This window comes from Gymnoscopelus microlampas (assembly GCF_963454915.1).
Source record: "Gymnoscopelus microlampas genome assembly, chromosome: 12".
Lineage (NCBI taxonomy): Eukaryota > Metazoa > Chordata > Actinopteri > Myctophiformes > Myctophidae > Gymnoscopelus > Gymnoscopelus microlampas.
Genome location: NC_139949.1, coordinates 12,799,624 through 12,870,584, shown reverse-complemented (window position 1 = coordinate 12,870,584; position 70,961 = coordinate 12,799,624). Strand labels below are relative to the sequence as shown.

General features: G+C 40.9%; 7 protein-coding genes across 8 annotated transcripts; 3 read left to right on the top strand and 4 right to left on the bottom strand.

The window, feature by feature from the left end:
- Positions 1-3,604: 3,604 nt before the first annotated feature.
- Positions 3,605-6,743, bottom strand: rnasekb (ribonuclease, RNase K b). The gene is made up of 3 exons (XM_084073704.1): positions 6,541-6,743; positions 5,167-5,249; positions 3,605-4,390 (listed from the first exon to the last, which is right to left on the bottom strand). The coding sequence occupies exons 1-3, from the start codon at positions 6,616-6,618 to the stop codon at positions 4,246-4,248; spliced, it is 306 nt and encodes a 101-aa protein (XP_083929830.1). The 5' UTR covers positions 6,619-6,743; the 3' UTR covers positions 3,605-4,245.
- Positions 6,744-7,512: 769 nt separating this feature from the next.
- bacc1 (BPTF associated chromatin complex component 1) lies at positions 7,513-13,222 on the top strand. The gene is made up of 6 exons (XM_084075207.1): positions 7,513-7,848; positions 8,555-8,649; positions 10,289-10,390; positions 11,583-11,809; positions 12,052-12,156; positions 12,485-13,222. Exons 1-6 carry the CDS (start codon positions 7,828-7,830, stop codon positions 12,547-12,549), a joined length of 615 nt encoding a protein of 204 aa, XP_083931333.1. The 5' UTR covers positions 7,513-7,827; the 3' UTR covers positions 12,550-13,222.
- A 7,131-nt stretch (positions 13,223-20,353) lies between these two features.
- LOC311056620 (P2R1A-PPP2R2A-interacting phosphatase regulator 1) lies at positions 20,354-30,093 on the bottom strand. The gene is made up of 9 exons (XM_084073386.1): positions 29,315-30,093; positions 28,065-28,149; positions 26,888-26,944; positions 25,899-25,945; positions 25,678-25,735; positions 25,371-25,435; positions 24,945-25,000; positions 24,747-24,831; positions 20,354-23,717 (listed from the first exon to the last, which is right to left on the bottom strand). Exons 1-9 carry the CDS (start codon positions 29,416-29,418, stop codon positions 23,597-23,599), a joined length of 678 nt encoding a protein of 225 aa, XP_083929512.1. The 5' UTR covers positions 29,419-30,093; the 3' UTR covers positions 20,354-23,596.
- Positions 30,094-33,303: 3,210 nt separating this feature from the next.
- On the top strand, positions 33,304-49,314 carry LOC311057977 (schwannomin-interacting protein 1). Of its 2 annotated transcripts, none has more exons than XM_084075206.1 (7): positions 33,304-33,479; positions 35,541-35,780; positions 37,530-37,666; positions 39,200-39,278; positions 42,172-42,288; positions 42,952-43,069; positions 44,171-49,314. In XM_084075206.1, exons 2-7 carry the CDS (start codon positions 35,544-35,546, stop codon positions 44,263-44,265), a joined length of 783 nt encoding a protein of 260 aa, XP_083931332.1. In that variant the 5' UTR covers positions 33,304-33,479; positions 35,541-35,543; the 3' UTR covers positions 44,266-49,314. The 2 variants fall into 2 exon arrangements, with proteins under 2 accessions (XP_083931332.1, XP_083931331.1); XM_084075205.1 differs by having other exon boundaries at positions 42,148-42,288.
- Positions 49,315-52,242: 2,928 nt separating this feature from the next.
- LOC311057211 (P2Y purinoceptor 6) lies at positions 52,243-54,269 on the top strand (the record flags this gene model as incomplete). Its single annotated transcript, XM_084074160.1, has 2 exons — positions 52,243-52,712; positions 53,336-54,269. 2 exons carry the CDS (start codon positions 52,243-52,245, stop codon positions 54,267-54,269), a joined length of 1,404 nt encoding a protein of 467 aa, XP_083930286.1.
- A 1,178-nt stretch (positions 54,270-55,447) lies between these two features.
- Positions 55,448-64,270, bottom strand: LOC311057971 (uncharacterized protein). Its single transcript, XM_084075197.1, has 9 exons — positions 64,182-64,270; positions 63,029-63,247; positions 62,269-62,407; positions 61,802-61,944; positions 61,119-61,171; positions 59,772-59,896; positions 58,764-58,871; positions 58,080-58,289; positions 55,448-56,922 (listed from the first exon to the last, which is right to left on the bottom strand). Exons 1-9 carry the CDS (start codon positions 64,205-64,207, stop codon positions 56,596-56,598), a joined length of 1,350 nt encoding a protein of 449 aa, XP_083931323.1. The 5' UTR covers positions 64,208-64,270; the 3' UTR covers positions 55,448-56,595.
- Positions 64,271-65,002: 732 nt separating this feature from the next.
- On the bottom strand, positions 65,003-68,829 carry med31 (mediator complex subunit 31). The gene is made up of 4 exons (XM_084074913.1): positions 68,628-68,829; positions 67,348-67,422; positions 66,716-66,812; positions 65,003-66,075 (listed from the first exon to the last, which is right to left on the bottom strand). The coding sequence occupies exons 1-4, from the start codon at positions 68,647-68,649 to the stop codon at positions 65,862-65,864; spliced, it is 408 nt and encodes a 135-aa protein (XP_083931039.1). The 5' UTR covers positions 68,650-68,829; the 3' UTR covers positions 65,003-65,861.
- Between the last annotated feature and the right edge of the window lie 2,132 nt (positions 68,830-70,961).

Here is a 70,961-nt window from a genome sequence, read left to right as displayed (position 1 = left end):
AAGGCAACACAACGGCCAAATGACAAACTGAAACTAACCCACAACGCATGCAACCTGAAAAGCACCGTTTGGGCCACCCACAACGTATGCAACCTGAAAAGCACCGTTTGGGCCATTTTGTCACATTTTCCCAAATCCCTGAATTCCCCAAATGCTCACCGGTCCGGCTTTTAAGACCTATGGAAGACGTTTGTCAGCCAGCCAAATAGGGTTGTCCGATATTGGCTTTTTTACCGATAACCGATATACCGATATTGTCCAACTCTTAATTACCGATACCGATATCAACCGATACCGATATATGCGGGGATTATTGTGATTAGGGTAAGCTCAAATTTCATATCACACACACCATATACAGTAAGAACTCCTGTAACTTAAATATAAAGCAAAAAAAAAAAAAAAAAAAAAAAAAAAAATTTTTTTTTCAAAAACCGATACCGATATTTTCCCGATATCAATTTTTATGCTAATATCGGCCGATAATATCGGGAGGCCGATAATATCGGACATCCCTACAGCCAAATTGCATAGCCATGTTCAAGATACACTAACCCAGCCATAGAACTTGCACCACTCATACCTCCTCATTCACCAGCACCCCCAGATTATTCCATGTTAGCCTGTACAGTATAATATTCTTCAGTCAAAGGTTCCTTGAGCTTTTCTGTCACCGTAATCTCGATTGTGCAGCGATTAACTGGTCCTTCGTCCACTGATTTAACAACTCCACTGACCTAACACAATCTTTCACCACTAGACTCATATTGATTTGTGTGCAGATTACCAAAACAAAACTCAGTGTTGGTCTGTGTAACACAATGTGCAGATGAACTTCACAAAAATAGGAACAACCCCCCCCTAACTTATCTAATATACTAGCCTAACTAACTACCTTAACCTACCAGTCGGCACCCGAGCATGAGGACTGCTCCCCTCCAGCCACCTATTGTGACCCTCGAGATCCGCCGCTATTCAAACACTAATTTACATCAAAGAAAAAAAACAACCGGTACCCTAACTGGCACCAGTCGCTCAGGGATTTGTTCCCAAACTTTTTGTTCTGTTCACTACCCCCTGTAATACCCATCCCAACACCTACCTTGTACTCTGCACACCGGGCCAAATGCTCTCTCTCCCCAGCTCCTAACAAAAACAAACTAACTTGTGTGAAACTCCCAACAAACAAATTCCAAAGCAATTTCAAATCATCTGATCAAAATCTAAATTTCCAAACAAACAAAATGACTTTTAAGACGAGCCCTCATTTTGTCATGCACTAGGGAATACATGGCAAAAGAGGGAGTCCACACACAAGTCAAACATTTAAAGTTATATTTATTGATCTACATTAAATAAAGAATTGCAATAATAAACACATAAACTGGTATGAGGTGTGAAAAAGTCAGTAATCAGTCATGTCTGCAGTGTATGGATGTATGGAGTGTGCTGTGTGAGTGTTGTATAAAAAGGTGTAAGGCAACTGCTTCAAAGGGAGGACAAAGGAAGAGAGAGAGCTCGCAATGTTGGTAAGAGAGGTAGTTATATTTATATACCTTCCCAAAACCCCTCACCCAGCTGTACTGAGTTGGTCTGACGGCCTGCTCCACTCTGCACTGATCACCACTGATGCTGCCAGCTAGCCAACAGTGGAGGCAGAGGGGCAGGGCTGTCACAGTGGTTTCTTTCCATTATGGTGATATCTTCATGGGAAATCTTCTATCATGATGAGAAAGTAAAGCATGTGATGTAGGGGGCTACTGTAAGATGTGTTTGACTCTGACCTTTCTTTTCAAAAAAGAAAGGTCAGAGTCAAAAACATCATACACCTGTATGTACATTATGAGTGATTAGATAATGATAAAGGGCATGACAGGGTTTAAATGCAGTGTCACAAGTCACAACTACTTTCATGCTAGGGCGCCTAACTTTAATCAGAGGTGAGCAAATGTATAAGCTGGAGATCTGATGGTGATTGTGGACCAGGCTGTGGATCAAGAGTTTCCACTGATTATGATTGTGTAGTGTGTTAGTATATTATGTTTTGTTATTTTTGGACACTTTCAAACACTTTCTCTCAGCGATGAAAATCTTTTTCAACAAGCTTCACTTGTCCAGTTCTGTCCTCCTTTGCCTTTGTAGCAAATGGATCCTTCTGAACAGATCTTTTCCTACAGTTTAATTGTCTGACCACACCACTTGAATGAATCTATTGTCTCCAACAAAGGATTAAATACATATTTTGCTATTTTCAGAGAATTAAGGTAGCTATTATCAAACATTAACTTCTAGCTGTCTTGTCCTCACCTGATGCAATCATGTACAGTACCATGTAGTGTACAACAGTGGTGGAAAGTAACTAAGTACATTTACTCAAGTACTGTACTTAAGTACAATTTTGAGGTATTTGTACTTTACTTGAGTATTTCCAATTTCCAATACTTTTACTTCTACTCCACTACATCTCAGAGGCAAATATTGTACTTTTACTCCACTACAATTATTTGAAAACTTTAGTTACTTGTTACTTTTCAGATATAAATGATTACATTCTAAAACATACATTAACCACTTTAGCCTATTTTATACCTATAGGCTATTTGAAAATAGCAGATCTACAAGCTCACAACGTGTCGCATCGCGACGCGCTGTGAGCTTGTAGATCGGCTATTTTCAAATATCTTAGTACTTTTACTTTTGGTACTTTAAGTACATTTTGATGCCAATACTTTTGTACTTTTACTCAAGTAAATTTGGAATTCCGGACTTTTACTTCTAACGGAGTACTTCTGCATTGCAGTATTGGTACTTTTACTTAAGTAAAGAATTTGAGTACTTTTTCCACCACTGGTGTACAATACCACAAATCTCCTGCAACATATTAATGAGCATGTCATCCCGACACTTTATGAGTCACTAAAATCATTCAAACCAATTTGAATTCAAAGATTAGATTGTGGGTATTTAGTATGTTTTTACATTATCATGAAAAAATATAAACTATTTTATCAAAAGAAACAAAATAAAATAAAATGGGCCACGGACATAGACAAGTCTTGCCACGAACACGTTTGTCCGTGTACGTACATGTTGATGACCCCTGTCCCTGAGATGTAGTGGAGTAGAAGTAACAGTATTGAAAAATACTCCAGTAAAGTAAAAGTACCTTTACATTGTACTTAAGTACAGTACTTGAGTACATTTACTTAGTTACTTTCCACCACTGGCTCTCACCAGAACCAGAGCCATGACCAGAACTAGCCCACCCCACAGTGACATAGTTTCTTTAAAGGTAGGATAATAACTGATATTTCTTCTGTTAAAATAAGTGTTAAACAGCTCTATATTTGGATAATACTCATTGATAGACTAACAGGAGTCTCCCCATCTCTCCTGCTCTTTAGTAAACAGAAAATGCATTTTCAGGTCAGGATACCTATTTTATCCAATCAGGAGACTGAGGAGAGAGAACTTGCACAGAATACAGATTAAACAAGTGAGAATGGAAGCGATGGCACTAAGAAATTAGCAAACCCACCTTATGTTTATGTCTAAAACATTTTTTTGGACAAATATGAGACAAACAATGAAAATGAACACACGATTACTATTACATTTCCTCTCCAAGTCAGAGACATTCTCATATTTAGAGATCATCTTTATTGCAGGGAATATCCACAATAGAACGTTCATCACGATTTACAATATACCTTTGTTTTCTCTCCAGTTAATGTACACATCATCAAATGTTTCCTTGCCTTTAAACAGTATAACACATGCACAACATGGGTTGTTTCATCAAACACTGTTTAGAATAGGATTTTACAGTCAATTATTCACATGGTCCAACTTTTGGTCAGTTTTATTAACCCTATCAGAGGAATGATTGATAACAACATACAACTCCAGTACACAGCACAGAAACACAATGAGCACACAAACTATCTTAACTTAAATCAAATGGCCCAATAGAAGGCTCTCTGCTTCCCTTTGGTAACATAAAGTGGAATAATAAAGTGGGTAAAATGCATAACCTTTTTTCATTTTATGAATTTAAACTGGTAGATGTACCATGTTGACATGTAACAGTTCTTCACACCACTGGGTAGCTACTTGGCCACCCATAAAATAAACCTCATAAACATAACCTCTACACACGTTAAATAAAATACCAGTGTAACATATTTCACTCCCTGTTTAAAATGTTCTTCTTTTGACTTATTTGATTGGTCAGCTGTAAGTGCCTTATGTGACCATGTACTCCTGTCGTTTGTTAAGTCGGACCTGGCACAGGGAGACTGCCCCGACTGCTACGTAGACCGCTGCAGCGATGAAGCAGTTGATTCCCACCTGGTTGTACAGGCCGTATATGTTACTTGGTGGGTTCTTGCTGTGGGTTGCAAAGAAATACCACGTTAAGCTGATCAGCAGCAGCGAACATGAAGTAATAACAATATAATTAAAATGTATATTTTATCCCATTTATATGTTGTAGCTCGACATGCTACTATTTTCTCTAGCGCTCAAGAAGCAATAGAACTGTAAATAAACATGTAAAATTGAGACAAAGATATAACAGCAGCTATGTTTAAAGCATTATGTGTTGGATAGCACCTAGCAGCAGTATGGTCAAATGGATCGAGAGTCCTCACGTAAATAAAAACATCAAAGATTCAGCTAAAAAATAGATTTGTGTTTCTGAACTTCTGTCAAGGTGTCCCATGAGCAAGACAATGAGATGGATAACATATCATAAAGGTATTACATTTAAGAAGAGCATGACAATATCAATTATGCCCTAACCTTATGAGACTAATTGATTGACAGTGATTTAGTCAGTAGTAACAAAACAAAAGCTAATCTAATCTACCCCCAAGGCTTTGGTTTGGCCGTGGGTTGGGTTGAATTTCCATGAATGTTGTCATAACACATCCATTGAAACGCAACTCTTTTGGACACATCCACCAAGTCAGTTGTGGCTACCATTTAATTGTCTGTATTTTGCATATCCCCCTTTAAACCCAAGACGGTTAAAAGAAAATTGCATTTCTTTTTGTGAAATGTAGTTGATATGGTGGTCCAAAGCGACAATCTCTGTACTGCTAGAAACTTCCGTTGCAATGTAAGAGATGTGTACAGTGCCATAGAGAGGCTCTGGTCACTTACTCGTTACGAATGTCCTCCTCAGTGTAGGGTACATCCTCAATCAGCACGGCTGACTTGGCGCTAAAGAAAATGCCTAGCATGACCTGTAATATCAGAAACACAAACAATGCATTACATTTCAATCAGAACCGGTATTTAGTTCACAAAGTAAATTTGACCAAATAATTTAACCTGGGTATGTTGCCTAATAGATCACAATAAATATACAAGTGGTACAAGGAAGTGCGGGATAAATTAGAAAAAAGTATACACTGAGTATAAATATACAGCTTGAATTGAGTTGAAAATATATCCGTGATTCTAAATCTGGGGTGGTGTTGAAGTGATGTGTCAGTGCACCCCAGATGTTAGATGTTTTATTGTCACACAAAAGATAAGAAATTAATACACATTAAAAAAACATATCAATCATATACTCTGCTGGGTTAGCAGCAGTTAGCACTCCCCCAGTTCCATAGTTGCAATACACAAAGGAATAATAACACTTGTTATGTGCCATTCAAACCAATTGTAATTAATTGTTTTACAGATTATACACTTCTGTGACAAGATAGTTAAGGTTCCAATGGCACTGGACTGTCAAAATCCCTCAAAGAGGGTTCTCATTAATACATACTGACAGACCAATGTGATTTGTTGTCAGAAGGCCCAGATATCCAGGGAACTCCCCTGGTAGTGTAAGTTAATAAGAGGGTATACTGATATTGTGATGCTTTGTATTCAACAAGTCAAAAACCTTATTTTGGCTACAAAAGGAACGTTTATTTTGAACGCCTACACCAATATAATAAGCCAGTAGGCCTAGGTAATAGTACCATATCAATAAATAAATAGTTTAGCATGTACAGATCTACACGACATGGCACAGAGTGAGTCACATTTAAAATTCAAGTAGCCTAAATCTGATCAAATTCAGATATCAAGCTGTGTTAACCACATCGCAATGCACCTGCACACCATCCATCTGCCACGTTATGCCAGATACCACAGCTATTGCATAATCCATAGCGCATAGGTTCGTTTACATAGCAAGCTGTGATTTCTGGCAATATTCAACTGACAATGAAAGAAACATCAGATGCTGTGTGTGTGGTAAACTGTAAGAGGCCTAGCTGGGACCTGTCTATTTGTTGGAAGTATCCCATTGGAATTACATGGAGGGTGCCGTGCGGTGCACCTGTCTCTGTATTGCATAATATGTCATCTTTCCTTATAAGCTACGTTTCACTCATTTCAACAAGTTGACATGCATAATATAAGTGACTTGCGGAAAATAGAAGCGTTAAAGTCTGTTCCATTGACTAATCTGACCTCCCCCCACATCAATGCAAACTGTGATGCTGCGGCCATGATGGCACTATTATATCTCCTTACCAGCATGATCACCCCCCATATGCTGATCACTATTCCACACGCGGCCATCTTCGGACCGCAGAATAATAGCGACGGCATTTCTCTCAATTTGACCTTTTTTCTCAATCAGTTACGGAAAAATACGATCCACTAAAACGAGAAGAAGCGTCGCTTCATGGATAACAGGAGGCGTCCGATTCCGTGTCGACTGACTCAACCCCCCATCAGCTGATATGTGATCGTCACAACGCTCGGCAATTTCCGGTGAGATTCGGCGATGGTCGGCTGCGGCTGTAGGCGAGCAGTGTTGCCATGTCCGCTTATTATAAGCGGAATTGGGCTTGTGTTTCTGCAAAGTCGCTATATAAATCGTAAATATTGGTAGTAGTTAGTTTAGCAGTGGAGTGGAACCAGTGGTTCTCAAACATTTTCATGTCAAGGACCCCCAGATTAATGTGTATTTTTTCCGTGGACCCCCCATCTGAAGTGAAAATGTTGTGCCAGGAAGTACCCCCCCCCCCCCCCCCCCATACCAAAATGTTTTTAAAAATGCTTTCTCCCCCCAAGATTTTCTTTTCGAATATATTTTTTGAAAATAGCAGATCTACAAGCACGTAGATCGGCTATTTTCCAAATAGGCGTAGGCCAGGGCAGGCATTAGTCGCTTCGTTTGGGCTTGTTTTCATAGACCTGGTTGCTTATTTCTCTCGCAAAATCTGGCAACGTCGGTAGCGAGCGAGACTGGACCGGAGTCAATTCACTTTTCAGATTGCAGATCCGGTTTAGAGCGGATACGGAAACGTTTATGTATGAGTGAATGCATGCTAGCGTGGAGAAATACCGGATACAGTAGGCGGGCTTTAGACAGGATGTGTGCACTGCGCAGCAAAGAGCCTGCCCTGCTAACGGTCGCGAGCTTAAACTCGAACAACCAATCAAAACAGCGCTTAGTGAAACATCCTTCTCAGACTGACCAATGGCAGCGAAGCACCGTATTCGCGCAACATTCTCTTTATCCCCCTTTGCCTTTTGGAACTGAACCATTGTTGATAGATTATTATTATTATTATTATATTCCACCAAATATGCGTTGTTTGCAAACTAGTTGAACCCGCTAGTGTGATTTAGGTGATATTTTTGTTACATTTGTCGCTGTGACTGACGCATAGGCTCGTAAGTTTTAATCTATGGAAGCCCGCTAACGTTAGCTAGGGAAGCTAACAGCTAGCTGTGTGTGTGTGTGTGTGTGCAGTGCATTGTTTTGGTTGAGTGTCTACAAGCTGATTAGAGGTTCAAAACAACTTCATCATGACCTCAGCATCTGCTAAGGTAAACTGTCTGCTGGGAGATCTGAGATGCATGCTCGAATCTCTGTGTTTATTATATGCATAAAAGTTGATCAACTGTTGATATTGATGATAACGAAGCGATTGAATTGATTCACTCATCGCTAACGGGGCATTCTTATTTTATTTGTCACCATTGATGGAAACAAGTACTCAAATGTTTTGCTTAGGTAAAAGTGGAAATACTCTGTTACAAGTAAAAGTCCGGATTAAGCAAGAAGTACAAAAGTATTGGTTATAAACATGTACTTAAAATACCAAAAGTACAAAGTACTCATTATGCAGAATGTCACATTTCACAAGTTTTCAAAAGTATACAAATCTTTTGAAAATAGCAGAGCTTGTATCGGCTCTTTTTAAATGGCCGAAATGTATATAGGGCTGAAGTGAACTGATGAATGTATGTTTTGTAATAATCAAAATCTACAAAGTAACTAGTAACTATAGTTTTCAAATAATTGTAGTGGGGTAAAAGTATAATAGTGGAATAGAAGTGAAAGTACTGAAAATTGGAAATACTCCAGTAACGTAAAAACACCTCAAAATTGTACTTAAGTACAGCACAGCACTTTGATGTACTTACTGTAGTTACTTTACACCACTGTTTGTCACTCCCCTCTTGATTTCACACATTTGTCCTGTGTTGTTGTGATGATCACCTTCATGGATGGATGGATGGTGGTGGACAGGTGGGAGAGATCTTCTCTGCTGCGGGAGCTGCTTTCACCAAGCTGGGAGAGCTCACCATGCAACTGCACCCTGTGTCTGATTCCAGCCCAGCAGGGTAAGACATTGATTGATTGAATACTTCTAAAGCATAAAATAATGGTTAAAGTGGTTAACAGTTTGCTATTTGTACAGAGGTACGGTTTACAATGATTGTTAAAAGGATAAAACTAAAAAGCCCCAGGAAGGGCTTATATCCATTGTGGTCCTGTGTCTTCAATTCATGAAGACATTTAAATACATAACAATAATATACATTACAATAATAAACAAGACATACTCATCAACACTAGTAGCAGTGAACTTAATTAATTAAACCAATGAATGAAATACTAACAACAACAACACAAACAAACAAACAATATACTTCTAATAACATTTCTGTATTCAACCAACAGCAGAGTCAGTGATCTGTTAATTAAAGGTGCTGTAAGTGATATTTTTGGTTAAAACAAAATGTTTTTTGTTAAAATGTTAAAGCTCTAATTCTGATGGTAATCATAGTTCTTTGCTCAGTAAACAGGGGTCTCTCCAAATTTTTAATGAACATAACATACATTTTCAGGTGGGTTACCTAGTTCAGTCAGTAAATTTTTCCGCATTATAATACATGACATACTGTGTTGCAGCCACATCAGGTCAGCTGTTGCCTTGCTCATCTGTTAAATAAATTATATATTTTTTCACGTGAAGACAGAGTGCCTCAGTATTTTTTCCCTATAGTCTGCCTCACCACAAGCAACATTTTGGGTTCCTTCGCTTCTATTCCTATACCTGTTCCACTGAAGAGCACCTGTTTTGAGCCACTGTTAATGAACCCAGGCAGCGCTTCCTTTTGTTTTGTTTAGCAGCCACGTCACTCTATTTGGACGAGTAGGTGTTTTTGCATGAATCAGGTGTACCCATTACAGTAGCCATGTAAATAGGCCAGCTATTTAACACTTATTTTAACATCATTATCACTTACACCACCTTTTTACATTTACCACTGTTAAATGGGTCTAACAAACTATATGTGACACAAAAGTAGAACGTCAGATGCTTTGCTCGAGGAAATGCTAAGACCCTGATATCTATTTCCTTTCACATCTTGTGTAGTCTCCAGAGGCTGTGTGTGTGTGTGTGTGTGTGTGTGTGTGTGTGTGTGTGTGTGTGTGTGTGTGTGTGTGTGTGTGTGTGTGTGTGTGTGTGTGTGTGTGTGTGTGTGTGTGTGTGTGTGTGTGTGTGTGTGTTTAGGCCTGTCACAATTGTTACATAATCGTCGAATCGCAATTATTTTTGCCTTATCGTCATATTAAAAAAAGAAATCTAATCTAAGAAAGCAGATCTACAAGCTTACAATGTTGTAAGCTTGTAGATCAACTATTTCTGCTATTTTTACATGTATAAAATTATGAAATATGTCAACAATTTCTTTGCATATTGAAGTTATTTGTCATATCTGCCCTGTGCAATGTTTTATTACGAAGCCTTTTATTACAGAAATGATTTTCATTCATATGTTCCAATGTTCAACGACAAACACACAATGAAATCGTTAAGCGGAATTATGTGAGTGACAATTAATCGTCAACTTAAAGTTGTAATCAGCCCTATAGGTGTGTGCGTATGTGGATCTACTGTAAGTGCTGGGGGAAAGTGATAAGAGTTGAGCTAACAATGGCTGTAAACTGTAACTCTGCACCCTTTAATTCCAGAGCCAAGTGGACAGAGACAGAGATTGAAATGCTCCGTTTAGCAGTTCGGCGATTCGGTGATGATTTGAACAACATCAGCACAGTGATTAAAGAGCGCACTGTGTAAGTCTGCATGGATTCAAATGCTGTTTTTTTTGTGTGTCAGTGTGTAAATTAAAAGTGATATTTTTTTGGTTCAAAGAAAGGTGTTTTCTTGAAGGAGTAGTTCACCCAAAAAATGACTTATTTTCTATCAATTGCACACCCCATGAAGCCTTCAATTCATGGATTATTTTTTGTTTTTGTCGCATTCCTTAAGCAATAATTAGATTCCCGTCTTCTACCGGCTAATGTATCCGGTAGGAGACACAAAGTAGATTATTTGTGTCTCCTACCGGATACACACCCGGTCATCAAATTGTTGGCTTAGGAATACGACAAAAATAAATCCATGAATTCAAGGCTTCATGGGGTGTGCAATTGATAGAAAATAAGTCATTTTTTGGGTGAACTCCTTTAAGTGAACAGATGATACATTTTTCAGGTGGGACACCAATTTCATCCAAACAGGAGCAAGAATCCACTTATCAGCTTAAATGTTGTGATAGTGTTCCAGCTCCAATTTTGTTTGCTCATTTTTATTTTCCATCACTTCCAATTTCACTTCCTGTATGATTTCTCTCTCCTGATTATATGAAATGAATTGGTATACCGATTTGGTATACTAAAAGGGATGAAGAGACATGGAGACAGATCCCTGTTACTGAACAAATATTCTATATTAAATCACTTACAGCACATTTTAACCCATTAAGATCTGGGACGCATCGGTGTCACTTTAGATTTTTCTTTGGCTATTCAAAAATAGCCAAACAAGCTCATAGCGCGGCACCAAGTGCCGCGCTATGAGCTTGTAGATCTGCTATTTTTGAAAAATCTTGAAAAAATATTTTCCAGATTGTTTTCAAAAAACTGTTAGAAAACATTTTTAAGAATCGCCTCAGGCCTTAATGGGTTAAGGTCTGGGCCGGAGACGCCCAGCGGTCCTCGAGGGGGTTTCAGGTGGACCCTAGCAAAATGATTGATAGTCAAGAAGCAAATAGACCCAGACTGGTCTGTAACTCTGAGAGTGTACAAATGTTCAAACTCGTACACTCAGTCAAATTAACACAAGAGGATTTTATAGTGTAGATTGGTGTCCCACAGATTGTATCAAATGGGGCGCCTGTGGCATAGTACACGGGGGGTCCTTTGAAATGAAAGCGGTTGAGAATCACTGTTCTGAATCTACTCTTATGAATGGAATTCACCGCAGAGCCCAGATAAAGAGCACGGTGAAGAGGAAACTGTACGAGGACAGCAGGGTGCCCATCTCATCGGAATCCCCCAAAAAGACCGTCAAGAAGACGACCGTCACCATGGCGCCTGCCCCGGTCCCCGCCGCCCCCGCCATGATCGCACCATCGCAGGTCGTCGTGGCAACGGGCATGCAGAGCAGCCCCTCCTTAGCCCCACCCATCAAAAAGCAGAAGACTGCAGGAGGTAACTTGAAGATAAAAAATATATGCAGTGTGTGTTTATCAAAATGCTGTTAAGGTAGTGCATTTAAGCCTATTAATAAGTATATATATTTTTTATCATTGTACAGTGGCTTTCCCTTGCTTTTACTCCTTTTACACATACTGTATACAGCATTGGGGGTGAAATGCTACAAAATGTTTTTTTCATGTTAATTCAAATGTACTGCACTACCTAACGGTGAGCAATGTTTTGTCCCTCTGCAGATGTGACTCTGAGTGCTCTCAATGACTCTGATGTCAACAGCGACCTGGTGGACATTGAAGGTCTGGGTGATGGCTCCTCCAACAAGAAGCTCAACTTTGACCAAGGTGAGAGTACAGAAGAACCTCATAAGTTGGTTGTTTTCTTCTGAAAATTTGAACTTTGAACTTGAATTGGTTTTATATACAGTGTATGGTGTAGGTTAATGACTGTAATCATCACGGCATGTCAACTGCAGAGACATTTCGAAAGTAAAAACTAGCATAGAGATACAGTATGTGAAAATTCCCAAGTTTTCAAACGTTTCTCTTGACCTGACATGAGGCAACAACCTTGAAAGTTTACATTATTCGGTGTACGCTGAAACGTCTCTACCAAAATGGAAACGGCAACATCTTTTAAACGTTTGGCATGTTATTTCCATGTATTTCACAGAAAGCTTAAACCTGGACTCCAGCCTTATAATGAACTCCAGTGACCTTCCCCTCTTGTCCCGCTGACGTTTTACCTGTGACAACGGAAGCCCCGTGCAACGTTTCCGGAGCGAGACTTTTTGTGAACCCATCGCTCCCAGACAAACAAGACTGCTGAAAATTGGTCACAGAACCCTGGAGCTGTGGTTCCGTGTTCTGTACGTTGCTCATTGGGGACAGATTTCTAACTAGGACGTGCTTTCTTCCTCCTCCTCCACATTTTTATTTTCATGTTTTCAATACAGACTGTTTTTATTTACATAATCAGTATACAGGCTTCCGGTGCAGGTTTGGAAATGCACAGACAAGTCACACAAAAGTTCGGAGTAGTAGTGTGGTCATTCTTCTCCCACACATTGGCTTCAAATTTTAGGACCGTAAATCTGGCACGCTCGGTCGGTCGATGACTACTCTTGAGTTTCTTGCAGCTACCGAAAAAAAATAATGTCAATGCAGAGTGTATGGTGAGCTGAAGATGTGGTTGTGGGGTTGTCGGTGATATTCTGCTGACAGTGTGCAAGTTTGACCAATGACAGCCATATCTAACATCAAACAAATATCATGTCCCTCTTTATTTGGAGATCCATATAGACTGAATGTACGCATGCACGGTTGAAAATAAAATGCAATATCATGTACTTGTGATGGGTTATTCGTTAGGCCCATGTTTTTTAGCAAACTGTGTACTCCACAGTTCACTCCACAGAAGGAAATGAGTTTCTAGGAAAAGTGTTCTATTTTAAAACGGAAAACATAGGAACATGAATGGGAAAAGTTGTAGGATTGCTTGTGTGCTCCCTCCCGCATTTTTTGTTTTGTTACATAGTCCTAATTTCTTTCATATTACTTTGATAGAATCCAGTCAATTTGAATAGAATCTGTTGTGTCAGTGAATAACATTATATCTGATCCATTTTATGCTGTTTAGTAAAAAAAAAGAAAGAAAAAAATAACCTAAACTGAAACCCTCTTGCTGTGTCTCATTGTGGTTGGGGAAATGTTTACCCTCAGGTTGGGGATTCAATTCTGCCGGACATGACCTTTTTCTACAAAATGATTTACTGACGGACGGTTACAATATTAGTTGTAAGCAACTGCTAACAAAATGTTACAATATTGTACAGTACAACCACAACACAATTGTGGTTGTACTGTAGAAATAAGCCATAAACAGTACATGTTGTAAATATTGGTGAAATAAATGATATCTCTGTTGCATCCTCACTAGTCAATTGCAAAATGCTAAATACATCAACAATGCAATAGAGAAACTTAATTATTTAAAATAAAGATTCTACTTCATTGAGGAAAAATGCAGAGGCACGCAGTATATAGTACAATGCAGTATCTACCTAAACAATTAAAATCCAAAAATCTTTAGCAATGAGGTAGGTATTATAGCTGTGCTTTTTAAAAATGTGCCATACACACAAATAGGCCTACTTGCAATCTTAACAGCTAATGAAATAAAAAAAATAGGTTTCTTTGGGAAATGTATGATCTGCTCCAGATCAGAAGAGAATACACACTTTCTAATGATACATTTATTTTATTACATGATTGTTTTCATATACAATATGAGATCAATTCATATGGTGTACATGGCTTTGTTTTCACTAAAAACGTAACACATTTTGCGTCAATTTCACAGCCATGAGATACTCTGGAGGGAATGAATGAATATAGTATTTTATTTTTTTATTCTTTTACAGATCCATAAAAATACATCATCTTTATCTTATGTATTTGTCAAGAAAAGAAAAACTATTTACATTTTGAAAATACTTGTCTGAATGTTTCTTATACACAGTAACGTTCTCAGTGTGAATTTGACTGAGATCGTACAAATGGACTCAGTTAAAGTAACACAGGATTTTACAGCTCAACGTTGATACTTAGTTGCACGAAGGTGTGGCACACCGAAAATAGGAAAATAGACGATCTATAAGCTCACAAAGCGTTGCGCTGCAATGTGTTGTGAGCTTGTAGATCGGCTATTTTCCGTGCACGGCACCGGTGACCAACCAAGTATATATCAGGCTTTAGATGTGCTTTTAGTTCCCTTTCTTGCCCGCCTCCTTCCACTCTCAAATGATGTTCTCTCTCTCCTCTTTGCACCCTTTTGTTTTGTCTGAAGAGTAAGATGAAAGCAGCCATCTTTAACCACTTTCAACCTGGTGTCCCTATTTTGGACGTTGTTTTTCTCCAGAAATAGCCAGTATTGTAGATCTGCTATTTTCGCTGTGCGCCGCCCTTGTGCGTCAAGGTATAAAATAGGGCTTAAGTGGTTAAAGTGATATTTTCACCCCAGTTGAAAATGTCATTTCCCAGTGTGCACACTCCACAAGCATTCTGGGACCGTCAACCTCCAATCATGCATACTGAAGTTTTGGAGGGCACGCATGTCAAGTATAGCCTACATCTTCAATGCAGCTATAGCCCATAAAGTACAGATACTATATGATGTCTAATGATTCATAATCCAGCCATGAATCATCATGCCAAAAGATAACAAATATGAAAAGCAAAACATTGATTGTACTGATTTCTGAGAGGTGGGGCGGAAGCCTACACCTCACACTTCTTGCTCGAGTGCCCAATATTGATTGACAAAAGCGCAAAATCATTACTAAAAGATACAGTATTGAAGGTTAACCATATGCCCATATACTGCTATAGAGGTATGCACACACAAAAATGAAGACATTCTACCACAGACAAATGTCACTTTAACACTGACTGACACAGTTTACGGAAAGTATCTCACATTCAGATCGATACAATATTAATCGATGTTAATATTGTTTTTTTGTACTTTTTAACAACGGTATAGGAACGGCAATAACAGCAATACAAACCGACAGTGAAGAGTAAATCAGCATGAATAAAAGGAAGATAAGAGCCCCTTAAAAGACACTTAAGATCACAGTGTCAAATTGAGGACAGGGTCATACACAGTCAAATCCTCGGTAACTCAGCATACAAATATGCAACCACATTACATATGGTACATATGGTATACATAGGTCCAAATTAACCCCAAAATAGACCCTTACAGGTCCATTTGGTTACATTTGTGTGCTCTCAGAATTCAATTAAAACTTGGCATTTTAACTATGAAGTTTGGTCTGGTCACTGGTGGCAAGCCAAGGGGTTTGTCTCTTAAATCCCAACTCCCACTGAGCACAGCTTTTCTATTCTAATGTCAACGTTTTGTAAAAACTGTTTTCAGAGAAGCTTCTATTTAGATACGGTATACTATGCAGGTGTAACTGCAGCTCACTTGGCCACGACAAGCGAATTTACATTCAACACTTTGACACAGAAACATAAACCCTTGTGACCACAAATTGAATAGGCTACAAACTGTCATAATTCCTCCACCACATGAAAAGGATGCTGAAGAGAAAGGGTGGGGGAGCTGTGGATAAGGTTTCCCAAGAAAGTTATCAAGTAAATGTCCTATTTTGTCCTCTGTTTCAGTGGCCAATATTTGAGCAGATATTCTTTTCATTAAACCCAGATTTGAAAGACGTGGCTAGTTTTGCCAGAGCATGTTTCCCAGAAGGCCTCTTTAGCACTGGAAACCACCATTGCCAGCGGTTTCCAATGCGACGAGAAGATCTAAGCACAGAGTTGCTTCTGGGAAACCCTGAAGTGACACTATGCAACAGGGCACTTGAAACACTGCTACGCTAATAAGGCATGAACATCATGTCAGGAAAATGCCATCAACACAACCAGGAAGTGAAAGAAAAAGGAAAAAAAGTTGCATTCTAAAATGGGATATCCGTCATTCCAACAAGAAAACAAAAGGCCTCGGGAGAACGCAAGAATGGAAGAGAACGGAAATTAATAAAAAAAAAGAAATAATTGCAAGACTCACATTTCGACCTCACTCAATGCATTGAAGCACACTGGAAAAATGACTAGCTATCACTAATGAAAATCTTAAAATGAATGATGGAACATTTTGTCAATTGGAAAACCCAGTAAAAGTATTACGATTGTAAAATATGTGTTCATTTATTTATTTATAAAATGGCCCCAAAAATAATTCTTTGACGCAGTGATCCATGCCAAGATCAGTGTATGTGTCATGCCATTTTATGGCAACTCAAAAGGTTAGTTTGGGCTTGTAAGAACTGAGCGGTTCCAGTCAAACCCATAGTAATTTTCACTGCATTTCAGGTTGAATGCATGAAAAACAGTTTATCACTGCTCTTTGAAAGAAGCAAAAGCTAAACAAAAATAAAGCAGAGCATTTAATGGCGTGCTTCCATCATAAAATACACTTAAATATGTCTTAGAGCTACACTACATCCTATTTCTGTACACCTTTGAAAAGAAGTCGCATAGCATTTGGCAATCTGTTGTTTCACTGTAAAATCCTTAGTGAAGAAATGGAGCCAAATGGCCCATTACGAGTTCATTTGGTTCCATTTGAATACTCGGGAGTCACATGAAAACCTGTGATTTTACTGTGTACCTCACAACCATCTATTCTATGGGGTTCTTCGGAGTTCCTGAGAGAAGTCAAAGTCTGTCCATTATTGCGGTTAGACAATGACGATAAAATTATAACATTTCTTTTGACACTGCAGAACAGCGGGACAAATACTCTTCGTCCCCGTTTGTGAAGAATAACCAATGCTGATGATTTTGAAATCTAGAGCAGTGGATCTCAAACCTTGTCATGTCAAGGACCCCCAAATAAATATGTATTCGGCCGGACCCCCCATTTGAAAAATATTGGTGTTGTTAAAATGTTTTGACGCATTGTGAGCTTGTAAGGTTAAAGTCGATAAAGCGATTTTGAAGCTATATTAACTCATTTTGCTGGGGACCCCATGGGGACCCCCTTCAAGGACCTCTGGGGGTCGCCGGACGCCACTTTGAGAACCACTGATCTAGAGGTCGGGACACGCCCTGGTGGCTCAATTAATATTAATTATGATGTCGTGTATAATTTCCACCTCAGGACCAGAGGTATATTTCATCACCTTTCACCACCACAGGTTATGAAACCAACCTCTTTCTGACAGATTTATAGTTTGCAACCATCAATTAAACAGACATGTCCTTAAATGTGCTTTTTGACCAACATCAGAGATCAGTAGTCGGAACAGAACGTGAGCCAAACTCCCCAATAATATTTTTTAACCCGAAGTTTGTTTGTTTTTTTCCTCTGCTAAGAAGTACAAGGAAAGTCAGATGGTGGTTGTAGGGGGGGAGCAAATAAACAGCATCCATTGCATCTAGATATGCTTCCATTCATGTAACAAACAGAAAGAAAGTCATTTACACTGGTCTAGTAATTTCTGTGCAAAATTGTGAAAATTGATTGTTAAATCCACAAATAGCATGGATTGGAAAAAATGTTTTGTCCATTGCCAACATTAAAACAGCACTGGTATAACACAGACAATCATGAGGTTGTTTTTTTTTTTTCCTTTTCTTTTCTGTATAAGACACTTGGCTAAAACACCTTACATAGACATATTATGTACAGTACATATTTCACAAGTGAAAGGTCAGGAGGAAAGGATGTGGAATTCTTTTAACACATGTGCGTGTCAACATAAGGAAAACACACCTTTTACTGTATGTCACTTTCATCACATGTTCGATGTGATTTAGAGTCAAATCAATCAATAGTTTCTGATAAAAGAAATTGTGCTTAAAAGTAACACATGGGCGTGCAGGAAATATCACATCCTTAAAGCCTGATTTATACTTGTGCGCTGGAGTCGCGTGCTGAAAATAGCAGATCTACAAGCTCAACAAGCTTGTAGATCTGCTATATTTGGCACGTGGCGACGACGCACAACTAAGTATAAACGAAGCATAAGAGTGTCGGAATGACAGCCCTATCCGTTTCCCCATAGATTTACATCTAAAAATATATGGCCGCATATTTACTGTATGTACATGACATGTATCTCCCAGCGGGGCTAATATACTTTAGGGTCCAGAGCAGAACATAAATGGTTCACAACTGTTTTACCCTCTCGGACCAGAAGTTGGCATTCACCTCGGCAAATAAGTAAACGCTGTTTTAACGATTCTTTGACCCGTTCTTTGACCCTGTCATAACAACCCAATGAGTGAGGAAAAACTGCAATACGCCATGGGTAAAATACTACTGAGGCACAAAGATGTGTGGGCAGAAAGGCAGTATTCGCTCTGAGCATAATACTATGTATATCCACATAATATGACAGAGGCCAAATATTCATAAGGGTGACCCAGTAATTACAGAGATCACCCTGACAACTGAACGCTCGATTTACAACGAGAATGTAGTTCAACGTCTGCCCCCTGGTCTCTGGCGGCGCCTCTGGTGAAATGTGTGCCGTATGCGTCACAGATTAGCAAACTCTCATGGCCCCTACGCACCAAGAAAAGCAAAACAATTAATCAGCTTTTATTTTCAATGTGGCCTCTAAGCAAATCAGCTTTTTTTAAGCTAAAATATCAAAGCTAGCTTTTTTTTATGTTCATCTTGTTTTGGTGTGTATGAGGCATTACACTATATGGTGATTAAAGTGCTCCAAAATCTATGGGGAAGTGTTAGGGTTCTCACATCACTGCCGCCCCATGTAAAAAGGGGGGAATTTTCACTCGGTGTAAGAATTCCATATGTGTTGATCACACAAACAGTTCACCCCATATTTGTTAATATTATCAACTCCCTCTCAAAATCCAGATGCCAGGGGAAAGAACTGTGACTCCTCAGTGACTATAATGGCATTTATCTTCTCTGGTTCACACTGACAATGCTACCACAGAACGAAACTCTTCTACACGTCTGACAAAGGTTCTTTGGAGCCATTGCCTCTGCAGATGCTCCCCAAGTATACACCTTGATGACCTCACACGTTATGTCTCAGTTCTTTGGAATCTGTCTCAGGGAGTGTTATTAATATTCACAAATACTGGATGGACTGCCCAAGATAAAAACAAATGAACATATATCAATTCTTAGAACTATAATAAAGCCAATGTCCTACCCTAGTACCCATGAAGAGTAAGAAAACAATGCTCTACCCTGAGGATAATTATCCTCACTGAAAAGTGTAAAAAGTTCCAAAATTTACATTCATAAGAAAACACATCCAAAAGAAAGAAGAAAGAAAGTGACACTTTAGTCCATCTGCTGGAAAATGGTTATAGAAGAATGATACAATGTTCAAATAAAGCGCTTGAAAGTATTCTGACAAAAGAGCTGAAAAGTGTCTAATGGTATGTAGGGCATGGCCAATTACTGCAAACTATGACCACTAAAGGAAGGCAACTAAGCAAAAAAATTAAATAAAATGTGCACCATAACATTGCACTTGCACTGCATTATAAAATGCAGCCCAATAAGATCTGGCGAGTTTTCTTTTTCCTCAGACAAACCACTTCTTTTTTGGGGGGCTTAAAACACCCTTTAAAGAACAGGAATGAAAGAGCACAGTCATCAGCATAGAGCTTTGCCTGAGGATTCGATATCTGTCGTCAAAAACCCCTTGGCTTAAAACTGAGGGTAAAGTAACTTTATGGTAAAGCTTCCGTTCTGAATATTCACATATAGATACACTATAAACATATAGACACAGAGCCATTAAGGCCCTTAGACCACAGCTTCTTGTATAGTTTTTAGACCGGGCCCCAATTTAGACTTGTGGTCTCTGAACCTGCTCCCCAGGCTCTTTAACACATTCACTGCAGGAACGCATCTGTGTCATTTTAAGATTTATTTAGCTATTCAAAAATAGCAGATCTACAAGCTCATAGCGCGGCACTCTGTGCCACGCTATGAGCTTGTAGATCTGCTATTTTTGGAATAGCCAAAGAAATCTTAAAATGACACAGATGCGTTCCCGGTCTTAATGGGTTAAACTATTTCTGTGCTCGTCATGTTGGGACCTGACAAAACAAGACAAGACACGTGACCCGTTTTGGACTCCAGTTCCTTAATTAACGAAACCAGGGAGACGTAGGCACGACACTTCACGTCCATGAAGCCTATTTATATTTCTGGCGAGCGGCGCAGCTGTACAAATGATAAATTAGCCATAAAGGCTCGCAAAAGTAACTTCTAGAACACCTGGATAAACCACATTCGGACTGTGTCGTTTTAAACATCTCTGAAGGTGGAAGAGCAGCAACAATGTATACAGAGACACTTCTAAAGTAACTCTTAAGGCTAATTTAAACTTCGAGGGAAGTATTGTTGGGGTCATGCTATGCTATGCTATCTATAAATTAGCCTAGTTCCTGGCAATGAACTTAAGTTGGGGTGTGCTGAATTTTGCAATTGAATTCTTGGGTTCATGTCTGGGTTTGGTTTTAAAATATCATCATAAAGTAAAATACGATTTATACTTTCAGACAAAAAGCTACACCCTCTCTCCTCCTTTTGTCTCAAAAAAGCTACTCCCCTCAGACTCTGTTTTGGTTCAGCCATTTCTTTTATCTGGTTTGGATTGGACCGTGACATATTCCCAAACCAGCCGTCAAGCCAGTTGTTTTTGGGAGGGCTCGTTTTAGTTTATCATCGTCCTGCGTATGTGCAAGGGTAATAACAGATGCATGACCCTTTTAAATCACTTGAAAACAAGCGAGCCACTATGGGAGCGAGTGCCCACACTGCGCAGACAGTGACCTTGTTCAACAATGACGGGTTACTATCCCGAGTTGGCAAGCCAAGGTGGGAGGAATAGGTTATCCCGTAAACCAAAACGAGCGCTCCCTCCGCGCGTCTCAGCCAAACACAGATTGGAGGCGGGGTTTAGAGCACGGCTGGCTGGGGAATAGCTCAAGTGATGCTCTATCCCAGGTTAACCCATTCAATCCGGGAACGCATCTACAAATGTCTTCTAAAATCCTAACAGTTTTCTGAAAACCGTATGATTTACTGTAAGATTTGAGTCACAAATGTTGGCTTTAGAAATACATATATATATATATATTCCAAAGATTTGCACAAATTTTCATGAAAAAATAGCAGATCTACAAGCTCATAGCGCGGCACTCGGTCGCTATGAGCTTGTATATCTGCTATTTTTGAATAGCCAAAGTGTAAAATAATGGCTATAGTTAAAATCTAAAATGACACAGATGCGTTCCCCGGATTGAATGGGTTAATATGTACCAGCTTGATATAATGGTGTGCAGATGTTACTCCAACATGTTTCTGTAAGTGCTCTATGCCTGTCTATCATAGTCTTAATGATTCATAATCACCCTGCCCATTCCTCTAAATTTCTAAAAGAGCTGACACATCAACATCGAAGCTTTTGTGACAACAAACTAATAGCTATCTAAACTGTTGTCCTTTCTGACAACAAATATCATTTCAGCTTGAAAGCAAAGTTTTGGCCCTGTGAGAAATAAATGTTTAAACCATTCAATCCGGGAACACATCTGTCATTTTTAGATTTCTTTGGCTATTAAAAAATAGCAGATATACAAGCGCATAGCACGGCGCGCTTGTAGATCTGCTATTTTTGAAAAATCGTAAAAAGCTGTGCAAATCTTTGAGTATATATATTTTTTTAAAGCGAACATTTATATACAAATCTTTGCTTCTGGGCGTTCCTGGAACAAAATATTTGACAAATATTATATAATAGTTTGCTTTCAAAAATATATATTCAAAGATTTGCACACATTTTCACGAGCGGCACTCGCTATGAGCTATGAGCTTGTATATCTGCTATTTTTGAATAGCCAAAGAAAATGACAGACAAGCGTTCCCGGATTCAATGGGTTAAGTCCCAGCTGGAACATTGATGGTTTTAAGAATGTTCCAGCATGCAAAGCGACAAGACTCTTCTAGAGAAATGGCTGTGGACTGTGTCAAGACAATCTGACCCTCACGGTATCAAGGGAGCACTTCGCCTCCATGCTGTTATTCATCCTAACAACTCAAGGTGCCACTTCGTAGTAACATACTGTAATATACTGTACGACTACATCTAATTAAAACATTCCAAACGCAGATAATCAGAATCAGATCCGACTTGGAATTCCAAAAGAGATTTTGCTGGTTGGTTCGAATTGGGGACCTACTCTCTCTCTGAGATATTTGTATGGGACATTGAAGCTCCATTCACCTAATAAACAGGCAAAAGATATTTCTGTCAGATCGGCTTGCAAAGTGCAGTCCAACATGAAGTTTTACTCGAAGAGAGTAATGCCCGAATTATACCTCGTCATCGAAAATAGCAGATCTGCAAGCTCACAATGCATTGCGCCTGCGACACACCGTGTGCTTGTAGTTCGGCTATTTTCGTGCACAACTCCGTCGCACGACAAAGTATACATTGGGCTGAGGAGGAAATCCAGATGACTAAATAGTGTCCTTGTTGTTCCATTCCAACTGGCCAGTGCCAGCCTTTTAAAGGCCACAATGCATGGAATATATACACGCTGTAGCTTTTAGGCAGCAGACAATGTAACATTGAAAATTGAATATGATCCATGGTAATCCCTTCAGCTGGTTTTTCTTTTCCGTGAAATGCGAGGTGTTACGCACGGGGCCAAAGACACGGACATACACCGCGTGTATTACCTAGGGTAGAGGCAGATCCTGACTGACCTGACCCGTGTAAGGTTCAGGGCACGGCGCAGAAGCCTGCCTGATTTATTTACACCCATACAGACAACAGGACACTGGGCAAGATCCCTAGAGATGAATACCCCTGTTAGGCATGTAGGGCAGAGAGTGGACTCCCAGTTGACTGGAACTTAGGCCTACCGTAGGCTGACACTCTCTGTTCAGACCACCAGCAACCACTTAGTATCCAATGGCCAACTTCATCTCTCACACAATATACGCGTGACATATATAGCTGATACAGGTTCTGCTCCAGGCAGAACTTCTCTGTGCCGACAAAGGGGGCAAATAAGGCAACTGTGGCAAACGTCAGGTTGACGATTCTCCGGTAGTAGAAAAATAAGGGGACTTCCGACTTCTTGCAGCGTTTTTTCTTGAATTGCTGGGCTGTGCTGTGACACATGGTGACAGGCTGACGTCTCCGGGTGTGTTGTGTGTGTGTGTGTGGGCGGTCATGACGTCATTTTAGTGACCAGGGTGGTGGGTGAAGGATGGAGGCGGGGATAAAGACAGAGGGCTGCCCTGCGGACTCGAACACAGCGGAACGGCTCCTCCTTGAGCGGCAACGGCGACGGCCTGTGACACACTGATGGCGGGGCGGAGAGACAGACAGGGAATAACGTCAGTTTTACTGTCATCAAATAGTTGTCCAACAGTACAATGAGCCTGAGTTATACTCTGCTGCGTCCCGTTGCCGCACGCCAGAAAATACGCATTTCACAGTGAGCTTGTAGATCCGCTATTTTCTGTGCGCAACACGTGCAGCTAAGTACAAATCAGGCTTTAGTCTTATTTTCGTACTATACCAGGGTAAACAATGCACACATTTAAATGCTTAGGGTTTAGTTATGCTAGATATTCCTTCCTGTATTTCTGTATTTTCCATTATAGCGCTATCAATATCATGTTACACTTAAGACAGGCACCCTCTGTAGACAGTTTTAAAGCACAGCTCAAGACTCATTTATTCACTCTCGCTTTTAGTTGATTCCGTTTCTTCTAAATCTCTGCGCTGTTGTTTCTGTCTTTTATCGTTGCCTGACCCACTGCCTTTTATCTTTAGCTTTTATCTCTTGCCACTGTACTTTGCCACTGCTCTATTGTTTTACTTGTTTTGCTTGACCCGCTGCCTCTTATTTGTAGCCATTACTTCTTGCCATTGTTCTTTTTGCCTTGCTCTATTCTTGCCATTGCTCTAATGTTTTTTGTTTTTACCCTGTGTTTTTTCATTTTTTCTTTCTTTTTCTGTAAAGCACTTTGAGCTGCATTTATGTCATGAAAGGTGCTATATAAATAAAGTTTATTATTATTATTATTGTTACTGACTCTTGTTAGCGGCCAAACATTACCTCCATGTTAAATAGGAGGGAGAGAAAGGGAGAAACAGAGAGGCAGTGAAAGAATATATATATTTCTGAGCTCTGATTTGTTTTCACATACTGAATTACTGATGTGTGTGTGTGTGTGTGTGTGTGTGTGTGTGTGTGTGTGTGTGTGTGTGTGTGTGTGTGTGTGTGTGTGTGTGTGTGTGTGTGTGTGTGTGTGTGTGTGTGTGTGTGTGCGTGTGCGTGTGTGTCTGTGCGCGTCTTGCCACTGTTTAAAGCAGGCAGCACACCTGACTGTGTAGCTGGTGGAGTGGGCGGGATCTGTTACCCCGGCGACGAACAGCTTTTTGGGTGGCCCGTCAGACTCCACCCCTCCTGAAGGGACACAGGAGATGAACAGAACTCCCATTAAACAACCAGCAAAGGAGGACTTGATTAGAGTGACCATCTTATAACAGGACACACACAAACACACGCAAACACATTACCTTTCCTCTTCAGTGGAGTTAATGCCGGCCATCTGACGGTGGAGCTCAACACTGGCCTGATGAAAAACAAAGGAATTCAGTCACTGTAGATTTATTTAAAAATGATACAAATGTATCAAATCTCATTCCATGACAAAAACAACCCATTTATGTTGCACATTTCATAGAATAGACTGACTGATGTACTACAATGTGGTTTCAATCAAAGTAAAAACAAACAACATTGGTTAACCTGCATAAATAAACAAGCTCGTAATTTGTGATAAGCCTAAGTCATTTTGTATTTAAAAAAACTGGTCAAACAGAGTGGCTTATACTGTGTGAGTAATTGCAGCTAAAACTAATTCAAGGAGAATTTCACTTTAAAACAAAATAACACCCACAATATAAATACCAATGAGGATAGGGTAGATTAATGTGGTATACCTGAACCTCCTCGTTGGGCTGGGAGATGAATTAGGCGTAACACCGCTGTCCTGTGAATGGAAGCCCTGGGCAGAACCATAGCGTTATAGTATGTATTAGAACTAGAGGAAGCATGACTCCCCAACCCACCTTTCTCTTTTAACCAGTGTAGGATGCGGTCCCAGATATAAGACATTGTATTAAATGGGGGGTCTGTGGCCCTAATACATATCAAACTGGGGGTCCTTAGAATGAAAAAGGTTGAGAATTACTGTTCTGAGTGACTCTGGGTGAGACGTGTGTCTAAAGAGAAATAATGGTCACTTACCCCGGAAAAGTGGTCGTGCCACTGGCTGACAGGAGGCAAAGGGATCAGACTGGAAGCACTGCAGAGAGGGAAACAAGAGGGAGGAACAAGAGGGAGAAAGAGGATACATATGAGAGACAGAGAAGGTGAAAAACAAGACAAGGTTAAGAAAGAGAGATAACTAATTCAGTGGTACTGAGGTGAGCTGTGTGTGTGTGTGTGTGTGTGTGCCAGACAAGTACCTATGTCTCTGTAGACTCCCCCTGAGTGTCATCTCCATATTCTCCTCCTGAAATATACACACACACACACACACACACAGGTTTACAGATCTATTGATGCATGTGATAAGATGAAGCATTCTCCAAAAGGTGTGTTTAAAAACAAATAAAAAATAAATAAAGCTACACTATGTAACTTTCAGTGAATAAAATGTCCTTTTGACCAATCTGTAAGGTAGAGTATGTTGATACAATGTAACTAACACCTCTGCAGTGATTGTAGTTGGTCTAACTGCTATTGTATTTAGAAATGTAGATCCTGTGGTGTGGTAGGACCACTACTGGTTGACATGCCTAAAAAGGTCAAAATGTAATACCTCCCCTGACCAAGGAGGCAGGCTCCATTGGCTCATTGGTCAAAAATGTATATAGACGGTATAATAAAGTGTGTTTTCAATAGACAGAATGTGCAATCAAAGGTTCAATCACGTTCAAGGATTTCCTGCTCTACAACAAACCTTGCACATATTGTACAGCTGGCTCTCAAATAGAACACATAGTATACAGAGTATAAGGCCTTGTTCAGACTGCAGGCAAATCTGACTTGTTTCTCAAAGCTGATCTTTAGGACTGACTGTCGACACTATTATTTGCATGCTGATCAGATCGCAATTTTGTATTAAGACATCGTTGACTTATCTGCATTGGTTGCTTAGGTATCAAGGGAACAACATAGGCATGAGTAATGCTGAACTTATCCTCTGTTGTATGACAACGCATCACAGTGCGACGTGTTGTGAGCTTGTAGATGGGCTACTTACAGCAAGCAACACTGCAGTATAAATAAGGCCTTGGTGTCCATGTGTCCGTGCAGAGTGAGACACTACTTTAAACATCAGATTTCAATTGCATTTCAAACCACCGTGATTTGGGCTGTCAGTCTTAACGTAGCCTTAATAACACACTTAGTACATAGTAAGTACATAGTAAATAGCCCCCATTTTCCTTACCTGCCTCTTGTGGTCTGACCTCTCACTGGTCAATGAGAAAGGAGACAGGGGGAGTGCCTACAACAACAAGACAGAGTATGATTGAGAGGCCAACATTCACTCTCAAAGACAAACCATGCACACAACCAAATTTGCTTGTACATTTCATGTGGAAATCTTGCTAATTGTTAGTTGGATTAACTAGATTTCCATATACATTTCCAAATGTTTATAGAAAACAACTGACAATGTCATTAAATAAAAGTCCAGCACACACCAGAATACTTAGGGGCAGTCTGATGTTTAGAATGATGGGTCACTTCACTGGAGGATTTTTTAAGTTCTCTGAAATAAAGACATGACCCTCCCAGTGACATATGCAGTGTATCTTTTTCTTGACCTTCCCCAAGTGATTGAAGAAAAATACATTTAAAAATATTGCCCCTCCCACACCAAATGATAATGATAAACGGTTTGACTCCAGTCTCAGTTTGTACTTTAATTAATAATTAAGAGACCTTTTTCAGCAGAGAGAGAGGCTGCAGTGATTGGCCTTTTGAATAGCACGTCAAAATGATGGGTAGGCAAAATCTACAGCAAAATCTTGCTTTCAATCCAGCCTTTCTTCTGTTCTTATTCCATCAGCTTCAGTAAAAAGCAAGACCACCTGTAAATACTAGTCGGACTTCAAAATAAGACTTGGGGTGATGATATGATTTGACTTGTTAACACAGGTTTAATTTTGAAGTCCACCAACTGGAAGTCCACAACGTCTCTCTCTCTTAATAGCGGTCAACCAACAGCTTTTACACACATTAGCAAAATGTGTTTTTTTTAAAGGGACATGTATATTTTTGGGTATACTGTACATTTATACTGTATATCCTCCCATTTTCCTCCAGTGGGCCCCATAAACATCTTCAATTCATGTCTTCGATTAATGAATAAATGGTGTCTATAAGTATCCTAGTGTGCACTGGAGTACTGTTTTCTGTTTATTCTGGTTTACCCTGCACTGACTGGCACCCAGAAGAGTAGCACTGCTGCTCACAGAAATGCTCTACTTTAGTGAAAATGGCAAAACGTTATATTATTAGAAACATTGTTACGGGCTAAACTGGGCAGTGACAGACCACACACACACACATACACATCCTCACAAATGCAGACACACTCCTATACGCTCTCATACTCTCACCCTTGAAGGGCAGCTGGGGTTGACAGAGACACTGCTGCGTCGGTACCGCGATGATGTCATCGGACTGAACACCGTCATGCCATCACTGGAAAGGCCGACACGCAGGTCAAGGGTGACGAGAGAGTAAAAAGACAGTGAGAGTGAGAGAGAGTGAGACAATGACAGCCTGTTTGATGTGTCAGTGATGTATTTCTTTCTCTACTGTTTTAATGAGAATTCTTGTCCTTTGCTACTTAATTAGGTTAAACTCTAGAGACAAAGCTGTTTTGTTAAAAGCATGTTTACATTAAATCAAACAGACAAGAGGTGTGTGCAGGTGTGTGTGTGTACTTTCAGCTTCTACCAGTAGTTCTCAAATGTTTTCATGTCAAGGAAATTGATATATATTTGGCCACGGACCCCCCCATCTGAAAAGGTTTTGTGCCAGGGACCCCGAGAAGAGAAGATTTATGTTTTTAAAAAAAATCAAAATTATGGAACATTTTCCAAACATTTTTGTCATTTTTCAAAAAATCTTATACAGATGTACAAGCTCTCGAAGTGACGCGCTGTGAGCTTGTAGATCTGTAATTTTGAATGGCCAACATAGAAATGGATAAAGTTGTTAAAATGATTGTGAAGCTATATTAGGACCCCTGGGGATCCCCGGACCCCATTTTGAGAACCACTGGTCTACAGTGCACGCATCAATCGCACACACACTTCCAACTTTCTTGTCACATCACAGGTTTACAGGTGTAAAAACACACACACACACACACACACACACACACACACACACACACACACACACACACGTCACGTATTAGGCTGCAGACCACCATCTGAAAAGATATTGCGTCAGGGACTCCCAGAGAAGACTGTAATTTCCCCCCCAAAATTATTCAAAGTTTTTCACAGTTTTTTCACAATTTAAAAAAAATGCTCATACTCTCTGAGTATGACTTACATTACAAGATCTCTGAGCTTCTAGATTGGCTATTTTTGAATAGCCAAAGCATAAAATAGGGTGCTCAAACTGATTTTTATACCATATTAATTTGATTGATTGAATATTTTACTAGTAGTTTGCAAAAAAAAAGCACAGGAAAGTACAGTTCAATACAAGGTCTGCTAAGAGGATTTTAAACCCAAGAGGTGATCAACAATGTCAATGTGTGTGTGTGTGTGTGTGTGTGTGTGTGTGTGTGTGTGTGTGTGTGTGTGTGTGTGTGTGTGTGTGTGTGTGTGTGTGTGTGTGTGTGTGTAACCTGACACTGGTGATCATGGGGGCGCTGTTCGATCTACGCAGAGCCCCGCCTCCGGACGCCGAGGGAGGTGCGCCTGCGCACTGGTCCACTTCCATCCGTTCCATTCCGACGGTTCCCCGGCCCGTCGCCCTGGCAGCGTCTCCTGCCGCCGTGCGGCCACTCGAAGGCGGCGCGGGGCTTCTACTCGAGCCCGCTGGAAGCCTGACCCGCAGGCCTCAGAATGCAACAAGCCAGAGCCGCCAAGTCAGCGGGGGGAATTATTAAGTCCCGGGGGTTGCCTTTGGCTCTATCGCATTTTCCTTTAAAAGGAAAATGTCCAGCGACTAGATGCAGCTCAGTCCTTTCATTTGGGGGGATTCGTACCAATATGCTTGATGTGTTGCTGTCTCCAAACGCACAATCTTGCGGATCCGAAAAAGCTTAACAAAAACCCATACGAATTCCACTGATAACTTTTTGCTAAAGCATATAAATGTCGCCCAGGTTGTCGTCGCTAACACGACGCAACTTTTAATTCGAGCACCAAAAAAAAAAGTGACGTGACTTTTTTTTTTAGGATTAGCTGTTCAGCTAACGTTTAGAAGGAGAACATCGCATAGCAGCCTTTCTTCCCAAACCTACCGGGGCAGTTTAGACGTTTCTCGGGTAAAGTTGTCCATTCCCGGCCCTCAGCGATAATGGCCAAAAATGTTCAAACGCTGAGAAGCATGGTCGAAATTAAAACTATTTGAAAGATTTTACAACATAGTCCCTCACCAAATAGAGGTAGTTCATCAACTGTGAGAATAGCGCCACTCGCTGGCCATATGAAATACTGCGGCACAGATGACAAATTGCAACATGAGAAGAGACTGGTCTGCCAGTAGTGTGTGTGTGTGTGTGTGTGTGTGTGTGTGTGTGTGTGTGTGTGTGTGTGTGTGTGTGTGTGTGTGTGTGTGTGTGGCCCACTATAGAATATTACAATGTGCATCAAGCTCACCAGCAGTGATGGAAAAAGTACTAAAATGTTTTACTTAAGTAAAAGTATCAATACAGGAATGTAGAAAAACCTTCAAATGTATACAAATCTTTTGAAAATAGCAGATTGTGAGCTTGTAGATCAGCTATATTCAAATGGCCTTAATGAATATAGGGCTGAAGTGCTTAATGTATGTTTTGTAATAATAATCAAAATCTACAAAGTAACTAACCAAAGTTTTCAATTAATTGTAATAATATTTGCCTCTGAGATCATGTAGTGGAGTAGAAGTAAAAGTACTGAAAATTTGAAATACTCCAGTAAAGTAAAATTACCTCCAAATTGGACTTAAGTACGTTACTTGAGTAAATGTACTTAGTTACTTTATACCACTGCTATAGCAATAGCAGCTTTATACCACTGCTATAGCAATAGCAGCTTTATACCACTGCTATAGCAATAGCAGCTTTATACCACTGCTATCGCAGCACATTGCAAACATTGCAATGTGCAACAGTAGTTCACCATGCAGAGCATGAGAAATAACGCCTACTAGACTGAGTGCATCGTGAACATGAATGAATCCACTCACTGCTGGAAAGCCTCACTTTCCAGTGAGTAGGCCTATATAGGCCTCGAGAAAATGTACACAAAACCTACGGAAAACATTTACTGCCCAGTGAAATGATCTTTTTTCATTTCAGTATAATGTATTCTCATGTACCTTATTGGTGTGAATGTGTAGGCATATAAGATATAAAATATAGTGAGGCAGTGCATAGGTTAACCGGTCAGTAAATATTTGCATGGTAAATAAATACACATTATGCCCCGTTTAGAAATATAACACGACCTCTGGTCCTTTTAACAAGTCAGATGAGCATGACACAGGCTAATAATTACAAAGAATATTATAAAATATCAGTTCAAAGTGAATCTCACTAGCATCAGGATTGAGATAATCCATCTGATGAAGGCTATAAATGTAAAGTAAAGATTATAACTTGTAACCACTTGGGCTCCCTATTCTGGGTATATGTCATAATAGGCAACCATTCTGTGAAAATAGCATCTCTACAAACTCACAACGCATCACAGTGTAATATGTCGTGAGCTTGTAGATCTGCTATTTTAGGCAAAAAGATAGAGAGGAAAATAATGAGGGGAGCAAGAGGATAGACCCCTGGCCCTGCAATGGCACCTCAAGGAAGTACAATATATATAGGGTTAAAATGGTTTAATAAATACATACAGTAATTGACCCTTATCTTCTATCGTCACCTTGCACAAGGACACCACAGTAGGCCTACTTGAAGGGAATAAACTTGCTGATTCACCAAAGCTTATCTAGGATTCCCACTCGCAACTTGTTAGGTTAAAAAAATGTATACGTTGTATTGTATTAACATGCATACAGATTGGACAAAATTAAATTGTATTCATTAAAACAAAAGTTACATAGTGAGGCTTGAAGTAGGCAGCCTACTGTTTATTAAGAATATATTTAGCTATATATTGACTATAGGCCTATTGACTACTACTATTTAAGTCAAAACAAAACACACTGCTCTGAAGATAAAGGCTAAAGATGCAAATATGAATTTAGCTTAATACGTAATAACAATAAATTATTGTACATTTTATATTGTCAATAATATAATCAGCTGTATAATAATAATAATATTAATGATATCATATTATTATTATTATTATTGATAATAAAAACAAAACAACTATTCCATTGTATCAGTCCACAAAATCAGAAAGTCAGATGAAGTCTATCTTAAAAGGCAATAGAATTAATACCAATTACACTGTTGAACTTGAAGAATGAAATAGATTGTTAGGGGGTTTAAGCTCTGCTCAGTGGGATCGTTGTCCCTGAGCACTTGTTGCTTGCTTGTAAAGTAGCCTGCCTAGTGCCTACAATGAACTAGTGTATTCTCTAAGGTTACAGTCGTTTTTTACCCTGCAGTGTTGTGTGTTTATATCTGAGATGTTGCGCCTCATCCTACAGGCAAACTATCTGCTCTCTCATCTCTCCCACACACAGGACAGAAATCTCCCATCTGTTTTGAGTCGTCATCTCCAAAAATTGTGAAACTGGACACCCAAAAGCTCATTCTTAACCCTTTCAGGGCACAGACTTCTTGTGTGTGCCCTAAACATTGTTTCATCAGAAATCCCAGGCCACCACAGCCAGCCACACCCCGTCCGACCAAGCACTTTCTTTCCAATACCTATGATACAATGTAATGCAATGTAATGTCAATCATTCAAGGAATCCCGCGGGCGTCGCCGAGCGGAACATTTTAGCAGCTATAATGAGGGCGCTCTGGATGGGACAGTGTTTAGCCGTGGATCACACGACGGTCATCCGTCACGACCGTCGTGGATGAACTTCAATCTGGTGTTTGCACTTTCTCCATTTACGACCCGTACATCTATATAAACGTTCAGATCTCAAATATAAAGTGCTTGCCCCATGGCCACGGATGTTAAAAGTATGTACGGGCCCTAAAAAGTACCTTTATCTTCCGTTTTGTTCAATAAAAAGCATTTTAATCCAATCGGTGGCCATTTTGTTCGTATTTTTACCATATGCTTTCAACTACGCGACCCTATCGGTTGGGAGGTGTATTGCACTCTGATACATTATAACTCTATGAGAAAATGGCCACCGATTGGATTAAAAAACTTTTTATTGAACAATACGGAAAATACGCGTACTTATACCCAGCCGATGTGAATTGTAACATTCTTGGCCATGGGGTAAGCACTTTATACTTGACATTTGAACGTTTATGTAGATGTACGGACCAAAAGGGGAGAACATGCAAACACCAGGTTGAAGTTCATCCAAGACTGTCATGATATGACAGTCACGTATCAGGGCTAGGACAGCGTATGCGTTGCATTGCATAGGAGGGCCAAAGGCAGCAGAGGAGGTTAAAAGTGGGAACAGACCAGAAGAGGAGGAGGAGGAGGAGGGGAGCTGGAGGGAAGGAGAAGGAGGGAGGAAGGGGTTGCCTTCTAGAGGGGTGTTTCCTTGACTTGTGGAAGGAAGAGTTTCATAATAACACGTATTTTTTTTAATGTAATTTGACAGATTAGAGCGATGTGATGATGATGATGGCTAACGTCGCACGTTTGGAGAAGACGACGGCCGGGGGAGAGGAGGAGACAGTAATGCTGGGATATGAATAGGTAATGTAATGTCTGCAGAACTAACGCTCTGTAAACAACAACACGCATTCTGCTGCGCTGCGAGGAGAGGAGCGATCATTATACTGGGGTCTCTGGCAGACAGCGGTGGAAAAAGTACTCGGAATGTTTTTACTTATTGTAAAAGTATCAATACTAGCAATGTAACTACTCTGTTACAAGTAAAAGTAACAGTACAAAAGTTTATAGGCATCCAAATATACTTTAAAGTGCCAAAAGTAAAAGTACTCATCATGCAGAAGGGTCCCATTTCACAGGTGTTGTTGTGAGCTTGTAGATTTGCTATTTTCAAATAACCAAAGTCAAGGTCTGAAGTGGTTGTGTAATAATAATCAAAATCTACAAAGTAACTACTAACTAAAGATTTAAAATAATTGTAGGGGAGTAGAAGTAAAAGTATTGAACATTCTAGGCTAAAATACCAAACAAATGTACTTAAATACAGTAGGCTACTTGAGTAAATGTAGCTACTTAGTTACCACTGGTCTCAGGGGTCCCTGAACGATATGGGCAGAAATGCGTAGCCTACTACCAGTAGAAGTCTAAAATACTGTCATTAGATTACGACATTAGTAGGTATACTTCGTTGTACGTGTGGTGTCGCGTGCATATCTACAAGCTCACAACAGCACGTCGCACGATCGGCTATTTTGTCGGCGTGCGACACCATCCTACGGCGGAGTATACAGCCCAAGTTGGTCTTTCACAGAAGTGTGGGCGTGCGCTGCTTTACAATTAGGCTAATTATGTAAATGAGCAGATAGATCTGATTAGAGGTTGCTACATTAACACATAGAGACTCAAATTAAACTCTAGCTGCTGGCTCATGCATATTCTGATGGTGTAAAGTAACTAAGTACATTTACTTATTGTACTTAAGTACAATTTTGAGGTATTTTTACTTTAGTGGAGTATTTTCAATTTTCAACACTTTTACTTCTACTCCACTACATCTCTGAGGAAAATATTGTACTTTCACTCCACTCCAATTATTTGAAAACTAACTTTTTGATTATTATTACAAAACCCACTAACCACTTCAGCCATATACATATTTCGACCATTTGAAACGCATTGTGAGCTTGTAGATCTGCTATTTTCAAAAGATGTTTTATGCACTTTGAACTTGTGAAACGTGGGACATTCTGCACGACGAGTAACTTTTACTTTTGGTACTTAAAGTATATTTTGATGCAGATACTTTTGTACCTTTACTCAACTTCTACTTGTAACAGAGTATATCTACATTGCATTATTGATACTTTTACTAGAGTAAAACATGTGAGTACTTCATCCATCACTGCTGATGGAGAATAAATAGGCAGACGTGTTTTTTTTTAAAGAGACCAACATAGTTTCCGAGATGATATTCTTTGCATACAGTTATTATTAGCCTATTTTTATTATTATTATTATTATTATTATTATTATACATTTATATTAAAGGAGCTACACCATGAATTTAAAAAATAATAATAATATTTGATATCATATTGTTTATGTCCCTCAAACGTTTTTCCAAAGGTTTGAGCCTAAATCAAGCCTCAGATATACTCATTCCAACTAACTTCTCTCTGGCTTATAAAGCACTTTCACCTGCAATACCACATTGTCCTGTTTGGCACGGGGCGCTATTGAGCCAGTTTGTATGCATGTCATGTCCTGGTTCTGTGTGGAAAAAGTAAAACAAAAAAATAAGAAAAAATTTAAAAAAAAATAAAAATGAAAAAAAAAAAAGATTTTATTTTTTTGTTTAGAACTGAAAAACGGGAGGAATTGTTCCCAGACGTGACGTAGGGTGGGGGAACAAATCTGACGGACTGTTTTCAGACCAATTTACATAAAAAACACAGATAGCCTATGAAAGCCTGCATGCTCGAAGTCGGGTATTTGTTGGAACAGAAGAGAGGTGGGGGAGACCAAAAACACACAAAAATGAAGAAAAAGTTAAAATTCATGGTGTAGACCCTTTAACTGTAGGCTGTAATCGGCAACCCCTCTTCCTCATCACTTAATTCATTCTAACGGTCTTTTCCTCTCCAGAGAATGGAGGGAGGAACCAAGGAGAAAGAAAGCTCAGAGGAAAAAGAGAGTGACGACCATCCCAAGGAGGATGAAGGGAAAGATGAGAAAGGGTTTGATCAGCGGCAGAGTGCTGCCGCAGGGTCCTGTGAAGAAGAAGAGCTCCAACAGAGCCAGCCACCCATCATGCAGTGGGAGGATCTGAGCCTAAGGATAGCCGAGCTGGAGAAACAAGAGCAAGAACGGAGGGAACGGTCAAAGGTCAGCGAAAGGTCAAAGAGACCAGGGTTGTTGTTACACGGTAAAATCCTCAGTGTTCATTAAAAGACCTGGAACTGTGTCATTTTTAGATTTGAGCTAAAAAGCATTATTTTACACTTCGGGCTATTCAAAAATAGCAGATATACAAGCTCATAGCGCGGCACCGAGTGCCGCGCTATGAGCTTGTAGATCTGCTATTTTTGAAAAATCGTGAAAATGTGTGCAAATCTTTGAATATATATATATTTAAAGCGAACATTTTTAACTCAAATCTTTGCTTCTGGGGGTCCCTGGAACAAGATATTTTGATGGGGGTCCGCGGCCAAATACATATAATTTTGGGGGTCCTTGGCATGAAAAAGATTGAGCACCACTGATACAGAAACATACGTTTTTCAGAATACTGTTGAGATTTAGGAGACATGTAGAATCGGCTTCAGGTCTCAATGGGTTAAGTATGAGAGTGTCCAAATAGCCAAATGGACCTGTAAGGCTGTGTGCACACCATAGCCTTTTATCCCAGCTGAATCAGTGGAGGCTCCTGGCAAATCTTTCAGGGTGGGGGGGGGGGCGAAGAGACATATAGACGAGCCATCACTCTGCCAAAAACACTCCCAATACACCCAGAGTTGAAAATATTTGAACTCGCAGACAATATGTTGATGTGAACGTGCACCGTAAAATAGACGCTCAGCACCTCGAGGAAAGAACGTCTTGAGACATTTTTTCCTGAGCGCAGAATATGTTTTCAATGGTTTTCAATGGGAGCACGGAGTATTTACCCTATTCTGCGCTGCACGTTTTACGTTTATCTGCTTGCTGAGAGTTGAAATATTTTCAACTCAGGCGTTTTTTAAGCGTTTTTTAGTTGAGAGCCTTGCGCTTTCAGCTGGGAAGAAACACTTTGGTGGACAGACGCACAGCCCAAGTGTCCATTTGGCTACATTCGTACACTCTCAGGGTTAAAAAATGGTTAAGCTGCAAAGACAGGAAGTCACCATTTGTCTCCTAAAAAGTGGATTATTATACATCTAATCCCAATTAACTAGGTGCATTCCTCAAGGGCACTTGTTTGCTGGATTGACACGTACTTGGCTGTTGTGTGCCGGCAATCAAATCTGGGACCTTTCAATTATAGGACAGCCTCTCTGCTTCCACAAGGCCACGACCATGCTGATTGCATGTGCGTCATCGCCCTGTCAAGCACTCGGTAACAAACACATTGTTTGTTACCACAAAGTGATTTCTACATGTGGCTTGATCTCAGTGGTGGAAAAAGTACTCAGATATTTTACTTAAGTAAAAGCGTGCAGTATAGAAATACTCCGCAACAAGTAAAAGTCCGGAATAGAAAAATGACTTTAGTAAAAGTACAAAAGTATTGGTATCAAAATGTAATTAAAGTACCAAAAGTAAAAGTACTAAAATGTTTGAAAATAGCATGTGTATGAAATAGGGCTGAAGTGGTTAATATGTTAACTACTTCAGTATACCACTTGTATGTTTTATAATGTAATAATTTATATCGGCAAAGTAACTAGTAACTTTTCAAATAATAATAATAATAATAATAATTTATAATAAAATAAAAGTACAACATTTGCCTCTGAGATGTGGAGTAGAAGTAAAAGTATAGACAAAATTGTACTCAAGTACAATACTTGAGTACATGTACTTAGTCACTTTACGCCACTGCTTGACCTCTACTTGATTTCCTTGCCCCTCTTCTTCTCCTCCTGCGTCCTCCAGAGTGGAGGTGGCACAGGGCTGAGGAGCCAGTCAGGGGCCGGAGGAGCGGAGGACAGGCACAGGAGGAGGCCGTGGGGAGCACACTGGGAGGACGAGGAGGAGGAGGAGGACACGCCCAGATGTAAAGTTACGTCTAGGTCAGTGGGTTTTCAACCCTTTTCATATCAAGGGTCCATTATTTATTCGGCATTTGAGCCACGGACGGTGGACCACCGCTTTGATGAGATTTAGACTCTCAGAGCCAAGACTTAGAATATTTGTGTTGTCGTTGGGATACGATTTTGTCCACAATTCCATGCTGTATCGATGTTGGTACCAATAGGAGAGAGATAACAGGCAAACGTTGATCAAAATAACAATTCTTTTTAAGTATTTTGCAGATAATTTAACTCTTGAGAGTGTAAAATGAAACCAAATGGACCCGTGATCTATAAGGGTCCATTTGGTTTCATTTTACACTCTCAAGAGTTAAAGATCTATAAGGGTCCATTTGGTTTCATTTTACACTCTCACGAGTTAAAGATTCATAAGGGTCCATTTGGTTTCATTGTACACTCTCACGAGTTAAAGATCCATAAGGGTCCATTTGGTTTAATTTTACACTCTCAAGAGTTAAAAGATCTATAAGGGTCCATTTGGTTTCATTTTACACTCTCAAGAGTTAAAGATCTATAAGGGTCCATTTGGTTTCATTTTACACTCTCACGAGTTAAAGATCCATAAGGGTCCATTTGGTTTCATTTTACACTCTCACGAGTTAAAGATCTATAAGGGTCCATTTGGTTTCATTTTACACTCTCACGAGTTAAAGATTCATAAGGGTCCATTTGGTTTCATTTTACACTCTCACGAGTTAAAGATCCATAAGGGTCCATTTGGTTTCATTTTACACTCTCAAGAGTTAAAGATCTATAAGGGCCCATTTGGTTACCAACTCTTCCATCATTTAGCTGGGGACCACCGGGAACCCCCTCAAGGACCACTGGTGGTCCCCGGACCACGGGTTGAGAACCACTGGTCTAGGTAATGAAGGACAATTCAGAATAATCAGACAGTGAATGTGCAAAAGTGCAATGAACACTAAAGAGGGGGGCCCCTGGGAGCGACTGTAGCTGAGTGGGTAGAGAGAGGCTGTCTGGGAATCGGAACGTCACCGTTTCAACCATCGGCTGACACCAGGCCAGTCTTAAATGCTCTCCCCCGTACTCTCATCTGAGCCATCTGAGTAGCCATCTGCTGGGGGAAACAGAAAAAAGCAATTCCCCCTTCCCGAAGACCAGAAAATACTTAATTTCCCTTTTCTTGTAATCTCATTGAAGTCAAGTCAGAAATCATTTGCATAGTCCTTTCTATAAAGCCCCCTTTGACACTCGACGTGCTTCATTTGAAATGCAAGCACAAATACGAAATATGCAGAGATGGTACAAAGTAAAGATACAATTTACTTTCCTCAAAAGGAAATCCATATGGTCAAGTGTGAGACAATTGTGACATTAAAATGGACACAATAACAGACAACAATTAATAGCACAGATAACTTAACATGACACGTAAATAGACAGACATTATGGTTGACTTTCGTACTAAATATTGCACTATCCCTTTAAAAAATGTGTGTACACACATTGTGTGAGAAATGTCATGGGTTTTTGCGTCTCTTGTGTTCACAGATTTCACAATCACAAAAACCTACAGCTGTGCTTCATCAACGACAGCGACAGTGAAGAAGACGAGGGAGCCAATAAAAAGGTCAGGGTTTGGACTGATCTCCACCACATCATCCCTAAAACAGTGGTTCTCAAACCTTTTCATGCCAAGGACCCCCAAAAGGATGTTATTTTTGGCTGCGGACCCCGTGTCTCAAAAAAAAAATGTGCGCCAGGATTTTACAAAAAATAGCAGATCTACAAGCTCATAGCGCGGCACAAAGTGACAGTGCTATGAGCTTGTATATCTGCTGTTTTTGAATAGTTAAGTATGCAATATGGTTAAAGTGGTTAAAATGCTATAACTGCTCCTAAACTGTCTTTTTCTGAGGCAGAGTAAACCACGCTCCAACTGATGTTCACTAGGGCCTTTTATTTCTCCTAAGATGAGACAACGTGAAAAACTGTAAATGAAATGACATAATTTAGCCACAATGAATTATTAACATGAATTATGTCCTTGTTGACAGCCATTCTGTATTCTTTTTAAATGTCCATGAAATGTCCACATAACAAATGAAATGTCCACTTTTAGCTGCATAAACACACAACAATAATCATCATTGTACAGACCAACAAATAAACATGTGACATACCGTGTGCGCCTTCTGCCCAGATATATTCAGGAGTGTTAGTACTTTTTATCATTTTATGTATTTTCTTCTTGACATACACTCCTCACAGCTCAGACAACTCTGTTTGTTCTGATTACCAGCAGTACCAAAGCTCACACAGGTGAACCCAATAGACCCCTTAACAGACGACGTCATACTGGCTGCGTGCAGCCAGTATGCGCGCAACGAAACCCATTATATCAGGTCTCGTTAGGACGCGTCTCACTAGCCAACACACACAAGAGGGGGTTGGGGTGTGCTGAAACCAGTGCACCCCGAAACAGGTTGGGAATTGATTGCGTGAAACAATCACCTGTGCGTCCAGGCTCAATGTTAGTAAACAAATAATTGGTCTATGCTGCATGATTGGTGTCACTTGATATCTGCCACAGCAGGCCACAATGCAGAGAACAGCAGAAGGCACTATATCACCATACTCCATACACATACAATACAGTATATTACCCAAAATAAACAATATTCACTTTTCGTATTTTCAGAAAAATTATAAAATCAAATACCACAAAATTCAACCACTCTGGAACAGCTACAAATGCCATTAACTAGTTTTGCTGTGGACCCCCTGGTACCCCCCCAAGGAGAGAGAGAACCAATGCCCTAAAATACCATACTTAGATTTAGTCACAGCACATACTCACCTTTACTCGAAACCTGATGTTTGCATATTATACGTACGATATGGAAATCACAAGGATAAACCATGAAGCAATAAAGGAGTGAATACACAGAGCATTCATAGCAAATCACTATGTAAACAAAGTCAGTGGAGTGTTTTCAACAGCTTCTATGGCAACAGATCTATGCCTTGGTCACAGTTTAAGGCTTGAAAGAAGAATAACACCAAGTAGAGGACAAACAACCCCGGAAAGGCTTGATCTGCAGTAAAGCACTGGAGCACAACAGATATCAGGCAATAAACATTACTGGGCTTAGGTTTTGACAACAATCAGTGCGTTTTTTTCACAGTTCCCTTCTTGATTTCCTCTGCTCAATGTTGCTCTGCTCAGAGAGCACAAGATCAGCCTATACAGTGCCCTGCTTTGGTGGTTGGAATGCGAGAAACGTCTTTCTTCATAGACCTTTAGTTCTGTCAGCCAGTCGTTACTTTGCTATCACAAAGTGGGTTGGCAGATGTTCTAGGGAACCACACACACACACACACACACACACACACACACACACACACACACACACACACACACACACACACACACACACACACACACACACACACACACACACACAGCAGCAGAGAACATTTCATCTCTGACTTGTTTTTTTTTCTTCTTTATACGGCCAGTGATAATGGATGAATACAGAATCTCTAATGTAGGTCACAAGCTGTAATATTATTCTTTATTGATCCCTGTGGGGAAGTTGGTCCTTATCATTTGGCCCTTCCTAACTACATATAAGGAGCAGTGTGCAGCCAGTGAGCAGCACTCTGGGACCAGAGCCCCTACTGTAAGACCACAGACGTCCATTTTGGAGTGAGGGCTAGATAATGCAGATAGAGTAAATGCATCTTTATAAGTAGATTCAGATAAGGATTTCGTTTTGAATCTCATTTCCTGACTACCTGAAAACAGACAAGGTCTCGCAACCCCGTGTGATCTTTGCTCCCCGGACTCCAGGTTTGGAAAACACTGGTCCAGTTCAATGGCTGGTGAAAACCGAGTCCCAAGCAGTGTTGATTTTGACAGCAAACTTTGATTTAGATTTAGTCATAGTCTTTTGAATCAAATTCTATTTAGTTTTAGTCATATTTTAGTCATCTGGAATGTTTTAGTTATTGTTTAGTTTTAGTCGACTAAATATCATAAGATTATTGTCGAATAAATCTACAGTTGACTAAAAATTGACTAAAATGCATTTTGGCGGTGCCTTGATGGCGTCGTAATGGCTGATTTTACACTTCTACAAGCTCACAAGCTCACACTTCTACAAGTAGATCTGCTATTTTCAGAGCGCAACACCCGAGCGCAACCAAACATAAAATGACTTGTCTTTTAGTTCTACTGGATCTCTTCTCCATTAGTCACTCCCTAACATTTTAGTCTAGTTTTTATTTGTTGACGAAATTGCCAATATATTTAGTCTCAGTCATCGTAGCTTGGTTTTTATTTCGTTTTTATTTCGTTTTCGTCAGTGAAAAAAGGTAGTCGACGAACATTTTCGTCATAGTTTTAGTCGACGAAATCAACACAAGTCCCAACAAAGAAAAAGCAGTTGAAAAACAGTGCTTTATTTCACAGTTGTTTTGTTTTACTTTGGCAGCTAACTGTACGATGTCTTGGCCAGGTTTCCACGGGGAGAGGCTGCAACGGTTACCATCCTTCTGGTCTGAAGCAGGAAGTCGTAGTGGCTCTGAGGGCTCTGAGAGATAAACTGTGGAATGAACAAAGACAGATGGAGGAGGTGAGTGGGACGTTTCTGAAGCCCGTTTTCCACACTTGCACTGAAAGCCGCGAATCCACTGTCGACGTTCCACATTGGCGCAATGTGGTGATAGGAGCTGGTGTTGATTAAGTTAGGGCTGCAGTCAATTGTGAACTATTCAATTTGATTGAAAATAATCAAGCTTTTACAAAAATAGCAAACAATAGCCGATCTACAAGCTCACAGGGTTAAATCGGTACATGTTATTTCTGGAGTCATGTGATCAATAAATATCACATGTAGGATTGTTCATGTACCATTCCAATTGGATATGAATGAATTTGTATTTTGAACTCCTCTACTGTATGTTATGGATTCCATATGGGAAAGGGGTTATGGGGAAGAGATTCATGGTAGGACCAAAAATAACTTGCAAACAAACATGCAAAACCAAGGAAAGAAAAAAAAGAATGATAAGGAAAGAAAGGGAAAAGAAAAAAAGATAGAAAATATATGTAAGTGTAGAGACTTAGAGAAGAGAGAGAGAGAGATAGAATAGAGGAAGAGCGAGAAATGACTGAATGTAGGGCGGAAGATGGTTTATGTTTGCTGTTAAGTTTTCCAGATGAAGTAAATCTCTTTGTATGCATTTGCTTGTGTGTGTGTGTGTGTGTGTGTGTGTGTGTGTGTGTGTGTGTGCAGCATCTGGCGAGCAGCAGTGTTGTGGCCAAACGGAAGCGTCTGGAGCACTGTGAGCTGCAGAACTGTTCAGTGCAGCAGCTGGTTGGCCTCAAGGAATCACTGCAACAGGACATACAAGGTATGCAAACATGCACTCACATACAGTAATGCAAACACACGTACAATTGGTACAAACAATTTCACACGCATGCGCACACACACGCGCACACACACACACAGACACACACACACGCGCACGCGCACACGCACACGCACGCGCGCGCACGCACGCACGCACGCACGCACACACACACACACACACACACACACACACACACACAGAATATTTCATATCTCTGACTAGTTTTATTGTTTTTCTTTATACAGCCAGTGATAATGGATGAAAACAGAATCTCTAATGTAGGTCACAAGCTGTAATATTATTCTTTATTGATCCCTTCATAATCACAGATTGATTAATGCCACAGGTTTGTAATCATTCCGACAGCTAGGGCTGTTGCAATAATTGCATTATTGTAATACCACAATATTAATAAGTCAAACGCAAATTGGGTGGGAAGAAACCGCACCAACCACAACCAAGACCCCTGAACAGCATTTGTGCCATGTTTGGTGAGGATTGGAGCAATGCTATGCCTGTGGCCCATGAGTGACTATTGTCATGGCAGACCCCTGAACAGTGTGCGTTAATCGCAATTATTTGAGTGACAATTAATCGTCAACTTAAATTTGTAATCGTGACAGTCCTAGAAGAGCATAGTGAATATAATATATGTACTGCCTATCAACAGTTATCCTAACAACAAGGTAAAAATCACACCCAGTGTGAAGTGGGCGGTGTGTGGTCATGACAACATGACTCACTTTAAAAAAAGGATAAATGACTTTTTTTAAAGTCCATACTGCTATTCATAGGGCTGCACATGTGTCATGTGTTTCGCTAGCCAATCACAGTCCTGAATTTGCAAAGTCAGCCAATCACATTACAGTTAGTGGTGATGACACTAGCTGTAATGTGATTGGCTGATATGAAAGTATCGATTTGCATTAACAATGGAAGGGTTAGGGGATACACAAATGTTTTGGTCGGTGTCCAAACCTCACTTATAGGGGGCGGCTACACCGCCCCAAAAATACACAGCAGAGCACACAACATTCCCTATGAAACTTTATTTTTCGCTAACCCTCTCCTTCCATCCCCATCTCTCTCCTCTGCCAGACCTGAGCTCTGAGCTCGTGGCCCACCTGCTGGTGCGAGACCAGCTGAGGACCAAACAGGACGCCATGCTTCTGGACGTCCAGGACATGACGTAGCACCAGGATCACCTGCTACCAAGTCCAGTAAGCCAACGCAGAAACCATCAAGCTCCCTTTTCCGCCAAACATGGATGTGTGGCCACTGTGGAACCAGCGTGAGGAACCAGGACGTTATTGTTTTGACCAAACAAAGGGCTTATAGACCTTGGTGGAACAATGAGGTGTGTTAAACTTGGATATTCAGGTTACATTTTCTTTAAGCACATGAGTGGCCATTCCACTCATACTCATGTGTTTTTATTTTTTAGTAGGACATCAATGAGGGAGTCAGCATAGGGGAGGGACATGAGTTAAGATCTCTGTGGGACCCGGCTCATCTGTAGGGCCTGGAAGATGTACGCATGTACAGGTGGCTGTAGAGATGGCAGCCATAACCATTACTCTGTATCTGGGCACCTCAGTATTAGGAAATGACACGTTATTGAGCCCTCCATAATTACATTGCCATAACACCGTGTCAACCTAATAGAACATAATCTAAGACTTCATCGGCTCCTCTGGCTAAAAGAAAGTAAACAACAAGTATTTCATCAAGGATAGATCTTAGGGATTTTGGTCACTAAGCGTTAGAGTTATATGTGACAGCCATATCCGTGCCACATCCATTTATGGCCCCGTTTCAATTCTGGCTCATGACGACACTATTTCACTAGCCTATAGAGGCTATATGGAAGCCATTTCCAATGGTCTTGTACAGTGGTACATGGGGGTCCTTGACATTAAAAGGTTTGAGAACCTCCGGTCTAGTAGATTGATAAAATGTCTGATCTTGCTTTCAATGGGACAGAACAGGAACAGTAAAACAAATGTATACAGCTCTAAAGTGCCATCTGGTGGACATTCAATGTGCCTTAAAAATACATACTGTACATTTGCTCATCGATAGTGGCCTTCTGAAGGGTTACATGGCGGCTTTCCGACATGTCGCCTTTCCGACGTTAACGAACCCTATACCTAACCCTCACCCTAACCCTAACCGCACGCGGAAGCCACTAGTCGGAGTGGCGAGATGTCGGCGTGGAAGACTGTTACCCTTCTGAAGGGAACCCGGGACAATTGGCTCTATGCACAGCAACCATATTGTAAAGACCTTCACATGTGTTACCAATGATACTAATGAAGGCTCCGTTTCATTCTGGTCAAGCAGAGTCAGGGTGCTGACATTGTGCATGTTGGCTCACTGGAAACACTCTGCTACACCAGTAGTTCTCAAATTGGGGTCCAGGGACCCTCATGGTTCCTTGAGGGGGTTCCAAATGGCCCCTTAGGAGTGTCTAACTCTGAGAGTGTACAAAATGGAACCAAATGGACCCGTAAGGGTCCATTTGGTTCCATTTGTACACTTATGAGTTATGGGGGAGAACCACTGTGCTACACGAAATGGAATAGAGCCTTCATTAGTATCATTGGTAACACCTATGAAGGAAGTAAGGAAGAGGCCCAGTTTCTTTCCAATGTGGCTGCTGTGCATAGAGCCTATTGCTGTGTTAGTTCCATGTCCACTTAGAAAGGGAACGGGCTCCTAACCCTGGCAAAGATTGTGCCTTGCGGCTTACGCCACACAACAGTGCCAAACTGCACAGAAGAAGTACACAGCGACACTCGGCCGAGCGTGGGAGCTGAATATGTGATTTCCCTTTGTTCTGGAGTAGGACGTCAGATCACAGGAAGAGAGCGGGTCCTTTAGGGAAAAAGGAGGAGGTGGTTGTGAGGTGTCTTTTTGAGTGCGATGGAAAGTGAAGGCTTCCTCCTGCACTCTCCAGGAAATCCTCTGACATTGTTCAAATCATGGACAACAGCCCAATATGCAGTCTCATTAATCAAAATGCAAACACACCCCGGCGAGAGTGGAACAACTAAGTGACCGGTCTTTCATCAGCCGAGGGTTGTGCGTTTTGAACCAAAACCGGCTGCAATGCTGAAACCAGTGGTTACATCAGTGATTCTCAAACGTTGCTCCACAGTTTGATATGCATTAGGCCTCTGATCCCCATTTAATGAAAGATGTATCTCTGGACCAATGTACACTGTACAATCATTAGTATTAATTCAACTCTGAGAATGCACACATTTTTCCAAATAGACCCGTGATGGTGCATTTGTTACACTCTCAGAGTTACAAATCCATAAGGGTCCATTTGGTTCCTAACTACAACCATTTAGCTGGTGACCCCCTGGAACCACCTCGAGGACCCCTGGGGGGTCCCCAGACCCCACGTTGAGAACCACAGGGTTCCATGTCCCCATTTCAACTTGTGTTTGTCAGAACACAGACACACAGACCTGATTTGTGCCTCATAGAGAGACAGTGTGTGGCCTGTCCTGCCACACTATCACATACGATCAAACAATTAGATTTTCATCCAGACAATCATTTATATACAAATGAGAGATTCCAGCTTTCCACAAGTTTTATTGTGCTTTCTTTTATTTAGTATACTTAACTTATTACTATAACAAGGGAATACTCCACTTACAGTATAGCCTGTGTAGGAGGTTAAAGAGATTTTTTTGCATCTTTTTTTGTTGTTGCATATTGCTCATCTGAAATGTATCTAAATTTGTTGTTTCAGATTTCAGAACTAGAAATGCTAACTTTTGGGGGGAGCTTACAGGACCAGTGTAGAAATGTTACATTGTGAGTAGGACAGGAATAAAAAACAACAACTAAAACTAACTTAAAACGAATACAGAAGAAGAATAGAGAAGAAATCCATTTTCAAAAACATCTTTCTCAGTTATACTGTATATTCCGAAATTATTTCAGAAATACACATTAAAAGCGTAGTAAGTGATACTGTTCTGTTAAAATTTGTGTTAAATAGCTATATATGTTTAACAAGGGTCTCCCCGTCTCAGCTCTTTAGTACACAGAAAAAGAATTTTCAGATTGGGATACCAATTTTATCCAATCCGGAGAGAGAACTCATACAGGATATTAAACAACTGAAATTGGAAGTGATGCAAAGAATTGAGCAAACATCGGAACTGGAACACTATAAAATGTTATCTACTGAATGGGTTCTCTCTTCTGATTGGATGAAATTTACAACCCATCTGAAAATGCATTTTATGTATGCTCAAGAGTTGGAGAGACAGGGAGACCCCTGTTACTGAAAAAAAAATAAAAAATACTCCACATTAAACATTAAACTATCAGAGTAGTTTTAACTTTTTAACAATAAACTTTTTGTTTTAACCAAAAAATATCACTTACCGGTACTCTATTTTTAAACTTAAAGCATTCAATATAAGTAAATGGACATGCATTTCCCTAAATGTATTTACAATGTACTCATTTAGCAAACACTCTTAATCCAGAGCGATTTGCAGTGAGCATACATCAAATGCATAGAAATAGTAATCTGGTACTAGTAGTATAGTAATAGTAATCTAACCTAGGCTCCAATGTAGCCTGACAGCGTGTCACGGGTTCGAGTCCCGATCCCGACGGCCTTTGCTGCATGTCACTCCCATCTCTCTCTCCCCGTTTTCTGTCTTATCTACACTAAACTATCAATAAAGCCCCCCCCCCCCCCCAAAAAAGAAGGTAATCTAGGATCTTAGCCATATCAGACCTAACAGTAACATCTAATAACTTGAATAATACAGTCTTTTGATGGAGCTGGTGTTCTTTAATGGTTCCATAATTATTATTTTTTTGTGTTTTTTGTGTTTTGATCATTCATTTCATAATCGTTGACTTACCACAAGGAAAATAATTAGAACGTAATATATTGCTACAAATGGGCAACAAATGAAGAGTAATTACAAAACATGTATTTTACAGCAGATATTTTACTTTTGCTACTTGAACTGAAGGTTTGTGTGATCTTTAAGAGGATGACCGGGTTTCGTGAAACCTACAAACCCCGTCCGTGATGAAAATGTATTACATGGGCATTGTTCTGAAAAGAAGGTCTTACGGCCGAGACAGTGTTGAGATACAGAACACTGCTACCCAACCTTTTGTGTGACCGTGTGCCTTACTTAAAAACTATACCTATTTTGTGATTCTTACTCACCCATTGTTGTGGTTGAAGGCCTATACTGACCTACACTATGACCAAAAGTCAGTGGACACTGACAGTGTTTATAATTAGTTCCAGTGAATGGAAATCTTACTGTTACAGCTTCTAGACCAGTGGTTCTCAAAGTGTGGTAGGCCTACTCTTGTGGTCCCTCGGGGTTCCTTGAGGGGTTTCTAAATGGACACTTGCACGTGTGTAGTAGTAACTCTTGAGAGTGTAGAAATGGAGCCTTCCATTTGTACAATCTCTAAAGTTATGGGGGTCCTTGAAACTAAAAAATTTTGAGAACCACTGTCCTTGAAACTAAAAAACTTTGAGAACCACTGTTCTACACAATTTTGTGCTTCCAATTTTGAGGCAACAGTTTACAGAAGGCCGTGTCCTCTTCCTGTTTCAGAAGGACATTCTGCTATTCAGCTATTTCTGCTATTTTTGGAAAATGTAAGATTTTTTTAACGATTATGACGATTATGCATAAATAATTGTGATTATCTCAGATAATTGCGATTAGGCGATTATTACATAATAATTGTGACAGGCCTACTCTTGGGGCTATGGTTGAATGTAAGCAAATTGCAGCAGCAAATGTTCCAACTTGTGAAAATCCATCCCAGAATAGTGGAGAATGTTATTAGCAAGGGACGGACCTAACTCCATATCAAGGACAATGATTTGCTATGTCCACTGACGTTTTGGTCGTATAGCCTAGTCTTTGTTAAGCCATTAATGCATAATATAAATAATAAATAATCCTGAAAGAAAAATAGGTTACAGTTAAGGGCATTGGACTTTTGTACTTTAAAAAAAAGAAGAGGTTATCTCAAGTATTTTTCAGTAATTACCTTTATCTGAATTATTTTATGTTCAATAAATGTCATAGGGTTATTTAACGTCCGGGCCCTTGCTTTGTTTATTCATACCACTGCTACCTATGTGCTGTTTGACCCGTGATTGTCTTTTTGATGCTTGAGCACACATCACCGCACGTTTTAAATAAACATCATGACGTTTGTCATTTTTTGTGTTTGTGCATGTCATGTTGACAAGCTCGGTGTTAACCCGTTAAAACCGGGAACGCATCTGTGTAACCACTTAAACCATTATTTTATACTTTGGGCTATTCAAGCAGATCTGCAAGCTCATAGCGCGGCACCGAGTGCCGCGCTACAAGCTTGTAGATCTGCTATTTTTTTTTTATCGTGAAAATTTGTGCAAATCTTTGAATATATATATTTTTAAAGCCAACATTTTTAACTCAAATCTTTTCTTCTGGGGGGTCCCTGGAACCAAATTGAAATTTGAGATGGGGGTCCAAATACATATCATTTTGGGGGCCGCTGACAACCACTGATACAACAACATATTTTTTTCAGAAAACTTATAGGATTTAGAAGACATTTGTGGACTCACAAGCCTTAATGAGTTAATGAAGCAGAATGAAGCACACAAACAGTGATAAACGAGGGATGACGATGGGGGCGGGGGGGGAACAGTGTTCGGGATGACTGACCCATAGAGAGAGGGAGAGAGAGAGAGAGAGAGAGAGAGAGAGAGGAGGAGGAACACAACGAAGGATTGATTTGTTTACCCAGATAGATCCTATGATCTGTGTTGGAGATGAAACGCAGACGAGCAGCTACTGATGCCGTTTCTTCCAAATAGTGGTTCAGCTAATGGGCGACTGAGACAACAGAGCAGTCCCTGGAGAGGTTTTCACTCAGAAGATCATTTTGAAGGGACAACAAACCACGTGTAACTACAGAAGTATTAGGTAAGTGAATTGTTAGTGCACCTGACCCTGAGTTGTACCGTAATCAATCTATCATTTTGAACAAGGCCCTAATTTTGAAGTCATTTGTGCAAACAATTTTATCTCAGAGGCAAGATCACAGAAAGAGGGCACAATGATACTATTCTGCAATTAATTCATATGAAATCTAAATGCATGTTGAGTAATAACTAGATTTCATCATTTTCTGTATTTACCTGAAATCCATTAAACATTGTCAGTGTTTCTGTTCTGTCAGAACAAGAACGTGTCTACCTCACTAATAACTTCAACGTCAACTTCACTAATAACTTAATAAGTTCATACAATATCAATTTTCATAAATGTGTCTTGTATGTATAAAATGGTGAACACATGTCTCTGTTTAGGAGTGGAACTGGTTAACTAAACAAGACACAGTATCCTCAAAGCAGCACGCATCCATGAGTGAGCCAACAATAGAAAGCATAATCTATTAATTAAACTATGTACCTTCCACTCTGCACTGCAGTGGCATGATCAGAGTCCCTGCAGCTTCTTGTATTGGGTTTCATTCCTGCAGTTCTTACTGAATGAACGGTGATCAATTATTTACAGAGACACTGAAGGTCAGCGGATTGAGCCCGGGACCCTTAGCTCTGGGCCCCGAGACATTTTTAGCCACATCCGCTGTGGACAGGCAGGAGGAGATATGCTGTGTAAATGACCTCTTCTGGAACAGGAGCATCTTCAGGTAACCGCTTAGTTTTCTCTAAACTACGTGGGGGTCTGCGTTTTAGTCACTTACACTCATGTCAATTTGGTGTTCTGAGGAATTCCCCTGTTATTAACATCTTTAATGTAAACGTGTGTGGGAGGGGTAAACATTTAGTGCACAAACATCGTTTTGATTTGATTCAGGCTCAGACATGGAATTCTAAGTAAGTAAGTACTTGGTAGTGAGTAAGTAAACTTTATTTATAAAGCGCCTTACAAGAGTTAAAAGGTACTGAGCGACTGTATACCGAACACAGTGATTTGTTTTTTTACGATGATACGGCAGTGACGGAAGTATCAAGTTGTTGCTCATTATAGTGCATACATACGGAGACTCACTCAGGGGACAGTGCTCGGTATATGATATACAGTATAAGAAATACTGTATCAATACATATCACTTTACTCATATTTATCACTCCACAAATATACATTAAACATTTCATACATCTAATCAGACTTGTATTTTCAGGCATTGGTGCAGTAAGTTCTCAAACACACATTCAGTGCATGTTGTGTAGCCCAGTATAGTATAGTTGTACTCTTGACCAGCGTAGCACACGGTGGTCAAGTGTACCAACAAGCTGCTATTACTACTACAGTACACACACACACACACACACACACACACACACACACACACACACACACACACACACACACACACACACACACACACACACACACACACACACACACACACACACACACACACACGCACACACACGCACACGCACACACACCCGTTCCTCTACAGCTGCATGCATGACATATGCCCCACTGTTCAACTGCACACAGCTAAAGAATTGTTTTCAAGTAGGCCTAGTCATGCACTGTCCTGTTGCACTGTGTATGACATACTGTTGCCACGTGAATGTTATTTACTGTTACATGTGTCTCCACCATTGTCACCAAGACAAATTCTTGTCCTCTCTGCAATTAGGGCATAGGGATTCTTATGTTGCACAACAGTCTGTGACTCTTTTCCAAAACATGGGCATGAATTTAATCATGGTCAAAGTAGCTCAGTGCTGGAACATACTACATAAGGTAAGGCCTGCATGAGTTGCGGGAGGTTTCCGGAAAACTGTGTTAATGATTGAGGGACTAATAGACCGAGACATACTCTTCATCAGCAAAACGCATGCGGTACATTCTGAGAGAGTGTTTCCAAACTAATGACCGTGTTTTTTCCCCCCTTGTCACAGGACACACCTTATCTGAGGAATGGACTGCACAGTGGAGTAGTACTCCACCAATGACAGAGAGAAAGATATAGATAAATAGATAGGTAGGCAGACAGGCAGAAAGACAGACTCAAAAGGTAATGATATCATTTGCCCCGACTAAGCTGCAACGAGAGCGGAGCGTGAACATGACAAGCCACTTCAGAACAGCCCCGAATAGCGACCAGATATCATGGGGTTGAACCAAGCTACCAGCGCCACACCTGGCAGTGCTACCACCTCGTCAGGGATCCTCCAACCCAACACCTCTGGCACAATCCCCGCCCCGCCTCTGTCCACCTCCGCCTGCAGCATCGACGAATCCTACAAGTACGTCTTCCTCCCCGTTTGCTACTCCGTCACCTTCCTCTTCAGCCTGACCCTCAACTCGGTGGTTCTCCTGCGCTCCTGCCGGCACCGTGGCGGTTGCCACCGCCGCGGGAACGGCGGCGCCAGGCGGCGCTGGAACACGTCGCTGATCTACATGGTGAACCTGGCCACCACCGACCTCATGTACGGCCTCTCTCTGCCCTTCCTGGTGGCCAGCTATGTGCTCCACGACCACTGGGTGTTCGGGGACTTCATGTGCCGCCTCGTCCGCTTCCTGTTCTACTTCAACCTCTACTGCTCCATCTTCTTCCTCACCTGCATCTCCGTCCACAGGTAGGGAGATATTTTGAACAACTTCAAATGTTATCATCCTAAAGGAAATCAATGGGTGAATGTCTGTCTGTTGTCCCAAGTCAGTCTTTCGTTGGAAGAAACAGGCTGTCATTTTCGCTGTGTCCTTCCAAAAGTTCAGTGGAGGATACAGAGCCAAAATGTCAACACGTTTCTGCCAAAATGTCAACACGTTTCTGGCCCAAAGAAAAGACCACAAAGTGTACTTGTGAAAGAAAGAAGGAAAGAAGGAAAGAAGGAAAGAAGGAAAGTAAGAGAGAAAGAAAGAAAGAAAGAAAGAAAGAAAGAAAGAAAGAAAGAAAGAAAGAAAGAAAGAAAGAAAGAAAGAATGAATCCTTTATTGCCCCTAAGGTCACTAACATAAAACCTGCTTTTCACTTTTTGAAGTATACTGGGGGAAAAAAGTATAGTAGGGATCCAGTATTTTACTACAGGACATGTCCACGGGGCCTGGCTTGCAGGGATAAAACCTGTGAACTTTTGGCCACTCTGTAACCACAAGAGTCCACCAAATAAGCAATTATGTCAGCAACATTTGAATTGAATTGAATTATGGTTGAGTAGTAGAAGAGTAGTGACCTCAGACATAATCCCTCTGTCCACAGGTATTTGGGCATCTGCCATCCAATGAGGACCATCACCATGGAGAGCAGGAGAGTGGTGAAAGGGACGTGCGCTTTGGTGTGGGTGGTGGTCTTCATCCTCACGTGCCCCATCTTCAGGTTCGCCCAGACCGGCTACGTGCCGGGAAGGGGAGTGGCAGGAGGAGGAGGGAGCGAAGGAGAGAACAGGACCGGGTCCGAGGGAGACGGTGGGAGCATCGCCGCTAGCGGCGGCGTCTCTGAGGGATACGTGAACTGCTGGGACGACGCCATCGACAAGGAGTTCGCCGATTACGTCCCGTACGGGATCGTCCTTCACCTGTTGGGCTTCTTCGTCCCCTTCGTCATCATCGCCTGGTGCTACTCCCAGGTGGTCCGGACGATATTCCGGACCCTGCGTTCTCCGCCCAGTTCGGTCGAAGGGGGCGAGGACGGGGCGCCCGGGGACGGGTCGAACGACGGCGCCAGGGAGAGGACCTCGGTGTCCATGTCCGGCTCGCAGCACTCCCACTACATACGCCGCCGCAGGAAGTCCATCAAGACGATCGTCACCATCACGCTGCTGTTCGCCCTCTGCTTCCTGCCGTTCCACGTGACCCGGACGCTGTTCCTGCTGATGCGGCGAGGTCAGGTCGGGGGCTGCAACACCATGAAGACCGTCTCTATCTGCTACAAGGTGACCCGGCCGCTGGCCTCCTGCAACGCCTGGCTCAACGCTCTCCTTTACTTCCTGACCGGGGACAAGGGCACCAGCTGCTGCTGGCTGGCGGGCCCCACTCTCCGCCGGGACCGCCGCAGTGGCTCCCTCTGGTGGCCACTGAGGATCATCAAGAAGGAGGGCGCGGGAGAGGAGGATCCGGAGGTGACTGAGAAGGTGGAAGCGGATAGGGAGGTGGGCATGGAGATGGAGTCCAAGTCTTCAAGGGTCGTCTTCTAGACCGGTGGTTCTCAAGCCTTTTCATTTCAAGGAGCTCCCATAACTCTGAGCGTGTACAAATGGAACCACATCGGTTCCATTTGTATACTCTCAAAGAGTAACAGACCTGTAAGGGTCTATTTGGATCCCCCTCAAGGAACCCTGGGGGTCCCCAAACCCCACTTTGAGAACCACTATTCTAGACAGAGCAGGGGTCTTAAATCTATTTTGAACTGTGGACGAACAAATGAAGGGTGACCATTGTCCGGGACCCCCGTATACTTCAAAAGATTTCAGCACTTCTATCATTAGTGATGAGATATAGACTATACATTGTCTTGTACATCTGGCAGACATGTCTTGTTCCCCTGTGATAAATACATGTAATGCTCAAAAATATGAAAGTTAAAATTGCACATTTTCAGGGGGGCGGGGGTGGGGGGGGGGGGTATTCCTGCTTCAAAAGACTTTGCACCGTGGAGGATTTCAATCGCAGTCTCCATGGTGGTGGGCAGGAACTTTGCCCCCAAGCAACCCACATGCAACTAGTCCTAATGAAGGAGTAATAGACCTCCCTTTATTTGAGTAAAACATTTACTACCATGATGACATAGCGCCTGGCATAGTAACTTGATTAAGGTTTGTCGTTAGCACTGGATCTGTGTCCCCAGCGTTAACTTGCTTATGCTTGACATTATGAAGTACTGTGGGCCAATAAAAGCCCTGGGCTTTGGAATTATTAGCCAGGTAAATGATCTTCTCCTTTCATCTGAAGGAAACACATCCGCTGGGTGAAAAACTAACATGCTCATTCATTAAAAGGGGGTCAAACCATCCTGAAGTCCTTGCTGAGTCATACTGTACATTCTCGGTCAGTATAAACACACAGACACACACATGCTCTTGCTGTCTCACACATTATTGGTCCATGGAATAAACATCAACAAACAGCTCTGGAGGTTATTGGCACTTTATTGGCAATGGAGTGTAATCCAAATATGGATTATGGATGTACTGTGTGTAGTAGTAAATAGGTCAACAATTGATTTTGAGTTTCACGTCACTTTGTTAGGTGTTGACGTCGCAAATACTGTAATTGCCCACAATGAGACTATGGCAGTGGCTATTTGGGAACCGGAAAGTCCCCGGTTTGATCCCCATCTTCTCCTGGCCCTGGCTTGTATCAAAGTGTTGTTTAGCAAGACAATGAACCCCCAACTGCCACAACTGCTAGGTGGCTGCCCATTGCTTCCATTAGTTAGGATGGGTCATATGCAGAGGACAAATTTCCCCATAAGGATCAATACAAGCTCCCATTCTGACCAACACAAACCAGACAACACCTGCTTATAGTATTTCAAAAGGCCCTGTATCATGCCCTTAAGAGGCACAGGATAGGCACGTTTAATTGTAAAGCACATTTCATAACAACACAGTTAGTTCAACAATTCACTTGAGAATCAATACAGTATGTATGTACATGTTTGTGGTTCCTGGAACAACTAATTGTTCATTAAAAACAACAGTGTAAAATGGATGCACAGCCTGCTGCTGTTAAACAAACCGACCACTAGGTGTCAGTCTACTCTAGGATCAAGAATGAGAATGTGGAGCTTGCATCATGTGGTAAGCCTAAAAATACCCCAGATAAGTAGGCCTATCACAATTATTACATAATCGTATAATCGCAATTATTTGAGATAATCGCAATTATTTTTGCAAAATCGTCATAATCGTTTCCATGTTGAAAGATTTTCACACATTTTGAAATATGGATATCTGGCCTGTGCCATTTTTGATTACGAAGCATAAAAGGCAAACAGAAATGATTTTGTTATTCATAAGTTCTAGTAGGCTATTCAATGCTATTCAACTTAAATTTGTAATCGTGACACCCCTACAGATAAGATCTATTATCTGAATACCATATCTCTGCTGTCGGGCAGGAACCAGCTAACTCCAAAATGTACATTTTTCAGGATATTACTAAAACAGATCAAAAAGTGGAGTTAGGAGGTTTTGTTCATCATTGATAAGAACAGCTGAATGGGCCTCCAAGCTCACAATGAGGTTGGAGGTCAAAAGGGGGTGGAGCCTGGAGTCACCCCCATTTGGTGGAGTTAGCTGGTTTAGCAGAAAGTTTGAGGATCCAATGGAGTTAGCTGGTTTTGTCAGAAGGGCTTTTTAATGCTTTTCATTGGTTCAATATTTTTCAATCAACAGACAGATGTAAAGGGTGTTCAATAGCCCCGATGTATGGAAAAAAATGCAAAAGCGGAAAAATGGAGTTGGCTGGTTTCTGCCAGACAGCAACGATGCATACATAGATGTATGCACATCAAGGCACTCATTCACGAGTCTGTCGTTCCCTCAGCTCCCACTGGGTGTCACTGACCAGTCGGTAGTCTAGTTTCCTGTAATTCTGAGGGTGAACCTGTCTCTGCCTCCAGACCTCCTCGTATAGGCTCCGTACGACCGGGGCGAGCGAGGGGAAGCCCCCGCTGCGGGCTAGGGTCCTACAATACTCCCACTGGTCCTTGTCCATTTTCAGCAAGTGTCTATGCTGGACACCGCGCTCCACCTTGACCTCATTTTCGCTCCGCACCTCCTCCTCCATCTCAGCTCTGGACGGCAGCGACACGGCGCCCTCCAGAGTGCCCAGAGCAAACTGGACCTGCAGGACAGACGGAGTAGAGATGATGTGCGGAATGTTTTTTTCCACTGGTATGTGAATTTGACCAGGACCCATTTAGAGCAGTGGTTCTCGACCTGTGGGTTGGGTCCCCCAGGCGCGAACAGCCTTTTTGCATGTAGTTGAAGGCAAGAGGGCGGGGGGGGGGCGGGTGGCGGGTGGGGAGAAAGCCTGGCGACGCGAGCTATGTTAGTGCACTGAGTGGCAGTTGGGGCAAACGCAGTCCCCACAACATCATTTACGATTCTGTGCCTATCGGTACATAACTCGGACGGCGCTTAGTCGACTAGCAGACCATCGGCCAGTCGTTGTGGGCACTCGCGCCTGGAGGCGCTCGGGCGTGACTCCTCGGCCTCAAGGTCGGCTGAGTCGGCGCGCCTCCGTCATGGTCCAAAACTATACTTTATCGACGAAAAAAAAGTAGTCTGCGGTTGTTTGAAAAAGTATTGTCCAAGCGGGACAATACGGGAAAGTTGGGGCGAGGCTTCCCCCAACTATATCGCCCCCCAGGCGGGTCCCCACATGATTTGGGGGGGGGGGGGGGTTAGTAATGATGAATGTCTTTTTCTTTTCTTTTTTTTTCTTATAAGTCCTTAAAGGGACAGTTCACCCCCAAAATGACTTTTTTCTATCAATTAGTCACCCCATTTTTTTGTTTTTGTCGCATTCCTAAGCTAATAATTTGATGACCGGCAGCAGTTCCGGTAGGAGACACAAAGAGTCTCCTTTGTGTCTCCTACCGGAACCGCTGCCTACCGGTCCGCTGGTCATCAAATTATTGGCTTAGGAATGCGACAAAAACTAAAAAAATATCCATGAATTCAAGTCTCCATGGGGTGACTAATCGAAAATAAAGTGGAAAAAAGACAATTACTTCATCAAAAGTAGTCAACAAACTATACTGTAAAAACTGGTAATATAATAATAATAATAATAATATAAGAAATAATCTAATATAATAATAATACTGTATAAGTGATAGCAGATCTGCTATTTTCACAATATTTATCTGTGAACCGAGTCAAACTAAATTGAATGCCTCAACTCCTACATTCCGATTGCACCCAGTTAAAGAAATGTCATTATTTTTGGTTTCACGGCCTGAAAAGGTTGAGAACCACTGATTTAGAGTAACAAACCTGGCAGTGAAAGTGTGGGAAGGGGCAGATGATTTTGCAGATGCCAATGATGAACAGCGAGGGGAACGCCGGGGGCATCATGAACCGGTAGAGAGGAGTCACCAAATGCTGTTGGATGTCCAGGCCCAGCTGAGCCGGGTTCAGGAAGGGGTAGGTGAAGTTGTACCCCGTGCACAGCAGCAGCACCTGCGGACGGGCTAACGACCCGTCCTAAAATAACAAGAGCAACGTTATAACATTGGATCAATTGTTTTCCTTCTGTGTTTCCCTTTAGTTTCCATGTTTTGTGGTTGAACTTAAAGGGATAGTTCACCCCAAAAAATGCTTTTTTTTCTATCGATTAGTCACCCAACAAAGACAAAAAAGTATCCATGAATTCAAGTCTCCATGGGGTGACTAATCGATAGAAAAAAAGTCATTTTGGGGGTGAACTATACCTTTAAAAAGAGTGACCTAAAATATGAATAGGGATACAAAAATAAATCCAATATTCTGTCATATCTGAGGACTATAATACTATTATAATGTGCAATTCAATGCACTTTACACCAGAATTAAAGATGGGCTTGACATTTAGTACTACCTACAGTACTCTTTGGGGTTGCACTGCTTGCTATAAGTCACCCTGGAAAAGAGTGTCAATGCCCTAAAATGAACGTTGAATGGAATCATATTAAAGCTCACCTGGAAGCACAGCGACCCGTCCTCCTGGACCCCCACCACTGGACTGGCCTGGCGAACACCAGAGGGCAGAGGGACCGTCAGAGTGGGCTTACCATGGCTTAATATCACCTGTAGAGAGAGAGGTAGAGGAGAGAGACTGTTTGAAACGAGACACTGCATTGTGGACCAACTTATATGCACATTACTTATTCAACAACGTGGTCATTAAATGGCAAATGGTCTGCATTTCTATAGCGCCTCTCACCAAGGCGCTTCACAATGTGCATTACACATTCACCCATTCACACACACTCATACACCGACGGCAGTTGGGGGTTCAGTGTCTTGCTCAAGGATACTTCCACAATTTTTACTTTAGTAAAAGTATCAATACTGCAATACAGAAATACTCTGTTACAAGTAAAAGTCCAGAATTCAAAATGTACTTGAGTAAAAGTACAAAAGTATTGGCATCAAAATGTACTGAAAGAACCAAAGTAAAATACTCATTATGCAGAATGTCCCATTTCAAGTTTTCAAGTGCATAAAAATCTTTTGAAAATAGCCGATCTCCAAGCTCACAATGCGTCACATCGCAACACATTGTGAGCTTGTAGATCGGCTATTTTCAAATGGCCAAAATGTATATAGGGCTGAAGTGGTTAATGTATGTTTTGTAATAATAATCAAAATCTATAAAGTAACTAGTAACTAAAGTTTTCAAATAATTGTAGTGGAGTAAAAGTACAATATTTGCCTCTGAGATGCAGTGGAGTAGAACTAAAACTACAGAAAATTGGAAATACTCAAGTAAAGTAAAAAAAATACCTCAAAATTGTACTTAAGTACAGTACACTCAAACGACCACAATGGAAATGAGCTATCTAGCTTCATTGTGCTTTATCCTTTTGACAACCGTACACCATCTGGGGGCTCTATTTAGACCAAACACTCTTTCATCAAAAGAATACAAAATTGTGAATCCTCTTTTAATAATGTAGAGGGAATGAGTGAGAGAACAGTAATTACCTGGGCATCAACGCCGGCAAGTTCAATGGCGATATCTAACCCTGACGCCCCGGCTCCTAGGACCACTACGGACTGTCCAGAGAAAGGCTGTGGATACCTGTAGGAGTGACTGTGCAGCACTCTACCTATAGATGGGAGAGAGAGAGAAACAGAGGGGGGTCGGTTTCAAGTGGAGAGCCATGGGTTGATGCTCCGGTGCCATCCTTTACACTTGTAATTTTAGATCGTTTTTTGTTCGTTTCCACCATTGTCAGTTCATTTTGTCATTGCTATATGTGTACTGGAGTCGTTGCCAGCCCCCAATTTACACCTGTAACTCACTGGGCTGAATGGCTGGTCTTTAACCCATTACGCATACTGTGTCATTTTAGATTTCAAGCTATAAACATTATTTTATACTTTGGGCTATTCAAAAATGTCAGATCTACAAGCTCGTAGCACGGCACCGAGTGCCACGCTACGAGTTTGTAGATCTGATATATTTTGAAAAATCCTGAACATTTGTGCAAATCTTTGAATATATGTATTTATTTTGACATTTTAAACTAAAATCTTTGCTTCTGGAGTGTCCCTGGAACAACCTATTTTTTACAAATGTTTGCTTAAAAAATATATACATTCAGAGATCTGCACACATTTTCACGATGTTTTAAAAGTAGCAGATATACAAGCTCTCTGTGCCACGTCTATGAGCTTCTATATCTGCTATTTTTGAATAGCCAAAGAAATAAAAAAAATGACAGAGATGCGTTCCCGGTCTAAATGGGTTGAAGGACAGTCAGTTCAGGGTGCTGCTACAGTAGCTGACTAGTGTCGATCACATAACACAACGTCGCCGGTTTGATTCTGACCGGAGAACGGTGTTTCATGTCATTCACCTCTCTCTCCCCTCAGCTTCCTGTCCCTCTAGACTTTATGTTTTAAAAAGCCTTTGAGCCGTATTGTGACAGCACTGGTTGTATATCAACAGGTTATGGAGCTAAACCAAGACATTAGCAAAGACTTAGATTTAACCACACAAACCCAAGCTTCAACCACATGAACCCTAGCGTCCCTATTCTGGGGGGGAACTGTGGAGTTAAAAAGACTGTTGCCCACCACCGCAGAGACCCAATTTATTTCCCCCAGATAATGGGGAATTGGCAACAACTACATACATAATGATACAAAAACAAGAAAAAGAAACGTTATTGGAAAATGTGATATATAGTATAGCATTTTAGAAATGAGCAGACTGTCAAGAGAAAGGATGTGGACACCTGTAGGAGTGTCGAGTGTACAACTCTACTTATAGAGTGCATTAGCATCAAGAGAGATATATGGAAAGGAAATTGCTTTAATCATCACCTTTGAAATGTTCTATCCCCGGAATGGATGGGATGTGCGGGTCAGAGTAATGCCTGGAGGAAGAGTACATTTTCATTTACTTTAACCTCTATAAGACGAAGAAGCAGTCAGTACGAGTTAATCAAAGATATAGACAAGTGCTGGTTTAAGAACAGGAACAACGATGCTGCTGCTCCTGAAATCTGAAACCCAGCAAACATCAACCAATATGCTTTAATGCTTTAAAGCTGTAGTTAACATGCCACTGCTGCTGTAAAACTAAACACTGCACATTTGTATAACAGTAAGTTGTCATGGACATTATTCCACTGCACACTTGTTATGTTATTATCAATCTGGACCTTGCTGCAGAACATCTTACAGTATGCACAAAAGATAGATAGAGACAGAGCACTACACAAAGGCTTCTATCAGTGACGGCTGGCCTATAATGTGGTATGGGGCGACACTCCACCCCCTATGGGAAAACAGAGCACTACGCAAAGGCTTCTAAGTTCTAATATAAGCCTTTCTATTATATTTGCAACATTTAGCTTAGCAAAAGATAATGTAAAAAAGTATAAGAGAATATTATTCTCTCTGTGTCCACAGGACAAAGTATTTGCAACGTGAACGTATCATATTTAGCACAGAAAAGACACAGCCAAGAGAAGTGTAAAATGATTCCCCATCAAAGGTCTTACCCAGTGCAGACGAAAACTGAGTCGAACATCTCTGTTTTCTGTGATCCTGACTTGTCGTGTGTCGTCACCTCCCAGCTCTGTTTTGACCTCCGTCCTTCCATGTCCACAGTGGCAGGATTCACCTCTTCCACTACTGTGTTGAACTGACCAGTCAGTAAGAGAGAGATAACAGGTCAAATGCTTCCAAATACAATACAAAAACACAATATTTTATTTACCATTTCCATCAGTGGTTTTCAAATGCTTCCCGAATACTTCCCAATACCTTTTTTGGATAATTTTGGACTTCTATGGAAGCTTCCAATTTCCATGGCCAAAATAAACAGCCGTAAAAATCTTCTCTTATGGGGGTCCCTGGCATATCTTTTCAAATGGGTATCCGCGGGCTAATAAGTGTCAATTTGGGGGTCCTTGACATGAAAAGGTTTGAGGACCACTGCTGTAGATGACCTAGGGATGATGCTTACCCTGATGTGAGGCAGGATGTGATGGCTGTCACAGTAGCGTTCAAGGTATCGCTGGACTTCCTGGTGTGGCAGGAAGCTGGGCAGCTGGGGGTCAAAGGGGAAGTCTGGGAACATCATCACCTCTTTGGGGAGATTAGTCCTATATGACGTATGAGATTATGAGGATGAAAATATGTGATATTTGTTTCATAAAACTTGTTTTCCCTAATTAAACAATAAAGCACTATATTTTGATCATTGGTATATTGTTTGTTCAGTAACAGGGGTCTCCTCGTCTATACAGCTCCTTAATAAGGTGGGTCCCCAATTTCATCCAATCAGAAGAGAACCCATTTATCGGCTTCAATTTTATAGTATTCAAATTTACGAAAAATTCGGCTAATTTTTTGTTTTTGTTTCATCATGTTTCACCGGCCTGAAAACGTATTTTATGTTTACTAAAGACTTGGTGATATGGTGAAACCCCTGTTTCTGAACAAACACCCTAGTCTATACCAATGATTACTATGGGAATATAGAGCTATTTAACACTTATTTAAATAAAAGAATATATATAAATAAAGCACTTACACCCCCTACTAAATGGAATCAAACTTCCATAGAAAGAAAAACAAAGAGTCAAAGACAGAAAGAGAGCACAAGTGCCATGCCTACATTACCAACAGGGCATGTTGTTGTACCCAGGGCCCATGACTACTACCATCAATATACATCACAAACCAAGTGGTCTGGTCAGTGGACCAGTCAGTCAGCAACACACCTGAGGTTTCTGTACATGCTGCTGTGAATGGGCAGGCCGTTGCCGTGGCGGCCCACGCGTTCCTCATAGAACCAGGTGCCACCGACGTGCTCTGAGAGCTCAAAGACCACAGGAGGTTCAAAGGCTCCGGGACGGGCCAGGATGTGTCGAGCTGCACACAGGCCGGCGGCCCCGGCCCCGATGACTGCCACACGCAGACGGGCCATCCTCCTCACAGCTCTGTAAGAGAAGGCAAACATCTGATAAACCTGGTTCGTCTCATTCCTGTGATTCACTCAAGGGACATAATGCTGATGAAAGAAAGAAATAGATAAGATAGACAAGACAGACAGACAGTAAGATGAACAGACAGATGAACAGAAAGAGACAGACAGACAGACAGACGGACGGACGGACGGACGGACGGACAGACAGACAGACAGACGGACAGACAGACAGATGAACAGAAAGAGAGAGACAGACAGACAGACAGACAGACAGACAGAGATGAGACAGGCAGACAGATGGGCAGAAAGAGACAGACAGACAGACAGACAGACAGACAGACAGACAGGGATGAGACAGGCAGACAGATGGGCAGAAAGAGACAGACAGAGAGATGAGACAGATGGATAAAAAGAGAACTGAAAGAACAGCAAACTATTAACCAACACATCATCATGTCAAGACAAGCACCCTCACGTTTCGCACTTGTAGCAGAAGACGATACCTGTTCTGGTGCTGGTGTCAAAAACGTCCCGAATAATTGAGAATTCTAACCTGAGACATAACATTAAGGGCTAACAGTAACAGCCAACATTGTAACCTCCCTCTGTACGTCTGTAGCCATTCATTGACTTTTAAGATACTATAGAATAGATAGACGCTCAGCCTAAACAGTACCTCACAGCTGGACTTTGGTACTCAAAGCATTTCCATCCAGACACGTGACTTTAAATGTTTAACGTGCAGAGAGTTGAAGAGAGGTATTTTGGACTTTTACTTGTAACAGAGTATTTCTAGATTGCGGTATTGATACTTTGACTTAAGTAAAACATATGAGTGCTTTTTCCACTACTGCAGACACGTGACTTTAAATGTTTTACGTGCAGAGTTTAAGAGAGGTACATAATGTTCTGGATCCATTGGGTGCTGCTTTAGTAAGTCAAATTACCGAGTAATAACTCCCTGGGCTGTCATTTTCCATTTTCATCATTTCTCCATCTTTAGCTAAATATCATCAGACCGTGGAAGATGTGCTGCTAGCTCACGTTACACAATAATGCATATGTTTATCTTCCGGGTTTCTTAAAGAGTAACCAAGTTGATTCATGTAGTTTTAACGCCATCTTGTGGCGATTTCAAAAACAAATTTGTGTATGTCAGATTGCCATAATAGGCTCTATGCACAGCAGCCATATTGGAAGGAAATTGGGCCTCTTCTAACTTACTTCACAGGTGCTACCAATGATACTAATGAAGGCTCTGTTCCATTAAGTGTAGCACAGTTGTTCTCAAACCTTTTAATTGCAAGGACCCCCATAACTCTGAGTGTACAAACGACGGGTCCATTTGGTTCCATTTGTACACTCTCAGAGTTACACACCCTCAAGGGGCCATTTGGAACGCTCTCAAGTATTTCCAGTGAGCCAACATGCACACTATCAGCACCCTGACTCTGTTTGACCAGAATGGAACAGGGCCTTAATTAGTATCATTGGTAACACCTGTGAAGGAAGTAGGGAAGGGGTCCAATGTCTTTCCAATATGGCTGCTTTGCATAGTAACTTTGAAAGCCTGTCCTTGTAATTTACTTATAAACATGACAATAATGCAATTATTGGGTGAAAGCAAATACAAACCTAGCTTTTATGTTAACAAGTGCTTATGAAATTGTATTGTATATTTATACGTTTGTAAATCCTAAATCCTGTTCCTAACTAGTCTGTATTGTCTGTATTGTTTAATTAACCCAAATCAAACTGAAACATCATGTTCAATTTCAAATATTTTATTTGGAAAAAAAGAAAAGAAAAAAGATCCAAAGCAAAAGACTGACAGAGAGGGACACGCATATGTAATTGAAATATACAAGACATAATATTCTCTATGTGTAAGAGCGGAAAGCAGTTAAGCAACAATTGTGTTATATGCGCTTTCCTGTTATTCATCTCCTCCCAGCACATTTTTTAGTCGAATGAGCCTGTCACAAAAGGATAAAAATTTAAGAAAAAAACAAACAATATTCTTGAACATAGGCATGTAACTATAAATATTCTTGAACAGAGGCATGTACTGTAACAATGCAAATTGTCGGCTTATAGCACATACTTACAGTACGTTATACACTGAAACAAACTGGAACCTCAAAAACACACCATCTATCATCCAAAGCACTGGCGCGCGCGCACACACACACAACCAACCAGGGGTCTTCAACGATTCAGGCCAAGGACCCCCTAGGTGAGAGAGAGATGAAGCAGGGACCCCCTCTATATTGTATAAAATTGCGTTTCAGATTAAACTTTTGTTTTTTTACTTGATCTGCTCCATTTTCCCTCGACACCTATACCTCTGTGCCAAAAATAGCAGATCTACAAGCTCACAATGCCTCGCAGCGCGAGGCGTTGTGAGCTTGTAGATCTGCTATTTTTGGCTAAAGTTCTCCCCAGAATAGGGATGCTAGGGTTCAAGTGGTTAATGTAAAAAAAAGAAAGAAAAATCATATCACACAAAGATTTGGCGGCCCCGCTGTGGTAACTTTGAGGACCCCCTAGTGGTCCCGGACCCCCTGTTGAAGACCCCTGCACTAAACACTGGCACTCAAAAACACACAAACACACCCAGAAAGTCATTATTTGGTGGCAGCGTTGCTGTGTGGAGGCTGTGTGAGCTGAGGCTGCTGTTGCTCTGCCAGTGCCTGCTGAAGACGCGTGCGCTTCCTGGAGTAGTGCTGCCAGTGCAGCAGCTGCTGTTCGTCGATGAACTTGGCGCACTGCGCGTTCACCAGCTCCTTGCGGAAATGCTCGTACTGTAGCAGCTCCAGCATGTGCAGGCAGTGGGGGTATCTGCAAGAACATATATTCATTATTTATCATTCGCCAGCATCGGCCACTATTCTTTTTTTTGTTGCATAGAATGACCAATGAAATGCTGACTGAAATCCAACTAAATGTTCTCTATTGTGTGAAAGTTTAATAGAATAATGTGGGTCCATAGGGAAACTTCAAAGGAACCATATAGAATACATTCAGGGTTAGAGTATCTGTATTATGACTGGGAAAACGGATCGATTCATGAGCTGCAGGATATATTCATTGATATACTCACTGACTGTACATATTTATTGATAGATTGTAAACATACATTCATTCAGAGACCCATTGCAGATATTTAGTGGTTTGGTGGTTCTTTACTTTTACCTTTTCTGTGTTTCATTCTAAAGGCAGACAACAAACATTTAAAATGAACGCCCACTTCCATTACCGCTTCAACACCTACTCTGAAATTACCCTCCGGGCTGTGACGGTGTGTCACTTTTTAAAGTTGAACCCAGTTTCATTCCTGTGTGTGTTTCTTATATACGTTAAAAACTGATTGACCACTAAATTCACATCGGTGCGATCACCTTTACTACTGTTGCTGCTATGGGGATAAATAAAGGTGCGTCTTGTCTTAGGCTGGTGGCTAATGTGGATTTTTACTTACTTTAGGAACTTGGCAAACTCAGGCTCTTTCCAATACATTAAGTACTTCAGGTAGTTGACAAAGGGCTTGTCTCGCAGGAATCCTCTCTGAGCCAGAACTGAAGAAATGGAGACAGATAGGATTATTTTCCATCATGTGTATGTATGTATAATAGAAACTTGACTTAGCCTCATGTTTGCTTACATGTACACAAATACATAAGATCTACAAGTTCACAATTTGTCTACAAGTGTTGAGCTTGTAGATGTGGTTTCTTTTACATTTTTGAAAATATGCACCTTTGACATGCCCAAAATAGAGACGGTGAACATTTTTAATAAGAGGTAAAGAACATTTTAAGTTATACTTTAATGATCTACATCCACTGCCTTCCACACCAAAACAATCTGTGACGTTTTGAGCACAAAGCTCTTCTTCAGACTAAAAAGTCTGAAGAAGAGCTTTGTGCTCACAGATTGGAGTCACATTAGAGCCCTCAGTGTGCGAGCATTCATTTATTTATTCTTCTATGTGTGTAATGGTACACATGAGTTTTTCTACTATGATGACAGGAGCCATCTAAAATACTAATGCCAACTGTCCAATTATGTTTCTATCTATATGATAATATCATCATGTTGTGGTTAACTCACAGTTCAGGTAGTTTGGGTTGGCCAGACACTGGACAAACTCCAGCTCTGACTGAAAGCGGGTCCTCGCCTGCTCCTCTGTGAAGTAAAGACAAAACATTCATACAGTACATACATGAAATACAGTGGTGAAAAGTAACTAAGTACATTTACTCAAGTACAGTACTTAAGAACAATTGAGGTACTTTTTACTTAACTTGAGAATTTTACAATTTTCAATACTTTTAACTCCATACATCTCAGAGGCAAATATTGTACTTTTTACTCGAGTAAACTTTAGGCTATTTTCAAAATAGTTTTCATACACATTGAACTTGTGAAATCTACTTTTACTTTATTTTACTTTTTACTTTTAAAATGTACTTAAAGGACTTTTACTTTTGGTACTTTAAGCACATTTTGATACCAATACTTTTGTACTTTTACTCAAGTCAATTTTTAAATCCGGACTTTTACTTACAGCAATGTGGAAAAATATTTCCACATTGCTGTACTGACATTTAAGTAAAAAATGTGAGTACTTTCCCACCACTGATGAAATATATAACCAACACAAAGACGTGTGCTCTGGTGTCTCTTGGATGGGTCGTAGGCTGTAACTACGGCCAGTTTAGTTTTTTTCAACAATTGGGTAATACTACTAACAGTAACGTTTTACCAGTGGTTCTCGGGGACCCCAGGGGTCCTTGAGGGAGTACCAGGGGGTCCCCTGCCAAATGATTGATAGGAACCAAATGGACCCTTGTGGGTCTGTAACTCTGAGAGTATACAAAATCCATTTGTACACTCTGACTTCAGTGTAGATTGGGGTCCCGGAGATACAGATGTTATCAAAATGAGGGTCCGTAGCCTAATGCATATCAAACTGCAGGGGGTCCTTGAAGTTAAGATAGTTGAGAATCACTGCTAGCTGTTAAAAAAAAAAAAAAAAAAAAAACTTCTCTTAAGGGGGTCCCTGGCGTATCTTTTCAAATGGGGGTCCGCAGGCTAATATAAGACACTTTAGGGGGTCCTTAACATGAAAAAGTTTGAGAACCCCTGCGTTATACTAAAGAAAAGTAAGACTCCAGTGGAAAGTCACCAGCTAATCTCCAATCTCCATTTTGTTCTGCTCCTTCGTCTTTATAAGCACATAATAACCAACCATGTATTTACACACAGCTTTTAATGAGGGATGGTTATATGATCTAATTGTTATAGCATAATGAAGTTACATTGCTATGTAAACACATCTATTCTAAATCATTCGGTAGTATATAAGCTCCTTTGTATTAAATCCATACCTGTTTCTGCTACGGCAGCCATGGTAAAGATGATGCTGTTCAAAAGAACAACAAAGCAGCTCCTATTCAGTGAACCGATCAATAATCTTCGAAGAAAAATACAGATCGATCCTGATCAGGGTTATATGTCTTTGTGCCCCGGTTTGATCAACATCAACAGTTAGCATTAGCATTAGCACAGGGCGTATTGTGTAGTGGCCATATTTGCCGAAAAGCACAGCAGCACTGCAGCAACTTCAACATTCTTTACGACAGTTTACGATAACTGAAGTTTAATTCTCTGACCACAAGGGGGCGTGTTGTCACCTGCTGTGGTGGTCTGGGGATCTTAGACTAGTGGTTCTCAAACTTTTATATTTCAAGGTCTCCCCTTAACTCTGACAGTATACAAATGGAACCAAATGGACCCTAACGGGTCCATTTGGTTCCATTTGTATACTGTCAGAGTTACAGACTTTTAAGTGTCAGTTTGGACCCCCCTCAAGGACCCTTGAAAGTCCCTGGACCCCACTTTTGAGAACCACTGTCTTAGACTTAGACCATATAATATATCTTAGACCCTGATGAAAGAAAGCCTCTGGTCACCTGCAGTGGTGGAAAAAGCGCTCAATGTTTTTACTTTAGTAAAAGTGCTATCAATAGTACTATCAATACTACAGTGTAGAAATAAAAGTCCGGTATAATCACAATTTACTTGAGTTAAAGTACAAAAGTATGGTGGCATCAAAATATACTTAATGTTCCAAAAGTAAAAGTACTCATTGTGCAGAATGTCCCATTTCACAAGGTCAAAAAATATTTTGCAAATAGCAGATCGAATAGTAGATCGGCTATTTTCAAATGGCTGAAATATATAGGGCTGAAGTGGTTAAATGTAGATTTTGTGATAATAATCTAAATCTTCAAAGTAGCTAGTAACTAAAGCTGCCAAATAATTTTAGTGAAATAAAAGTACAATGTGTGCCTCTGAGGTGCAGTGGAGTAGAAGTAAAAGTATTGAAAATGGGAAATACTCCAGTAAAGTAAAAATTCCTCAAAAGTGTACTTAAGTACTTGAGTAAATGTACTTAGTTACTTTACACCACTGGTCACCTGTGCATTTTTTAAACTCCTTGCTATGGATTAATAACATATTTTGTACTGAACGAGCTGACCTTCTTTAAGTTCACCGCCTTATTTTCTTCCACTGTGATGCCTACAAAGGAAAGGAACTTAAAACTCTTGTCCTGATTAAATGTTCTATTTGAATTGACATTTAGGCTACAGATCAATGCCAAAGTCCACCACCAAGGGCCAATATGTTACTGCTGCAAAGGCGCCCTGGTACGTCTTCCACTGTCTGCATCAATGTGCAATTTGGTTCAGAAAGTGATGCAGAAAGTCCACACCGTCAGAGAAACTCACATTAGCCAAAGTAAACCCATTATCCATTAAGACGTATCTGTGTCATTTTGGATTTCTTTAGCCATTAAAAAATTGGCAGATATACAAGTTCATAGCGCGGCACCGAGTGCCGCGCTATGAACTCTGCTATTTTTGAAAAGTCGAGAAAATGTGTGCGAACATTTGTAACTCAAATCTTTGCTTCTGGGGGTCCCTTGAACTAAATATTTTGAGATGGGGCCCGCGGCCAAATACATATCATTTTGGGGGTCCTTGACATGAAAAAGTTTGAGCACCACTGATATGTCAACATAGTTTCTTTTTTTCTCAAAAAAAATGTCTCAGGCCTTAATGGGTATTGAACAAACAGTGTGCAAATCAACACATCAACTGAAAATAATTGTCACTGATCAATCAATCAATCAATCAATCAATCAATCAACTATAAACCATTGGACGTTTGCTACCTAATGGAAGTAGGCTATGTGATTACAAGACCAGTGGTTCTCAAAGTGGGGTCCGGGGACCTCCAGGGATCCTCAAGGGGGTTCCAGGGGTCCCCAGCAAAATGATTGATAGTTAGGAACCAAATGGATCCTTACAGTTCTGTAATATACTGTCAGAGGTATGGGGTCTGTGACCTAATACATACCAAAGTGGGGGTCCTTGATATTTAAAAAGTTAGAGGACTGATGAAGACTGTAGGACAACTTGAGACTCATGGAACCTTTGCCCTGCATACAGGTTGTCCGGCACACAGTTTCATTCTCCACTGGGCCCTGAAGGAGTTGTCTTAGTTGTTTTGATATACATCAGGGATGGGCAACTGGCGGCCCGCGGGCCGCATGCGGCCCGCACCCTCACTCAATGCGGCCCCAGGCCAAAATCCCCCAAAAAAAAAATGGGGCCAAAAATGTTTTAAATTGTTTTTTGGCCAAGTCTACACCTGCA

Coding starts and splice junctions, on each gene's coding strand:
- rnasekb (XM_084073704.1), bottom strand. CDS start 6,618: ATGCCGTCGCTATTATTCTGCGGTCCGAAGATGGCCGCGTGTGGAATA. Junction 5,250..6,540: donor TATGGGGGGTGATCATGCTG/GTAAGGAGATAT, acceptor CTGATATTACAG/GTCATGCTAGGCATTTTCTT. Junction 4,391..5,166: donor GAGGAGGACATTCGTAACGA/GTAAGTGACCAG, acceptor TGCAACCCACAG/CAAGAACCCACCAAGTAACA.
- bacc1 (XM_084075207.1), top strand. CDS start 7,828: ATGACCTCAGCATCTGCTAAG. Junction 7,849..8,554: donor TGACCTCAGCATCTGCTAAG/GTAAACTGTCTG, acceptor GGTGGTGGACAG/GTGGGAGAGATCTTCTCTGC. Junction 10,391..11,582: donor GTGATTAAAGAGCGCACTGT/GTAAGTCTGCAT, acceptor AATTCACCGCAG/AGCCCAGATAAAGAGCACGG.
- LOC311056620 (XM_084073386.1), bottom strand. CDS start 29,418: ATGGAACGGATGGAAGTGGACCAGTGCGCAGGCGCACCTCCCTCGGCG. Junction 25,946..26,887: donor GGTCAGACCACAAGAGGCAG/GTAAGGAAAATG, acceptor TGTATATTTCAG/GAGGAGAATATGGAGATGAC. Junction 25,736..25,898: donor GGGAGTCTACAGAGACATAG/GTACTTGTCTGG, acceptor CCCTCTCTGCAG/TGCTTCCAGTCTGATCCCTT.
- LOC311057977 (XM_084075205.1), top strand. CDS start 35,544: ATGGAGGGAGGAACCAAGGAGAAAGAAAGCTCAGAGGAAAAAGAGAGT. Junction 39,279..42,147: donor ACGAGGGAGCCAATAAAAAG/GTCAGGGTTTGG, acceptor TTACTTTGGCAG/CTAACTGTACGATGTCTTGG. Junction 42,289..42,951: donor AACAAAGACAGATGGAGGAG/GTGAGTGGGACG, acceptor GTGTGTGTGCAG/CATCTGGCGAGCAGCAGTGT.
- LOC311057971 (XM_084075197.1), bottom strand. CDS start 64,207: ATGACAGCCCAGGGAGTTATTACTCG. Junction 59,897..61,118: donor GGGGATAGAACATTTCAAAG/GTGATGATTAAA, acceptor TCCCATCTATAG/GTAGAGTGCTGCACAGTCAC. Junction 58,290..58,763: donor ACGGGTCGCTGTGCTTCCAG/GTGAGCTTTAAT, acceptor TTGTTATTTTAG/GACGGGTCGTTAGCCCGTCC.
- med31 (XM_084074913.1), bottom strand. CDS start 68,649: ATGGCTGCCGTAGCAGAAACAG. Junction 67,423..68,627: donor GGCTGCCGTAGCAGAAACAG/GTATGGATTTAA, acceptor TTTACTTCACAG/AGGAGCAGGCGAGGACCCGC. Junction 66,076..66,715: donor GAGTTTGCCAAGTTCCTAAA/GTAAGTAAAAAT, acceptor ATGTTCTTGCAG/ATACCCCCACTGCCTGCACA.